Genomic DNA, 72,089 nt, shown 5'->3' with positions numbered 1-72,089 from the left:
GCTTAGGAATGATTGATGGCGGTGTTGGTATTTTAGAATGATGCTCAGGGAAGGTTCTTTTGAGATGACTTTCAAGTTGAGACTTGGATGATCTTGTTGACTGAGTATGTGCTGAAGGAAGGAACTAGTGTTCATTGAGACCTTATTAGATAATTTGCACATGTAATTTTATTTAACCCACTTTGCAAAATATAAAGTGGTTCCTGACTCTTAGAGAGATGAAGTAACTTAACCAAGTCTTACTGCTTATAAGGTCTTACTGCTTACAAGCCAAATTTGGGGCCAGGTGGAAACAGGCTCCAAGCTTGGGTCCTTTCCACCAAGCTGCATTAAATACAAAAGGAGCTCATAGGACAGGGGTGAATGAGCAGCTCTAGCCTTTAGGTAGTTTGAGCACTGGTACAGGAGGGCAAAATAAAGGACAAAATTTGCCATTTATTTTTTTCTGAAGCTCCCCATGATTATAATTGGAATGGCAATTGGTGGGGAAAGATGACATAGTTGGTACATAAATTTCACATGTGACTTCCCATTACCTCCAAGGGCAGTCACCCTACAGTGAGAAGATATGTGACACATTTATCTTTATCACCTTTGACTGTCAATGAATGGAAGCCCAACTCAAACTGTTCTGGCAGCATTGAGACTTCTGGGAGCTATTTTTGTTCTAGGCTGATTCCAGTGTTCTCTTAGGTTTTAAGTGCATGACTCTGGAAAGATGGGGAACCAATTGACCAGCCCAGAGATCATCAATGGGGCTCTCATTGTCTGGTCTCTTTGCTAAATGGCCCATGTCTTCTTATAGACATTTTCTGACACCAAATATAGCAAGGGAGGAGGTATATTCTTTGACCCAATAAGCACTATTGCCAACATAAGAGATGGGCATCCCTGAGATTTACTGTACCCAAGCCCAGGAGAGCCCAGAGGAAACTTTGACAGCTTAATTGTGTTCTTATGCAGTCACCCACAACTAATGCATCTTCCTGGCAAAGCAGGTGTCTTCCATAAGGAGCACAACGGGGCATATTGCTATCAGGAGAGCCTGCCAAAGTTTGCTCTAAATTGTCCCTGAACCAGTGATAATAAACCAAATTGCTACAAACAGACACCAATTTGCAGAAATGCAAGCTGTCCAAGAGATGTCTTTGACTTGAGGAATAGGGGCAAGTGTATAATAAACATCAGATTTGCAGGGGAGGAACATAAGGCTGTCTTGTGGGACAGTAGTAAAGTCAATCCTGAAGGATACTGAGTTACCCCATACTTAGCATTCCCAAGAGTTTTTCTTCAGTGTCCTCAAATTAGAGGTTATATTTTTGGCAATATGCTCCATGGGACTGGGCAGGTTTATCATCTCAGCATACTAGGCCATTTGAGAGACTCAACTGAGTAAGACCGAAGTCTGGGAGTAGGGGCAGCATGGATTTTTGATCCATTCTTGCAACAAGGATTTGCAATGGAACCTGAAATTAAATGCCCCCTTGGAAAGAAAGGATTGGAATGAAGACAACCCATTTTGGTTTCATTCTGCTCAGTTTCATGTTGGCTGAGCACTCAGGCACTGAATATAGAAATGATAAAATCCTACCCCCACTCTTAGATGCTAAGAATACAATAAACTGGATAAGAGAGTCACTGCCATGGTGGCAGACCGTAGACTGGCAATGTATGATCCCATCCCTCCAAGTACCTGAGGCGGGGACTTTAAAAAGGTCAGCGAAAGGAGAGATAAGGAAGTAAATGTCTTCCTTTCTTTTTCTATGCTTTCATTTTTTTTTTTCCGTAGGGGTAGGGTATGGGCAGGCTCTGGGAATTGAACCTGGGTCTCCAGCTTGGCAGGTGAGAATTCTGTCATTGAGCCACCGTGGCAGAAGCCTTATGCTTCTGTTTCTTTTTTTTTTCTTGAACAAAGGCTATTGTTTCATTTGGAATATTTGTGTTTTATCAAATTTAGAAAATAAACAAGGAAGGAGGAGAAAATGTTACCCATAATCCTACCAGCCAAAGATAAACAATAATAACATTTGAACCCATTTTCTTTCACTTTTTACATTGCCTAGTTATTTTTTCATAATCATGATTTTAAACTATTTATTTCACATTGCATGTTATTACTAACTCTTTATAAACAGCTTTAATGGCTATATAATATTCCAACAGATGGAAATAATACAAGTTACTTAACAATTCCCCTATTGTTGAACATTTAGGTTTTTTTTAATGCTCATTTTCATATATGAGTAAGAGTGCCATAAACATCTCTGCAAATAATTATTTTCCTATATTAGAGTACCAGAAATGTAATTATGAGGTCAAAATATGTAAATATACCTAATGCTGTTGATATAAAAAGAGTTATGCAAGTTTGTATGTGTGTATATAACCTAATTGTTTTCTGAAAGGGTTGTATAAATTTACATGCCAAAACCCTTTTTCCTAAATTTTGTATATTGCATTAAATAACCACCACTGCTACCACTACAAGCTTCTCTAATCATATGATATCTGATTTTTATGTTGGCCAATAACTGAAATATTTTTCAAGTACATTCTGAGGTCAAAATACTTCTAAGAGCTGAACAGGTTTGAGAGTCACAGGTTTGCAGAGGTGATTTTGTCTGGCAAGGGCCTGGTGATGGAGTGGGAAACTCCTCCAGGCTTCTAAGGGACCCTGGTTTGTCATCTGCAGAGATCCAGAGCCTGATTGTCAGAAACAGAGCATGGTGCCCTTAAGATCAGGTATAGGGTGAGCAGTCCTAGTGCATACTAATTACCCCCCTCCCCTGGCAGAATCTTGCCTGTAATAACCGTTTAAAGGACATTGGAATTAACCCTTAGTTCCAGTCTCAGATATTTGCATCCATGTAAAGCTTGTGAATAAGCGTCTGAGTCCCGGTGCCTGCCCATGAAAAAAAAAAAGAAGAAGACAAGACAAAATAGCAATTGTGGAGATCTTACTAAGAAAGATACATAAATAAAAATTTATGTGTTAATACCTATATTAATTACATATCCATAAACATTTAAATTTATTCTAATTAATAAGTATGTGTATATATATATGAACACACACACACACAGGAACATATACTCATTTCCCCAGACATAAGTATGTGCTTTCCCTTTTTCTATTAAATTATGCTCATCAGGCCTATCACTAATACTCAGAATTGAGATGAGACTGCATTAAAGAGTGGCTTGGATCCTCACCTGAGTTTAACCACCACAACAGTAATAGTAAAAGCTAACATTTATTGTCTACTACAGACAGAACACTGAGTGTTTTACATGCATCTGCCCATTTAATCATCCCAGCAATTCAGTGGGATTGGATGACTCCCATATTATAGATGAAAAGCTTGCGATCTGGAGAGGTAAATGACTTTTCCAAACACAGTGTCCCTGTTCCCCCATTTACCCAATGAATAAATGGGGAACAGGGGCCATGAGGGCCAGTCTCACGTAGGGGAAGAATGGGATGATTCTGTGGTTTCAACCCTAAGTCCTCCGGCTTTGAGAAATAAAGGGTCAAAACCAAGATGAGCTTTTCTGGTTTACTGGACTCTGATTCCTCAGTGGGATCTGGACCGTTTTACTCCACTGCTGGCCTTTCAGCTCAAAAATCCAGCCAGTTCCCTGCAAGCATTGGTGTGGTTCATGGTTTAGGTTTGGAGAAGAAAGGGAAAAACTTGGTTTCACAACGCACCCAGAAATGAAATATCGTCTTGGAGGAGCTGGGTCCATGGAATATCTCCTAAAAACTTTAAGATGAAAAATAAAGACATAAACCTCCTGCATTTTTAAAGTGAATTTACTGTGGCAAATCATAAGATAAAGTTAATCTTTATTTGCAGCAAGAATGCCTTTCTCTCGACTCATAGCAAATCATGTCCTCTGCAAATAGTACTGGAAGCACCAAAGGGATTGAGTGGCCCCTGTGCACCATTGTGAGTTTTGCATGCAATATGTGAGACTCCAGATGCTGATGCTCTGGGGATCATGCCTGTGTGGGTTAGAGGAAGGGCCTAGGAGGATGGACTCTCTGCCCCCATTCTTACATGGGCATTTTAGGATTTGCTGGTAACCTAGACCTACAATTAGGGTTCATACAAATCCAGAAACTGTGCTTCTGAATGTAGCATGCCCCTTTCTTTTTACTTTGTTTTAAGTCTTTGATCCAACAAATCTTACAGTTTTCTACCAAGAGTCCAGCTCAGCCAATACTTTCAAAAGTATCGTACTTCTCTCATTAGGGAATACAGGTATTTCAGAACCAATATTAACCAACAGTTCATCAGAGGATAAAATAGGGAATAAAATCTGCAGCTACAAACTAACTGAAAAGCAATGACAAGAATACATTATGGCAAACCTCATGGTAGAAAGCTAAGGCTATAATTTGAGGACATTTTATAGCCTCAAATGCTTTCATTTTTAAAGAAGAAAAATGAAAAATAAACTTAATGCCTATCTTAGAAATTAAAAGATAAGATACAATCAAATGGTAGTGAAAAAAAACCAGGTTAAACTCCCTGCCTTTATGGGTTTTCATTCCAATAGCAGTTGCCCAAATTATCCAGGAAGTGAACATTTGAAGCCAGCTTATACTTTTAGTGACTTTGCTCTACAAGGCACTTTTAATCTGCTCCTTTAAAACTGGAAGCAGAAGAGGGGGAGACAGTTCTCAGGACAATTATCCTGAACCTGGCCCCAGACCCCTCATCTGGGCCATGGGGAGATTAGAAGGACTTCACTACAGCAACTGACACAGAACGGGGCTTAGGAGTGCCAGCTAGTGCTATATTTCTCTTCACTTCCTTGTCATCTGGCCCTTGTCTCTCTCAACTCTCCATGCACATTTCCTGAGTCAAAGCCCTGCACCCCGTGCTCAATATGGGGTCTGGTGTTGGTCCTTTGTTTCTAGGAGTCAATCTCTAAGTCCTTGGAACATCATGCCTACTAGCAGCATTTTTGTTTACTTGGGGCCTTGGATAGTGCCACATAGGCTAAAACCATGATATAGGGTGGGGGTTGGCCATGCCAGAAAGATCAGCAGTGTGATTAGGGTTTGGGTTTGGGTAATGAGGCATCAGTTGACCTCTGGAGGGGCTGCAGGCTGGTCAACCATGTTATCTCTGGACACAAATGCTCAGGTGGGTCTCCCTGGCTGGCAATTCTCAGCATATGTTTATTGTCATGCATCAGTGTTAGGATAGCAACATCCTGACCTCAGGGGAGAGAACTACTGGAAGTTCCTTGTTTGGTGCCCTCCTGGACTCTGTCCAATGCACTTCTTCCTCTGCTTGACTTAAACCTATATCCTGTGTGTGTAATAAGCCATGATTGTGAATATAGCAGCTTTCATCAGTTCTTTTTTTTTTTTTTTTTTTTACATGGGCAGGCACCGGGAATCTAACCTGGGTCCTCTGGCATCACAGGCAAGCATTCCTGCCTGCTGAGCCACCATGGCCCACCCTTTCATCAGTTCTTGAGTCCTTCTAGTGAATTACAGAAACTGAGGCTGGTTTTGCACCCTCACCCCCAATCTTGCAATTGGTTACAGAAGTAAGGGCAGTCTTGTATACTATTGTATACTGTTGTATACTGTTCACAGTTGTCTAACGCCAAAACAAACCCTTCCTGGTCTCGTCTGGGAAGATGTTAGATTGTGAGGAACTGTCCAGAATCCTTATAAGATGCACAACACACAAAATTCACAAATAAGCAGAAAATAAGTGAACAAGGGTAAACTAGCAACAAAACACCCTACCTTCCTGTCAGAGTGAAGGCTGATGAGCACCAAAACTCTAGCAGGTTTTGTCTCATGAATGGAGAAAAGGCACTGCAGAGAGATTTTAAAATTATGACCCAGAAGGCTCAGAACTCTGCCTCTGTCAAGTGCAAAGGTGAGCCCAGCGTCTGCCCATCACACTTCCTAAGGCAAGAAAAGCTTCCTCCACAGCCTTGGAATATATACATATATATTTCCTTAATGATATTCATTATTTAAGTTCCCTGCCATTCTAAAGGGATTTGAAGTAGCTTAAATACATACATTCATGTCCTAGTTTCCTCACTTTCTTAAAGAAAAAAAATAAGTGGAGGAACACTGCAGTGCGATGGGCAGGATAGGAGAAAAGAGAAGAAAGCAAGCTAAGCTTTGTGATGGCTTGAAACTATCATGTACTGCATAAAACCATGTTCTGAAAGCTAACCCATTCCTGCGGGTGTGGATCCATTGTAAGTAAAATCTTTTGGTGAGTACGATTGCAAGTTAATATGTGACCTACCTCATTCAAGGTAAATCTTAATTCTCTTACCGGTTTCCTTTAAAAGAGAATGAAATTTAGACAGGGAGAGAGGAAACCATAGAACCAAGAAACTGAAAGCAACGAAACTCAGAAGAGAAGGGAGAGAACAGCAGACACCACCAAGTGCCCTGCCAGGTGACAGAGGAGTACAGGATTCTGAGAATCCTGTCTTCAGGAAGAAAGTATCATCTTGACAATGCCTTGATTTGGACACTTTCTTGGCTTCAGAACTGTAAGCTTGTAAACAAACAAATTCCCATTGCTAAAAGGCAGCCCATTTCTGGTTATTGTATTTCGGCAGCCTTGCTGGCTAAAACAAATTTGCTATCCAAAGTGCATGCCTTAGACATCCACATATGTTCATAAAATTGTTTCAAACTTCCATGTTTTCCCTCCCTCCCCCCCATGGCTTTCTTTTTCTCTTTCGTTCCTACTTAATCTATCTTAGACATTTGAAGGTGCAAAAATCTTCAACTGTAGTGGTCACTGTCAGTTTTTCTTGCATTGTTAACAGGTTTATTTGTACCTCCCCCTCCCCCCACACACTGATGCTATGCAATTTATTTCCAAAGGTTCACGATTATTAAGTCTTCATTAAGGCTGTACTTTCTATCTGTGTAAAGTGACCTTTTCCCTGCTTAATGCATTTTGCCTTGAATTGTACTTTGGTACTGAAATGACCACCCCTGACTGTGTTATTTTCATTTATGGGCACCCACTACAACCTTGAGTCACCTTTTAATTTTAATTTTTCAGTGTCATTTGGTTTTGATTGTGTCTTAGAAAAGCAGCATGTATTTGCATTCCTGTTTTCAGCTCAATTTGAATTATACTTTTCAAGTTGATATTTTGTCTTTTTGCATACCCTCACTTGACATGTCTAAAATAGAATTATGGATTTCCTCTATCATATCTGAAAGTCCCACCACTTCACTCAAACTATTATTCCACTCATCTTCCTCATCTTTGCAGATTATCTTACCATCCATTGAAGTTGTTGCACATTTTTGAGTAAAGCAGAGTCTTTTTTTTTTCCCAACAAGTTTCTTTTATGGATGGAAAAGTCAACTGTGGTTTTCCCAACAGTGGGAGGGACAGTTCTGTGGACAATTACTTTGTTGAGTTTGTGGGTGCAGAGCAGGCTGGCGGCAGAGATCCATCCTCTCCCCACTTGACGGCCAAAGTAACAAAATGGACTTTTCTTTGGAGTAGAACTACCTTCTGCAGTTTTTCTTCCTTTATTCCCTTTGCTCAATGTGTGGGAGAGAGCTCCAGAGTTAGTTCCCCTGTGCTCAGCTTCTCTCTAAAAACTCACCGTACTCTCATTAGGAAACGGTTCCCATTACTTTCTTTAGTGAGTATTCCATTGGATTTGGTCTGAGGTCAAAGACTTTTTCCTTCAAATGTTGTTCTGAACAGGGAGAGTGAGAGAATTATCTTCCCAGATGTATAAGATCTAGGTTTTATATCAATTACCTTGATTGTGGTCTGGTCTATTCTGGAGTGTGTGTGTGTGTGTGTGTGTGTGTGTGTGTATGTGTGTGTGTGTGTGTGTGTTCAGATCTCAAGCTCAGGATGTTCCTGGGTCATCTTAGAATGAATTTTATTTATCTCTGTTGTTTTGGACAGTTTATGCAGTTTTTACCATTCTGATTTCTCTGTCAGTCCAACTTCAACTATTTTCCATGTTTCTGAAATTTCAAAAATAAATTTTGGGCCATTGAGGTGAATGCTTGCTTTCAAGCATTCTTATGGTTTCATGCTCCTGATGAATCTTTAAGGAAGAACGTAGATCATGATGTTTCCATTCATGGATGTCTTGCTATCATTTCTTAAAGATCAGGGGGGTTTGTATGCTCTATGGCAGGGTTGCGGTTCATTATTTTTCCATGTGAGTATCCTGTTATTGCAGAACCATTTGTTGAATTTTTGTTCGTTTGTCTGTCTTTTGGGATGTGCATGGACCAGGAATTGAATCTGGGTCTCCCGCATGGCAGGTGAGAATTCTACCACTGAACTACCTTTGTACCCCCAAAGACCATATTTTTTACTTCTATTGAGACTATAAAGAAGATAATTTAAAAATTGTTCTCTTTTACTTCTGTAGAGTATTAGTCTTAGAGTTTTGCTTTTACTTTCATTCTCTTATGAGTTACAAGGTTTTCCTTCTCCTCAGCTTACGCCTTTCCTATTTACTCATTCTTTACTATGAAGTAATTTATCTAATCCCAATATTTGCCAAGAAAGTATTCAGTTCATCTTTACTAAGCACAGGCCAAAAAAATAACTCTTGACAAGAAAGACCCTCAGGGAATTTCCTGAGTTTGTCCATTTCATTGGTATTTTATTCATCTCAGAATGCAAGGTGCCACCAAGTACCCTCCAAAGTCTTCAATGAATCTTTGAGTAAGTGAATAAAAGAGAGGTGTTGTAGGGGTAGACAGCACACTGTGGCCTCAGTAGGGGGGTTTTGTGTGTGTCTGTTTGTTCTTATGCTCATTATTGCTGAAGGAGGGTGTGCAGAAGCTTGCAAGTTCAGTTGTTGATATGTGAAATTGAATCAGGTAAAACTGCCAGTTCTATAGCTTGTAATGGTCAAATGCTGGACAATTCCATCTATTTCAATGCTCTTTATTGCTGAGCCAGATGCTGGAATGAATTCTCTCCCTCCATCTTGCTCTGTCCTACTTTTCTATTTCAGAGAGTGAATTGTGTACAAGCCTCTTAAAGTCTTCTCATCTTGTTTGACAAAAGGCTTTTGTTCTTCTATATTGTAGTGAGTTTCCAGCTTTTCACCCCCTGTGACTACATGGATATTTCAGTGAGAAACTGAGAAGGAATGTATCAGCAGCCTCTAGCTGATACAAGGAACAGCATATGTGGTGGGTCATGGAAAACCTTTACAAATCAAAGGTATTAAAAATGGCCTTGGGATCACCTTTTGCCTCTGTGCTTGTCTGAACTTCACTGCCTTGATTTTGCTGATCTTTTAAATATATTTGCCTAATTGATCCACTCTAAATGGGGAGCTCAGTAAATGGCAAGTCTTTCTCACACAAGGTTGGCTGTTTTAATGAATAACTACAACCTTAATGGCTTAAAACAATACACATTTTTTCCCTTACAGTTCAGGAGGGCAGAATTTCTAAATCTGCCTCTTTGGGCTAAAGTCAAGGTGTTGGCAGAGCTGTGCTCTTCCTCTGAGCTGCTGGTCACTGCCGACCTTCCTTGGATTGTGGCCACATCATTCTTATGTCTCAGTCCACTGTCAAAATGCTTTCTTTTTTTCTGTCTGTTACATCTGCCTTCCTGTTATAAAAATATGTGATTACATTTAGGGTCCACCTGGACAAACTGGGCTAATCTGATCCCAAGAGCCTTAATAATATTTGCAAAGTCCTTTTTGTCATATAAGGTGACATTCATAGGTTCTAGGAAGTGATATCTTAGGGGGAAATTTATTCAATCTACTACAGAATGGAATTTCAGAATGGTGAAAAATATGAACTTCTTGCTTCTTGAGTCTATAGAAGGACAGAAATATAAATAATGAATCATTTTTTTCCATTGCTGAAAAACGAATATATGACTTGTTATGAATAAATGTAATTTTTATTCCAAAGTAACCATTTTTCATGATGTTTATGGGATGAAGTAGGTAAAAGTAAACTGTACAAGTTCACAGTTTATTATGTAAGAAAGAGAGCTTTTTAGGGAAGGTCACCTGACAGAGATCAGCAAGGTGAGGTTCTTTTTTCCCTGATGTCTAGAGGCATCATGCAGGGAGACGCTGTGGGGCCAGGGCCCTCTGAATGCATTTTGGCTGGGCTCCACAGGAGGAGCTATTGCAGGGACACCCTTTTTCTGCTGTTATCTTTTTTCAATGTGCTTACTGTGAGAATAGCTGCATTGGTAGAAGAATACGATGTTCAGATTCTGGTACCAGAACATCAGAGATCAGATGTCCATAGTTTAAGGAAGTCTTTGAATGTGTGTGGAAGACATGGGGAGCCAGTAGGCTCTCCTACCAGAAGGGTAGGGCCACAGCTCTCAGGCTCAGTGCCTACTATTGGTGTCTTGGATGAGCTCTTGGTAGCAGCTAGCTCAATGTCAAGCATTTTCCTGAATGGGCCCCTGAGGTCATTTTTCAGACAAGTCTACCTATTACTCCAGAGACTGTAATTCCTAATGGATTTGAAGTTGGAATAGGACCACGAGCCAAGGGATGTAGGTGGCCTCTAGAAGCTGGAAAAGGCAAAGAACAATTCTTCCCTAGAGCATCCTTGAAGGAATGCAACCCCACTGTCACCTTGAGTTTAGCTATGTGAGACTTCTGAGCTCCACAGCTGTAAGATAATAAATTTGCATTAATTAAGTCACTAAACTTGTGGCAACTTGTTAATATAGTTTGCTAATATAATATCGTACATCCAGCTTCCACTGAATGTAAACTCTAATATAACCAAGGTATAGTTTTAAAAATTAAGAAATTAATATTGACACAATGCCGTTAACTAAATTTTTTTTTTAATTCAATTTTCCATTAGTGTTCTTTATCTGTTCTAGGAGCCAATCCTGGGTACTTATGGCATTTAGTTGTCAAGTCTCCTTAGTTTCCTCCAATCTGCTACAGTGTCTCAGGCTTTGTTTTTCTTTTATGGCTTTGACACTTCTGAAAGGTCCAATCAGTTGTTTTGTAAAATATCCATCAATTTATGTTTGCCCGAAGTTTTCTCATAATTAGGGTGAGGTTGCAGATTTGGGGGAAGAATATTATAAAAGTGATATGCTCTTCTTTTTTTTTTTTTTGCAATCATTAATTCTTAACATCATCACATAGATTGCATGTGTAGAATGGTATGATCTCTAAATGTTGGGTTAATTTCTTTTTTTCCGTTAATTAAAAAAAAAAAAAAGAGAAGGGATAATTGGAGATGAAGGAATACAGACTGTACAACGGGACTGGATATAAAAACTCAGAAATGGACAACACAATACTACCCAATTGTAATGCAATTATGTTAAAACACTGAATGAAGCTGCATGTGAGGTATAGGTTTTTTGTTTTTGTTTTTTTTGTTTTTTTTTTCTTTCTATTATTGTTTTAATTCTTATTCTGTTGTCTTTTTATTTCTTTTTCTAAATCGATGCAAATGTACTAAGAAATGATGAATATGCAACTATGTGATGTTATTAAGAATTACTGATTGTACATGTAGATTGGAATGATTTCTAATTGTTTTGTTAATTCTTTTTTTAATTAATAAAAAAAAAATAGGGGTTTGATTTTGAAAAAAAAAAAAAAAAGTGATATGCTCTTCTCATTGTTTCTTATCAGAGACTATCATGTGATATTAATGTGTTTTAATATTGGTGATGCTAACCTTGGTCACTTGGTTATCATAGTATCTGCCAAGTTCCTCTCCTGTGAAGTTTCCCTTTCTCCCTTTCTATATTTTTTAGAGTTGTTTTAGTTTCCTTGGCTGCTCTAGCAAACACCATGCAATGGGTAGGTGTAAACAATAGGAATTTATTAATTCATGATTTTGAGGCTAAGATAAAACCTAAACGTAGATGTCATCAAGGCGATGCTTTTTTCTCAGCGCCTGGCCTTCTGAGGCTGGCTGTCGGCGATCCTTGGCCCTGGGCTTCTCTGTCACATGGCAGTGCACACGACGGCCTCTCCTGGCCTCTCCGGCCTCTCCGTTCTCCAAGGACCTGTTGAATTGCAGGTCCTTGCTTCCCGTGGATTTCTTTCTCTCTCTGGCTGAATTTTCTTCTGCTTATGGAGAACTCTAGTAACAGGACTGAACTAGGTCACACCTTAACTGAAGCAGCCTTAGGGAAAGGTCTTACCTTAGGTTCATAACCACAGGAATGGATTATGCTTAAGAACATGCTTTTCTGGGGTACTTGCAACTCCAAACCACCACAGAGTTGCTTTATTTTTGCCTTACAATCTTCATTAGAGAGGACATGCAGGGACTTTAAGAGTCAACAAAATGAATTTTAAATGCCAAATATGCCACTTCCACATTGTATAAAGCTGGAAAAAAAATTTCTTCTTCATAAGTTTCAGACTCTCATCTGTAAAATTGGGAGAGTAACATCACCTCTGGCTGTTCTGAGGATTAAATGGGATAGCTAATCTATTTACTGAGCAAATATTGATTGAGCATCCATAATTTGGTAGGACTCATATTAACTGAAAGAGATACTCTGTGATAGGAACAAGCAATGAACAAGAGATACAGTTTTTACCCGTGCAGAGTTCACGATACGTCAAGAAAGATGAATTACTGAATAAAAAGTCACAGTGAAGTGCTGTGGATGTCACAGTTGGGGAAATACAGAGTGCCGTGAGAATGCAGAATGTAAGAATCTACTGAAGACACCAGAAAAATCACTCGGCACAGCATGTGGCATGTATCCTTGAGGATGGATGTCTGTCTCCTTCCCTTTCCCATGCTCAGGCCTCACCCTAGTCTCAGTCTCTCAACCTAACAAGATAAGTAGAGAGAATAATACAATGAACTCCCACATATCCATCTCCAAAATTCAATCATTTTCAAGATTTTGCCACATTTGCTTTATGTATCCTATATTTTTTTGCTGAAATATTTAGAAATTCCAGACATAGTATCCCTTCACCCTTATATTATTTGGTATACATCTCTAAAAACACAGATCTTTTCTCACATAATGCCTAGCCATTATCACACCTAATAAAAAATAACGATAATTTGTTGAGGTCATCTAACAAGAAGGAAGTGTTTCGGGGAGACCCGACAATCCCTGTGTTAGAAGTAGGTGGTGGCCTATTGACAGTGTTGATAAAGCAGCTCAACACAACTAGTGCAAACTATCTCCAGTTAGAATATGGGCTGTGCTTTCTAATCTATCTTCTACCCATGGAAAGTCTCTCTTCAAAACCCAGCATTGGGCAGGCAATGGTGGCTCAGTGACAGAGTTCTCACCTGCTATGATAGAGACCCGGGTCTGATTCCTAGAGCCTGGCCATGCCAAACAAAACAAAACAAGCCAACATTACCTCTATATCCCCTCCATCTGCCACAGCTTTGGTATGGAGGAGTTGCAAGGCAATTGTGGGCCTACCTGAGACAATTTGGGAAGGTATAATTTAGGTTCACAGGAAGGCAAGGAACAGTTTTAAAAATTTGTGTGGACCAGGAGGCCTCAAGGAACATACAGATGCAGTAGTAAATCTTCCAATAGACTTCTGTTGCTCTTCGGCAGCAAACCAAAAATGTAATTGATGCAAACAGGTAAAATACAATTTAATAACACAAGACGAGAAGGGTTAAGCTCATTGTGTGGTGATTAAACATAACTCTGGTCTCACTACACTGCTTTTCTAAAACACTACATGTGCTGAGGGCAGGCAGATAAAATGGCCCATAAAATATTCAGTGGGCTCAATAGTGTCACTAACTCTTGACCTCTATGTAAGATTGGGAAGGCTTGAAATTTAATCTTCCCTTTTCACCCAAACCATGGGAATAAATGCTGGGCACCCTGTGGAATCCATTCGGCAACAGGCTGGAGATTTATGGGCTGACCAGGCACCCACATCTCCACCAGTGCAAGTTGTCTCTTTCCGTTTTGCGCTTCCATTTATGATTCCATGACAACTCATGACTCCAAGGCTACAAAAGGGTCAGAAAAACCACTGGCCTGGTTGGCAATTGCTGGAAGATCCTGTAGAGGGAGCTGTGCAGGGCAGCTCTTCAGTTGTTTACCTTCACAGAATGGTTAAGGGACTAAAACATATGTCTCCTTCCCTTCTATGGGTGTGGGCTGGGATTGTGACAATCAAATCAGTCTCCTACAGTGTGGCTTCATCCCAAGAGAAACATGTGGCTGGATTCCCAACTTGAAAGTTATGCTGAGGAATCCCAGCTCCTTAGCAATCAGGGAAGAGGGCATGAAGAACGTTACCTAGCTGAAGAATTCTGCTGGGAGAGGACCCCACGATCCATCGTTCCATTTATCTGACAGCTGAACAAGCCTCTTGGACAATGCCCGAGGCACTTACTGTCTGGGACAACCAGAAAAGTTTCGTTTTCATATGTATACATCAATAGCTTCTTCTGTTATTTACGTTAATAAAGCAGCTCAACGCAATTAATGCAAACTACTAAAGGCTCCTGGTTATATTTAGCTAACGGATTCCATTTAAGGAGCAAGTAACTAACGATCTGGAGCACAGGCTGCTACTGCAGCAGCCCCAATAAGCTGGAAATCACCAGGAGAGTAAGAGGGAGCATTTGCCTGGCAGGGGAGTGATTGAAGCTGGAAATGCACCACCAGCTTCCTTCAGTGTCCACAACTGTCTTCCCAGGGCTGCCCTGGAATTGGGGCACCCGGGAGGACATTGCCCCTTCTGTAGTTAATCCATCCATTTTCATTTTTAGCCACCAGGCCAGAGGTGGTCAGAGGAGCCCTGACAGAACCCTGAGATAGAAGGGTCATGAACATGAGTGGAGAGGAAGGAAATAGGCTTGTGGTATCACAGTCAGGTGCCAAGTGTGGGCAACAGAGAAGAGTCAGTGCCAGGGAGGACAGTGAGAGTGGAATTTTAAAGCAGCGGGAGTTAAAGGAATGGCTAAGCACACGGACCCTGTTAAGCCATGAGCAGAACGTGGACAGGGGGCTTGCATTCCAAGAGCGGGTATGATCCAACCACGAAAGGTGTGCCGCTTGCAGGATGCCCAGAGCCAAAAGGCCTTCCGTCTAGGAGAAAGAGCAAAGTTTTTGAGGTCAAGTAGAATGGAATTTGATCCCAACTCTAATGCCTGCTAGTTTGGGGTAATCCTTGAATATTTTCAGCCACAGGTTTTTAGCTGTATAAAGGGGGAACCAACTATGCTTTCCCCAGAGGTTGCTGGGCAAAGTAAATGTAGTAATAATAAAAATAAATTTTTTTGAGGCACCTAACAGTGCTGCTTGTATGGTGCGGCCATACAAGCAGTAGTGACCGTCTGGGTCCTTATCATTTTGTCACCTTGGCCATTCCAGTGGTCTGACCAAACATGATCTAATAATTGAACATTTATCCTTAGTCTTTCTCAGCATAATGTGTGCTTGCTCTTAAAAGAGAGGAGATGTGGCTTCTAATACCACTGCAGGTGTTTTCCTGGGTCACTGACTGGATATTTTGATTTTATGTAAAGCAATACTTTGTGAACATTTGGAGGAATTTCTTGATCTTAGTTTTAGCAGAATATGAAACCACATATTTGAAACTGGTGCCTTTGTGATAGAACACAGTGAGGATAAGCCAGTAATAGTCTTATATAAACACTGAAGGCAGATGTCTTATTACATACAAGATGTGGTCGAAAAGGGAACCAACGGTTGTGGTGGATTATGGATCAGTCTTTGCAATGTGCATGCATTTTCTTATTTAATTTGCACACCACCTGAAAGTAGTTATTTTCACATCTTCTTTTTCATGAGGAAAGAAAACTGAGGCCACTTTGATCAAAGCCACGGTAATGGACATTGGTTATTCATGGATGTGCCAAATCTTTTGTATTTCTGTCACAGTGTGATTGTTGCCTATTTTGTAAATCCTTTCCAAAAACAACAACAAAACAGTAACAAGCAAACCCTTGTGTTTTCCAGCCTCCTTTGCTGCTAGCGTGCAAGCATGTGACTGATTTTCCCAATTAGATGTGAGCTATTTGGGGTACCGGGCAGGAGAGGGGGCACTTGCTGTGCTATGTGAGTGGAGGCAGCAGCGGCGTGGTTGTGGGTTGGGGCAGCAGGAACTTCCTTACTGACACCAGTGTGGTTCTGAGTGACGTTTCTGGGAGCTCAGTCAAGGGCCTGTGGCCCCAGCCTTTCCAAAGAGCATACAATTTTCTAAAAACCCTTAAAAATCTCCTCACCATCTACAACCACCAATGAGAAGCTGGACTAGATCTTGGTCTTTATTTCTCTAAATTTCATGCATTGGGTCCTGCTAATCTACAGCCAAGAGAAGTGATTGCCTGCCGCAGCCAGTGCCTTGCTTCTCCACAGACTGTGGGTGGACTGGGGAGTCTGGCAGCCCTCCTGCCCTTCTGCAGCTTGGTAAAGGTCTGGCCTCTGGGCTGGGAAGCCAGGCAGAGCCCTTGCACCAGCTTTGTTGGATGCTTCCCTGGCAGCTGGGTTCCTACATTTAATAAGAGCCCAAAGAGCCCTTAAGATTCCAGAGCTGACCGGGTGGCAGATGGTACCCCATGGTGATCCCTTGTGTAGTGGGTTGAATGGTGCCTCCCAAAAGATATGTCCAAGCCATAACCTGCAGAAACTGTGGATGCAACCTTATTTGGAAAAAGGGTTTTGGTGATGTACTTAAAGATCTCAAGATGAGATGATCCTGGATTGAGGGTCTGCCCTAAAACCGATGACAGATGTCCTTATAAGAGAAAGCTAGATGGAGATTTGGGAACATGGAGACACATGGAGGAGGAGGCCATGTGAAGACAGGCAGGGAGTGGAATGATGGTGTCCAAGTCACAGCAGTTGCCAGTTGCCAGGAGGGAAGCCTGGGACCTTCTCCCACAGAGCCTCTGAAGGAAACAGCCTCTGAGAGAGAATAAATGTCTGTTGTTTTGAGTCACCTAGTTTGTGGTATTCGTTATGGCAATCCCAGGAAAATAATTCTCCTTTCTTGCTTTTTGAAAACACTGAGCCACAGACTTTAACTACCATGGTTTCTTTCAATGTGTTTGGAGAGAACTGGTCGTCCTCTGACCCACCGGCTGCTGTGGCACCAGCTGCCTCAGCTTCTTTCCACCCATGCCAACTCCAAACCAAGGAGAAATCCTTGCAGGAATCTCCCCAGATGAGGTTTAATTATAAGTTGGGGGATTCCTTCTGGAATCTGAGCTTTTGGCTGCCCATTTATTGGTGTCTTTTTAGCTCTCACTCTATACTAGCTGGTTAGTAGCCTGTTTAGTGACTGGACAGAATCTGTGGCCCCATTTTCCTCCCAAGCCTTTCGGTTTTGTAAGCCCGAGCTTAACATTCCCTCCACTGGTGATGTAAGGCACTTGGAGGAACACTGGATTTCAGAACAAGAAGTCCGTGTACAGAATAGAGGAAACGAGCCCTTACTCTGAGTATTTCTTTATAAACTTTTCTAATTTTTTATTTTTAGCCTATTGAGATTTTTTACTTAGTGTGTCAATTTTTGTATTTTATGGACTTGAAGGAAATTATCCTTTCTGCTGAGATTTTCAACTGCATAGTTTTAAAAGTGTGCAGGGTATTCACTTACAATTTAAAATGGTCTCACATAGACAACCAGCTATATCACCAGTCCCTTTTCTAATTCTGTTGATTTATGCCTTTTCTCTTTTTCTTGATTGGTTTCAGTATGAGTTTGTTTCTTTTATTAGCATTTTTGGAGAACCAAGTTTTAGATTTATTAGTTTTACCATTTTTTATTTATTTTTGTCCACTTTTGTTCATATTATGGTTCTGTGTTATTTCCCTCTATGGTTTTCTAAGATTTTTAAGTGGAATATTTAGCACAATTAATTTTGCTTTCTTTCATAATAAAATCATCAATTGCTCTAATTTTACAAATGAGTTCTGCTGTGCCAGAATCACATCAATTTGTGCTATTTTTGTTATTATATTCTTTGTATTATATTCTAAATTTACCATTGCTGTGATCACGTTTCTTTCCTCTTCTGGGTTACCCACTAGAGTAGGCGAGGTTAAGAGTGTGGCTTTATTATGCAATTGGTTGGGTTAGAATCCCAAATCCTATACTAACCAACTGTGTGATCTTCTTCAAAGATGTGTGGTAAAGACTATATAGAAAATACCGCAAAGAGTTTCGCTAAAATAATCATATGTATGTTCAAAGCAAAGTTCCTCTAGGCACATTCACGCATCTCCAGATATTTGGGGATGGGATATTGCCTAAACTCTATGCGTCTCAGCAGGGATTGTACATTTCATTCTTGGCACTGCCTTTACATTCACTGTGGCTGTTGGTTGCTTCTTTGGGTTTCTCTGTCCATCTGTCCAGATGATTTTCTTTTTGGAAGACATCCTTCCTTTGCTTATACAACTTCTTTCCTCACATGGTATGAATTTTTCACCCCACAAAGCAGCCCACATCTTCTTTATCACTGTTTTCTTTTTCCTAGTATGTCTTTTGTTGTGTGGACCACACTGATTCCTTTCTTCTTAGTAAATATTCCTCTTTTTAGCAATGAAAGTGATTTTTTTGAGACATTACATAATCATCTAGCTATGCTGAAAATGCAATAATTTTCTATTCTCCTTTACAGAATATGAGAAGTTCTTGTTTTATAACTTATTTCTGTAACTCCTCCTCTCCTATAATCTATTAACCTGTGACTGAAATTTTTCATTTGTTTTCTTATCTGACACTTTGTTTCAAAATTAATTTTGTTAAATGTATTAGCAAAACCTTTGCCCTCTGTTTATGCTCACCTTGATTCATTCTCTATTGGATAATTGATTTTCCTGCTTACCAAAATATTCTCCAAAGTGGTATGACTGTTATTCAGCCCTTAGTATTCTGGATAATACCTACTTCTCTGAATCAAATGAATAATTGGTTGACATATTTCTTAGGCTACCTGTGAGAGCGTACCTCTCTGTGAGCTTTACTTACCAATGCTAGCTTGGATCAGGCAGTGTAGACATATTGGGTCACACATTTCCCCTTTATTTTTCTGAAAGTTAAATTAGATCTGTCATAAACTTTTTGTCCTTGTTGATTAAAAAAATGTTGCATTCCCATGTCAGGAAACTTCCCAGGGACATACTTCATGCATCCTGAGGCTATGGCTCCTTGAAATGGTTTTCTTTTCATAGAAAGGATGGGATTTGTGGGCTGTAGCTGCGGTTCCTTCCCAGGTCCTCTCAAATCTGCTATTGTTAATAGTAATATGGAAAGAGAGCCTGAGGTTCTGCTCCCAAGCTCCTCTGCTTATAAATCATGTGGGTGTGAGTTTTATTTTCCTATCAAAGATAAACCTTTCCCTCATGTCCCCAGTAGGACTTTTATGATTGGAGGGCATCTGCACTTCTTGTTTTTCTTTTAACACTTAAAGTACTTCACTCCACTCTCTTCTTAATTGCCTGGTTTCTGAAAAGAAGTACAGTGACATTTCTATTTTCATTCCTGTATAGGTAAGCCTTTTTGCTTTTCTCCCTCTGGCTTTTTACAAGATTTTCTGCAGTCTGAATAGGATATGACTAGGTATGTAGTGGGGTTTGTTTCGTACTTATCCTGTTTGGTATCCTCTGACCTCTGAACGTCCTGGTTCTGGAGTTTGTTATTAGTGATTAATTTTTGAAAAATCTTAGCCATTATTACTTCAAATACATCTTCTATTCCTTTGCCTCTTTCTATTCTGTTTTTTTTTTTTTTTGTCACATGTTTGCACCTGTTCTGCAATTCTTGGGTATTCTGTTCTGTATTTTTCTCTTTGCTTTTCAGCTCGGGAAATTTTTATGGCCTTATCTTCAAGCTCACTGATACTTTCCTCAGCCCTGTCCAGTCTGCTGGTAAACTCATCAAAGGCATTCCTCATTTTAGTTATAGTGTTTTTGACGTGTAGATTTATAGACTTGATTCTTTCTTAGAGTTTCCATCTCTGTGCTGACATTACCCGGCTCTTCTTGCAGACTTCCCACTTTTTCCATTAGTGCTTTCAGCATATGAATCATAATTATTTTAAATTCCCAGCCTTATAATTCTAAAATATCTGCCATATCTGAATTTTCTTCTGATGCTTGCTTCGTCTCTTCAGACTGTGTTTATTTGCCTTTTAATATGCCTTGTAATTTTTTGTTAAAAGACAGGCATCCTGGATTGGGTAAAAGGAATGAGGTAAATAGGCCTTTAGTATTAGATTTTATGTTTATCTGGTCAGGAATTAGGCTGTGTTTACTGTTTTCTATAGCTGGAGGCTTTAATTGCCTCTTCTTTCTTGTTTTTTTCTTCCCTGTTGTCTGTGAGTTTCCAGAGAAATTTTTTTTTTTTTTTTACATGGGTAGGCACTGGGAATCGAACCCGGGTCCTCGGGCTTGGCAGGCAAGCATTCTTACCTGCTGAGCCACCGTAGCCCGCCCAGAACCACCTTCTTAAATAGAGGCTGGTCCTTGCAGTTCTTTCAGCTGTAGCCCCTGCTATTATACGGGAGAATTATTGAGGCGGCAGAAAGGGGAAGAATCCTGTAATCCTATGATTAGGTCTCAGTGTTTGAGTGGGCATGTGACCCTCTGCTGTGACCTACACAAGTGCTCTTCAGCTTCGCCACCCTTCGAACCCATAGGTAGGCTTTCATGAAATGATTTCCCTTAAGAGTTAACCTTTTGAAAAATGAATAGAATGCTCTGGGTGTATTTCCATATGGTTACTTTTTTCCTTCCCCCTATCGGAAGAATAAAGAAATATTTGTTCCATCTTTGCCCAGAATAACTGGTGGGGCTACTGGTTGCAAACTCATGAAAGTTTGGGGGGTTGCCCTAAGGCTGGGCCCCCAGAAGTTTTTAATCTCTCAAGCTAGTCCCTACTCAAGCAATAGAAATTCATCTATTAGCCCTTAATTATTCCCACCAGGCTCCAGCAGCAATTTCTGCTCCTGGCAAACTGTGCTTCTCTGTACATGCCTGTCTCTCCTGTTTTGGGGCTAGTGGCTTTCCTGTGACTTCAAGTCTCTAATAGATCTGAGAAAAGTTGCTAATTTTTAGTTTGTTCAGTTTTTTTTGTTGTTGGACGATGACTTCCAAGTGCCGACTTCCAATGTTTCACATGTTGGACAAGAAACCAGAAGTCTATTCATTTTATTTTTATTTTATATTTTCACCCCAAGAAGGAGTTATAAAGATTTTGAACATATTTTCCCAGTCCCCCTTCCTGAGTGTCATCCCTGGGTTACTTCAACAGGGACTCAACTGTGAAGTGTGGTGAACTCTTCTCTCATTTATTGCTATCATCAAGAAGACTCACCAGGCTGAGGCTGCTAGAACTTTCAAATAATTATCGAGTCCACTTTCAGGCAGAGGGCAGAAGTTCTGAATGTAATATCTGGACATTAGCTGACCCTGATTTTGAATGGGAGCAAAAAGAGAATGAAGCCCCTTAATTGATCTTTCCCAAGATGGGGAGGCAATCCAAATATTGGCACACCTTAAACAACCTCCTAAATCAGTGGTTCTCTAACTTAGGTCAGTATTTGCATGGCCTGTGAAACCCGGTAAACAGAAAAAGGCTAAGGGCTTATCTTATGTCAATGCACCTGTGCTTCTGTGTGCTTCTTTAGCTCACCGGGGTTGAGATATACCTCCAAGATTGAGACTCTTTGCCCTAAATCATAAGAATGTCCCATTCTCTTTTGTTAACTCTCATGAATTTCACTTGTCCCTGAACACCACTATGATCTATCCTTGAAGCCCTTCTGAGGGCAAATAGATTCTATTTTCTTTCTCCAGACATGCTAAAAAGTTTTTTTAATCCTCTGATTCCTCTGCATCAAATAAGTTCGAATATTTTTCCAGACGTGAATGACCTTGTTCCCGTGTCCTCTTTATCTAGATCAGTTCTCTGCTTCCCCTTCCCAGCTTCTTATGCCTCTGGCAGAGGTTCACGGGCAACAGCAAGCCATTTTGCGGTGACTTCACTCCCCTCATGGAAGCTTATTTCCTTTCTCTTTTGTCACTATTATTTCCTTTAAACCCTAGGCCAGTGAAGTCATTATTCTTAAACTTCCACCCAAACCCCCATCCACAGGGTTTATTCCCAAGCCAACAGTTGGGACGATTGTCTTAAAATATGCTTCCTCAAACCCTCCAATGACTGGCCAAGATAAGTCCACATTCTAACCCTGACCTTGTAATTATCTGATCCCCAGAACATTTCTGTCCTTATCCTTCAACACTCACCCTCTTGGTGTAGTGGATGATGTGATGTATTGCCTAGTTTCCCCTCCAAGACTGAAGAAATTGTTTCCCACAGCTCTCAGGTCCCTGTGAAAGGTGTCCACAGCTGGAGAAAGCCGCTTCTCTGAAAGTCATGCCCACCTGTGGATGAATAGTCTGGAGCCCAGCCTCCTTGCCGAAGGCTCATTCAGCTTGAGAGCTCCCTGACTCTTCTGTCGAACCTGTCTCCTAGTATACCTTTTACTTTTGTTCAATCCTGCTTCTGCCCCTTTCCTTTTATAGGTGTTAATACTGAGTGTCTTCCCTAAATAAACTGCCTGCACAACAATCTCATCCTCAGAATCTGCTTCCCTGGGATCCAAATCTGTAACGTGTTCACTGCCCTGAAGCCAATGGTCTCCTAGCTCCTGCTCAAGGAATGCCAGGTGTGATAACCCTTCTGGGTCTCTGTGCCTCTTGTTTCCTCTACCTGAATTGCTCCTCCCTTTGCATATGCTGATGGCTTGTATCCTCACTTCAAGTCTCTGATCAAATGCCACCCCATCAATCAGGCCTCCTAGAATCCCTGTTCAGAATAAATGCCCTTTCCATGATACCTATTTTATTTTTCACCATTCCTTATGACTACTTGGCATACATATTTATTGGTTTGTGAGGGATAGATTATTCATTACTCTTTCTCCAGTGTCTGGCACATAGTAAGAGCTGAATAAATATTAGTAAAAACAGTAAGTGAATAAATAGGGCTTCAAGTACTTTCTCTTTCCATTCCTCCTCCTGCTTGGGTGCAGTTGGCTCCTGGCATACCCAAATAAAGAGAACACGCTCCAGAATGTGTTCTTGACTAACTGATTTAGTTAGGAAGGGAGAATGGGGATAAGACTTTTGGACGAATGCCAGGAGAAAGCCTACTTTCCTGGGAAGGGGCAGGCAATCGTCCAAGTTTTTCTTTCTTTTCTTTCTCCTTCTTTTTAATTTCCCTCTGCTACATTTGAACTGTCATATTTCAAAGTACTTGGACACTGACCGCCATGTCTGCAGAATTTTGCCCTTGACCTCATCACTATCTGTTATGTTTTGGGGATTATAAGAGGAGGGCACTGAGCTTTCATTCATGGTGACAAGTAATCCCTTCCTTGGCCATTTGTACTAGATTGCCTCTATTCTGAGAGGCAATTTAATTGGTCACTGAATTCATACTTACATATTTCAAGTTTTTTAAAAATAAAATTAACAGGCTTTATCGAAAAGGCAATAAATATAGAATACTGCATACAACAAATAGAGAATACACATTGTTCTCCATAAGTGGAATATTTATTAAAAAAATTGATTATTTACTGAGCAATTAAGCAAGTTTCAGTAATTTTTTTCCATGTTTATTCTATACACCTTTTTAAACAATTTTTTATTTATTTTAATTGACAAATAAAAAAGCAACATTCGAACAAAAAAGAAATCTTTTTATTTTTATTTTTATTTTTTATTAGAGAAGTGCCCACACATTTCAGTTCAAGACTCCATGATCAGTAGCCACCATAAAGAATCTGTGAGCTGCATCATTCTGATATGCACCATTATAGCTGCCTATGATGATAAGCACACACTTTGTCTGTGAGGGTTAGCACCAATGCCCATTGAAATCAGAGAGCGTGTTTTGATGACAGCATCTTTTTCCTGCATTTCTCGCCGTCCCTCTAGGTATTTGTGCAACTACTATTGGCTTCAGTGCTGTTGAGCATGTGTTGCCAATGGAGATTGCATAATCTCTAATTGTCCCTGAGTCTTTGGGTCACCCCTTCTAGATGAAAAGTTCTTAACATACAAATGTTCCGTACGTGGTGTACAATCAGTGGCTCACAATATCATCACATAGTGGTATATTCATCACCATAATCATTTTTTAGAACATTTGCATCACTCCAGAAAAAGAAATAAAAAGAAAAAAAAAAAAACAGCTCATACATGCCATACCCCCTTACCCCTCCCTCTCACTAGTATTTCCATCTACCTAATATAGTTTAACTTTTGTTCCCTCTATTTTTTCTCTATACCCCTTACCATTCCCTTTCATTGATCGTTAGTATTTCAATCTACTCAATTTGTTTTAACATTTGTTCCCTTTATTATTTATTTATTTTTAAGCCATATTTTTTTAAAACCATCTGTCCATACCATAGATAAAGGGGCATCATACACAAGGTTTTCACAATCACACAGTCACATTGCAAAAGCTATAGCATTATACATTCGTCTTCAAGAAGCATGGCTACTGAAACACAGCTTTGTAGTTTTAGGTACTTCCCTCTAACCACTCCAACATGCCATAAACTAAAAAGGGAATATCTATATAATGCATAAGAAAAAGCTATAGCATTATACGTTCGTCTTCAAGAAGCATGGCTACTGAAACACAGCTCTGTAGTTTTAGGTACTTCCCTCTAGCCACTCCAATATGCCATAAACTAAAAACGGAATATCTATATAATGCATAAGAATAACCTCCAGGATAACCTCTTGAGTCTATTTGAAATCTCTCAGCCACTGACGTCTTATTTTGTCTCATTTCACTCTTTCCCCTTTTGGTCGAGGTTTTCTCAATCCCTTGATGCTGAGTCCCAGCTCATCATATTTCATGTTTGTATTAAAATCCTCCTTCATTGAAAAATGATGGATGCAAAGACTTGATGATATAATATTTCACTGACAAGAAATGAAAATGAGTAAATTCTAAACCTACCCTTGCCCTATGCTTGACAAATATTTTTATGTTTTATTTTTCCATTTGGGAATGTGAAATATAAACATTCCTTCCTCACTGCAAGTGGGCTACAGTTTAAGGAAAACCATTCCCTCATCCATGTAATTTCCAGAAGATTTTGATTGTGAAAGGCTGCTTGCAGACCCCATCAGAGGTGTAGAAGCAAATGAGCAGTGACTGATTCAATTAACTGTTAAAACTCTATTAGCACAGATCCATGCCATCTTGTTTGAGCACACAGCATTATGTATAAATAACCATTGGCATGGCTGTCATTTCCTCTTGGAGAAATATAAGGATCCTGTCTGTGCCTCAGCCCAGAAGGTGGCGACATATACATTTAAGGGACAATTGATTTTTAAATGCCAGTGAGCCCTATGCAGAGAGCAATTTGTGAGAAATTCCTGTATTGGGATGGCTTGAAGAACAAAACCCACCCTATTTGGGCCCAATGGACCTTTGCATTTGGTCGGTGCACTCCCAGTCTGCATATTTTCCTCTTTTGTGGAGTGCAGTGGAGAGAATGCACGTGAGGAAGTTGAGGCAAACTTAGTTCAAAACCCTGGCTTTGCCATTTGCAGTTGGTCATTTCTGGGCAAGGTGCCTAACCTTGGTTGTGCTCAATATAATTTACATTAATAAGAGCAACCTTATCAGGCTCTGTAGATTAAGTGACCGTATGCACGTTAAGTGTGTTCCACATTGCAGGGTCTGCACACCTGGTCTCGGTTGAATTAGCAAAGGTGCCTTTCAAAGGGGCAGGGGCAGCCCTTAGATTGGCTGATAAGTGAGGGGTGGGCTGAATCTCAGCCCCCAGCAACCCCCCCCTCCCGGGGGGCTAAATGCACATGTGCAGTGTGATTCTTGCGAGTATCCCCAGCAGCCCTGCTTCTACCTGACCTGCCCTAGTTGAGGACTTGTAAACTTGGATTTTGTTGATGCAACGAGGTTCATTTTAATTGATCGAATGTGGCAAATATGCCTCGCAGAAGAAGAAGAGGTTTCAGTGCTGTGTTACTCCATTGGAAGGAAGATGAAAGAGAGCTGACCAGGTTGGTTTAAGACTCTAGTCTTAAAATGGATAATGAGTATGCTACAGAGCCATACTCGAAGAAAAAAATGCGTGCAAGTGGGGGAAAAAAAGAATACTTGGAGACCTGAAATGGAAGCTTATCCCCCAATCCACCCACCTACCCAATAAGAAAATGTTACCGTCTTAGAAAATTGAATCTGTTAACCTTTGGGACACTAAAATTCCTGGGTAACTTAAATGTGGGTTCATGTGAATGATGATTTCTGAGCAGCACAGCCCAGCAGTGGGGACACGTTGCCATGGAAATCTGGAAGCTGGAGTACCACCATGCCTTAGAAAGGCTGCCAATTAGATCCATGCACTTAGAGAGTTTAATGAAAACAGACACTTGTCATTTTTCCAGCAGCCATCTAACATTATATACATTTAAAATACAGCCATGGAAAGAAAAGCCTGCGGATAAGTTTAGCTGTTTATTTTAAGAGAATTCCCTTGTGTGGCTTTGACAGGGCAAATTTTTCTCTCTCTCTCCTTCTATATTAAAGAAAAAAAAAGGGAGGCCTTTCAGTCTTGAACAGAAACACAATCAGGCAAGTCACTGACAGTGGTTCACTGGATGCTGTGGGAGGGGGCCCTCAGTCCCATCACCCTCATTTATATCACAGTGGGGGCAGATAACCGTGTGCCCCTTTCTCACTTGTGCTTGCCATGAATTTGGGTCCCTGAGAGCTCTTTGGTGTTGGGAAGCCACACCAACAGCCTGAGAGATATTTTTCTTTTAATGGAGCATCTCAAAAAAGAAAGCTTCATAGGCCATCACTCACTACAATTGTCTGATGCTGAGGAATACAGAATCATAGTTTTTGCTTAGCCTGACTTGCCACCTGAGGCCAATTGCCAGGCTCTAACTATCCCTGAGAACATAAATCGATAAAGAGTCAGTACAGAAACCACAGTCAGAGAAGAACCGGTTCCAACTTTGGCTATTAGTATTTGTTTCTAATTTAATATTCAACTGTGTAGGTATGTATGTATGCATGTATGTATGTCTTTATTATTTTTACCCGAACATGTCATTTTTGAGTTCCAGTTTGCCGAAGAAACACTCCTACTTCTTACCAAGATAGGATTAATGAGAAGATAAGAACACTTTTCCACATTGGTCTGGGATTTAAGGCTCTACTGGTCATGAACTATGACTGGCACACAGGAAGAGTGAGAGCCCTTGTATAAACCCGCCTGTTTTTGCCTAACCTGTTAGATGGTCAAATGACCATTGACAAGCCAATTCCCCAGAGAGAGAACTAAAGACTGTTACCTCTTTGATTTCTGAGTCCAGGGCATCCTATTCTTTTAAATGTTAAATCATAAGTAGGTTAACAGAAACCAGAGGGCTGTGAGTTATCCAGTTAAGTTTGGTTCAAAAGGGTGCAGCAAACTTGACTACATTTAGTTTTCAGCAATATATGAAAATTTGAGTTTTATGCTCCGGATCTGATTGCATCTCTAATTACCACATCTCTGCTTGTAGTAAGGAGCCTAGCAATATTGATAGGAAAAGGCACAGATATTGCTGTGCTCACTGATTAAATTGGTTTGGGTGCAGTAATTAAACATATTCCCAAAGTGTGTACATTATGTGGCTCTGGATAAAGGTTATGCTAAGAAACCCCTTACTGGGATACTTATGTAATCGAAATTAGCAAAATAGAAACAAGAGATGGCAAGCCCAAGTCAGATACCTGTCCTTACCCAGTGTGCTGGTTTGAAAGGAAGTATGCCCCCTAAGAAAAGCCATGTTTTAATATAAATCCCATTTCATAAATGTAGAATAATCTCTATTCAATACTGTATGTTTGAAACTGTAATGGGATCATCTCCCTGGATGATGTGATTTAGTCAAGAATGGTTGTTAAACTGGATTAAGAGATGACATGTCTCCACCCATTTGAGTGGGTCTTGATTAGTTTGTGAAGTCCTATAAAAGAAATATTTTGGAGAATTAGAGATTCAGAGAGAGCAGAGAATGCTGCAGCATCATGAAGCAGAGTCCACCAGCCAGTGACCTTTGGAGATAAAGAAGGAAAACGTCTCCCGGGGAGCTTCATGAAACCGGAAGCCAGGAGAGAAAGCTAGCAGATGATGCCGTATGCACCATGTGCTCTTCCAGCCAAGAGAAAAACTGTGACTTTGTTTACCATGTGCCTTTCCAGATGAAAGAGAAACCCTGAACTTCATCAGCCTTCTTGAACCAAGGTATCTTTCCCTGAATGCCTTTGATTGGACGTTTCTATAGACTTGTTTTCATTGGGACATTTTCTCAGCCTTAGAACTGTAAACTAGCAACTCATTAAATTCCCCTTTTAAAAAGCCATTCCATTTTTGGTATATCACATTCCGGCAGCTAGCAAACTAGAACACCCAGCATCATCCTCTAATATCAAGCACTACAAATTTTGTGGTTGGCTGAATGATGACCCACTTCAAATATATTGAAGTAGGAAGGGTAGTACAATGGTTTAAATGTAAGACTTAACGTGGGTTCTGTCACTCATGGCTGTGTAAGCTTGGGGAAAACACTTAACCTGTCTGACTATTGGTTTCTCCACCTATAGTATAAGGGAATTGAACCAGTTGAGCACAAGTTTCTTTTGTGATTCTGCAGCTCAAAGCCTACCAAGTAGGCTTCAGGAGCTGTGTAAATATCCCTCCTGAATGGGCAAGGAAGGTCCGATTCTCCTGATAGCAGCAAGGATTATGCAATAGCTCCACAGCTAACCACAAGGACATGTGGGCACTAGAACATTTGCTCTGCTTTGGCACAGCATTGGCAAGAGTCCAAACACTTCTCTCAAACCATAGGAAGAATGGCCCAGGCAACGAGTGCCCCCACGTACATATTATGTGAAAAGAACAGGTATATTATCCCTGTGAAAAGAATAGGTATATTACCCCAGAAGGGTTTTTCAATTGGTATTTATGGGATTGTAAAACTGTGGCAACATTTTACTAGCTTAGATTCTCTTGAATTTTGTGATTTACTGCTTGATATCGTAGGAAAAAATTAGAACACTGGATAGAACAAACTCTTGGTCACCTTCCCCGTAAGTTTTTTTAATGACAACTGTTTAATAGAGAAATGGCTCTTCTCTAAGCCATGCCTCATCTGACTTGATGCTGTCTGCCAGCAGAAGGGGAAATTACAACAATTACAAACTTGATCTTGGCTTTGCCCCCTAAATTGACCCTTTGAAGAAACCTGCATTGTGTCTGAATCTGTTATCTCTGCAAGGAGACAAGCCATCTTCAGAATTGCTTTTGGTGCCCATCATGTCATCATGAAATTGCAGTTAGTAATCTTGGCAACATTTTTTCAGATTTGGTGCAGATAACCCTGAACTCATTCTGCTCCTTGGTTTCCAAAGTTATTTAGAGAATTGGATGGCTTAAAGCACTTATTTTCTTTAACTCAATTCTCATCATAATCCATCAACAGCACAACATTTTTATTCTCCATTTCATTTTTATGTGATCCTATTAGTCAGAAGTAACTCAAGTGATATTTTTCTTTATGATGACTCTGTCTCCTCTTTTGTCTTTGCTAGAACTCAGGGATAATAGACTCCTACTAAATCAAAATTCAGCCATCCCCTGGACAACAATTTTCATAACACTGATTTTTTCTTTGAGTTTTGCTAGCAGTGGAACAAAGATACTGTCTTCTGCTTTATGCAGATAACCTTTGTAACAATGTCTCTCCATCAGAGACTGAAATGCCTCTCTTAGATTAATGAGACCAACACCATAAAATGCCTGAACCCCTGGTGCCTTTGTGCTGTCTCCAAGAAAGTGAAGTGAGTCCTGGGATTGAGAGTGGGTCAAGCTTCCCAGCCTCAAGGACAACAGCCTTGCATGTCTCACATCTGACAGAAGTGGAGTTGTGGATTTGTGGATGTGTCATTCCAGGAGGTATGACTGACTGCCTCCGATGAGATCTCCAAGTGAAAATAGCATTCCCTGTGGTCAAGAAGCTGGTGGACGAAATGAGCTCACACAGAAGCAAGACTGCTGGGCTGCTTGGGGGGATTTGTGCATCTCTGGAATTCTGTGCCTGGTTTTTATTATAATTGGAAATCTCATTTTATTATAATAACAATCTTTGGTTTTTATTATAATCAGAAATCTCATTGATCACAGACACAATAGGAGAGCACTTTATTTTCTTCATCCGAGGTCATTTAAGAAATGCAGATTATTGTACAAGTTTCCCCCTGTGCCATAGCAGTAGAAGGAAAAAAGAAAATGAAAGCACCAGTTGTTCAGTTCAAATGAACAAAACACTCATTGACAGTTGACTCCACTGGGAGTAATGAAATGAATAAGAGATAAGGCAACCCTTGCCTTTGAAGTGTCATAATTTGAGTGGATTGATGAGGGGCACTGCGGGGCTTAGTGACTCAGCCAATGGGGAAAGGGAGGGAAGCAAGGCTGGGCTTGGGAAATGGGCCAGCTCTGGGATTTTCATCTCCAAACAGGTGGCCAGTACTACCATACGCTGAAAAAATATGGAGTCCCAAGCCTTGTACTCTATTTGCCCCCCTTTAGTGTCCAAAGGAATGTAGTTCTAGGTTAGGCTAATCACTGAAGTTCTATGGATGGAAATACCTTGAGTCATATGATTTGTCATGAGGCATGGCCCCTGACATTGGTTAAGGGCAGAGAATCAAGACCTTGTTCCCTGAAGCAACAGTCAGTTTGTGTTAAGTATATGGACAGAGTCTAGGAAAGCAAGTAGGGAGTGGGACATGGTTTCATTTCCTGCATTGTGATGATCATGCCATCTTCTTTCATGTACTCTCTTCACTTGACTTTCAGCACAACAGATGACTTGTTTATTTTTTTCTTGTAGAACTCATTATTCATTTTCATCTCCTACTAGTTCCCCCTCTTACTCAAGCTTCTTAATGCTGGGAAGCCCCTGGGCTCAGTGCTTGGACATTGTGAGATTCATTCCCTTACTCAGTCATCTGGCATTAAATAGCAACTTTAAAGTGTATGTTTCTAGCTGAGATCTCTGTCCTGTAGATTCACATATTCAACAGCTTCCTCAGTGTCTCCACTTGGGCATCCCAAATTCTTCAGGTCCGGATCTGAACTTCTTGCTTCCATCTGCTCCTTCTGCAACTTTCCACCTCTCAGTTGATGTCTGATGGATTCTTCCAGTTGCTCAAGGAAAGAAACCTGCTATCATCTTGGCTCCTCTTTTGCCCATCTGCAATATCTGATATGTTAGGAAAGACTAGTGGCTCAGCATTCAGAGCACATCTACATTCCACCATTTCTCTTCACCTCCCCTGCTGCAATTATATGGTCAGGGTCTAGGAGAACAAGTTGGGAGTGGGACACATTCGAGCCATCAATATCTCTAGCTTGGATCACTCCAATAAGTTTCTAACTGATCTTTGCCCCTACTCCTCCCCTCATAACCAATTTTCAACATAGTAGCCTAGTTGATTCATATCATAACCTTCAGATCATGTTACGCTTTGAACATTCTGTGATGACTCCCTTTCACTCCCAGTGAAAGTGAGTGCCATTTGGAGGACCCTGTGGTCCAGTCTTCAGTGGCCTCTGCATTGTCATCTCCCACTACTCCTCTCGCTGTGGCTTTGTTTCAGCTCCCTGGCTCCTTCATCACACCAGAAAGCTTCCCAGGAGGGCCTCTGTACTGGCTATTTCACCTGCTTTCCTCCAGTTACCTCATCTCCTTCTAGTCCTCACTCAATTGTCACTTTTTAAATGACTTCTTCTTGGACCTCCCTATTTTGATTTGCAGCCTGCCCCCACCCTTCCCGCCCTCTTTCAGCATTCTCCTATCATAGGAATGATCACCTTCTACCTCATGATGTATTTCACTTGTTTACTATGTTATTGTTTATTGCTTGTCTTCACCTCCTCCGTAGAATGTAAATTTCATGTGATCTGTTTTGCTCACTGTTGCACTGAACAGGGCCTAGTGGACGGTAGGCATTTGATGTATTTTTTAATGCATGAAACCAGCCAGTCCATGCTCTCTCAGACACTGTGCCAAAGAATACAGCATTGTCAACAGCTGGAAGTTTCAATGTTTGGAAGGAGAGCTCAGTGGATCCTTAACCCACTCTTTGGTTTCACTCCGCTCTGGAATGTATTTCGTCATGTTGTAATGCAGAATTCAGATGTAACTAAAAACAATAACATGTTTTGTTTTGTTTTGTTTCCCACTGAGGAAAGAAGATACCCAATTATTTTGGACAGAGTCAGACTCTGGATGATCAAACTGCTTGCACCACACTTTGTTCTTCTGAGAAATCCCTGGATCCATCATTCTCAATGCTAAACCTAAGCTATTTCAGCCCTGCTGTGCTAGGTTCAGGCTGCTGGAGATAACGGCCTCATTGCAGAGATATCCTGGCTGAGCAAGTCACCTGAAGTCACAGCAGTCATCTTTGTTGGCATTATCAGTGTCATGAAAAAAAATGTGCTTATCACATCCTCCATTTCAAATTCTTGCATGAGCATTTTTCTCCTTGGAAAAGCAGATTCATGTATCCTGTTCATTTCTTTGGCGAATACTAAAAGACATGCTCTGGGGTTGGAATGATCAGATTTTATTCCTAGTATTTTCTTCGATGAAGAATCAGGATCAGGAAGCGTGATATTCACCCCACAAGTCTTCTCTGTGAACAAAGCAAAATGAGGATCTCCGCTCGGGTGCAAATTCTTGCATGACCCAGCTTGTCTAGAGGGTGCGCCATCAGGGATTTCAAATACTCAGCAGTGCTTTCTAGTATATTTGGGTTTTTGACACAGTCAGAAGTGCCTTTAATTATTTTTTAGCTCTTTGGTCAAAGGTTGATGATTGATTCTGGTAGTCATCCCCTAAACCAGAAACTGCTCTAACTCTTTATGTTTTTTTTGGAGTAAAGAAAGAAAGAAAAATACATTGGTGATGGCTCTGCAATATAAACAAAAGGAGGGGGTAGGGAGAAAAGGAACCGCCCTTCCTGAAGTCACACTCTGCTTTTCGATGACAGTGTTTTTGTGATTTAAGCAATACTCTCAAGGCTGGAGGATAAAGATTTCATTGTAGATGTAACAATCTTAATTAGTAAAATTGACAAGAAAATACTTATCTTTTTTTATATTGAATGACAGAATAACATCACTGAGGGAATTTGTCACTTATGATTGAACAGAAGAACATTTTAGCCTTACATATTTTTCTCAACCTGATTAGTTCTCAGACATGTTTTTGTTTAGATTCCTACATCATGAATATTCTGTGTTCTCTGCTTTTCTTATCAGCAAGGAAAACCAATTTATAACATAGGGGCTGAACAAAATACTTTCGGCTCAAGTGATTTGCTTTACAGTTTCACTGTTAAAGAAACACACAGTTTTTTAGTTCATATTTTTCTTGATGAAGGAAAGGGCATGTGTCGTTTTATTTCTAAATTTTAAGGAAAGGAACGCTTGTACTTTTAAGTTCTGAAATAATAAATCCAAAACACCTTTTCTATATACTCTGTGTCTCAAAATAATCATTTCTAAATCAACTTTCTCTTTTAAAAGAGAATAAAACATTTTTTAAGCATCTCTTCATTGCCAGTATTGCACATATATAGCAGGAACAAATTAGTCCAAATCATTTCATTCATAATAAAGAGATATTTCCAATACCATGCACATTTATTAATCAATATTGTGTGGTTCTATTTGCCATAGAAAATTGACCAAGAGCCTGTTCTGATTCTGTCTGAACATTAGGTATTAACTCTGTGTTAATTAGGAGACTTATCAATACATAGTTTAGCTTATGCCCTTTTTATCTTAAATTAAATACAAATTTGAAAAATAACTCTTGCCTTTAGATCTCTCCCGTACCTCGATAACTAAATTAATTTTGAGATGCTCAATATTATTTGTCCTTGTCTACCTTTCCTGAGAAGACATTGTACCTTCTTTGAAAATGAGCCTGAAGCCCTGATTCCTTCATGCCATTACTGGATGGAATTCCTTCTCAGTGGCAGGGTGGGACTCTGGGCAGTGGAGGCAGGAGAGTGCTGGGGACAGCCGGCCCTGAGGGCTCTTCCTAACTATTGTGGAGGGTATACCCTTGCAAGCACAAACCTTCCTTAAATTGGTTTAAGAACCAGAAGAGTATCACATTTGTAAATATTTCTTTCCAAAAAGAAGGCAATGTTTCTCAGCATATGCTTGTCCAGAATGATAATATAAGCCCCAAGCACTGCAGACAAAACTAAACAAAACAAAACAAAAACAGTTGCAAAATAATGGGTTTATTTGTGCCTCTGACTTGCCAATCCTGAGTTGCATGTGCTGTTTCTGGAATGTTTAGGTACCAAGAACAATGGAAGATTCTACAATGATGTGCTGTGCCTGATTTGTCTGGAGTTGCTGCCGTGCCTCTGTTAAGGTCTGTATCTTTGGCCAAAAAATTAGCAATGTATACAGGTATAAATTGTGCATGTGTGTGGTCTTTATCCACAAATTCATAACCTATCTTCAGTAATGGAACTGAAAATGAGGAGCCAATGGCCTGTTTGGCCCAATAAATCCAAATTTCAGGTATTTGCTATTGTACTTTCTAGGTACGTTTTACTTTTAAGAGCTGGTGCTAAATCCCTGTAAGTCTGAATTCACTTGTCCAACATAGAAAGCTATATTCCCATTTAAGTTACCGCTTACATTTATGTTTACTGCATCATTGTGGGTGTATTATATTTGCAAACTTTTTAACAGCTTTATTGAGGTAGACTTGATTTTCAATAAAGTGCATAATTGTGCATTTGTGAAGTGTACAATTTGATGTTTGCATATAATTACATATACATGAAACCATCAAGAATCCATTTTATAATCAAGATAATGAACATATTCAACACTTCCAAAAGTTACCTTGTACCTCTTTGTAATTCCACCGTCCAGCCCACCACTCCTCATATTATCCAGGCAACTGCCGATCTGCTTTCTCTTACTATAGATTACTTTGCATATTTTGGAATTTAGTATTAACGAAATTATGTATTATGTGTTTTTTTTGTTTTTTTTTTTTTTGGTATGGGCAGGCTCCAGGAATCAAACTCGAGTTTCCCGCATGGCAGAAGAAAATTCTACCCTGGAGCTATCCTTGCACCACCCTATATTATTTTTTTGTGTGTGCAGTTTTTTCGCCCAGGTAATTATTTTGAGATCCATCAATCCATGTGATTGTGTGTATTAGCAGTTTTTTTATTCATTTTTTTGTGTGTGTGTGTTACGTACTATTTCATCATATGGACATCCAGTGATTTCTCTATTCTGTTGATGGGCATTTAGGTTGTTTCCATTTTTGGGATGTTATAAACAAATGTATTAAAATTCATGCACAAGACTTTGCATGGATATATGCTTGCATTTCTCTTGGGCAGATATCAAGGAGTGGATCAAATGGATCAGCTGGTAAATACACAGTTAACATTTTATGCAACAGCCAAACCATTTTCCAAAGTGTTTTACCATTTTACATCCCCGCCAGCAGTGAATGAGTTTTTCGGTCACTCTAGATCCTCAATGGAATTTGCTATGAACAGTGTTTTAATTTTAGAGCTTCTAATAGGTGGGTAGGGTTATCTCATTGCGTTTTATTTTCCATTTCCCTGATGATTAATGATGTTGAACAACTCTCTATGTGCTTATTTGCCATCCATGGATCTTTTTGATGAAATGTCCACTCAAATGTTAAGCTTTTCAGTTTTTCAATTTTTTCCATCATTTTCTTTTTATTGCATTTTAGAGTTCTTTATATGTCCTGGTTACAAGTTCTTCATCAGATCTGGGGTTTGCAAATATTTTCTTCTAGTCTGTTTATCTTCTCTTGACCTTGACACTGTCTTTTGAAGAATAAGAATTCTTAGTTTTGTTGAAGCCGTACTAATTTTTGTTTTTATTTTCTGATTGTGCTGTTTGCTTGTTTATTTGCATCGAATCTAAGAAATTTTGACTAAATTCAAAGTCAAACAATTTTCTCCCATGCATTTTCTAGAAATGTTGTAAATTTAGGTTTTATATTTAGGTTTGTGATGAAATTTGAGTTACTTTTGTTACCAGGCAAGGGTATGGATTTGAGTGTACTTTCTCAATCCCTTTCTCTCTCTCCTTATCTATCTCTATATATCTCTATATATGTATATACACACACACACACATCTGGGCTTCCAATTGTATTTTTTACTTTTTTCAAAAAAATTATCTTTTTTTTATAAAAAATGAATTTGTTACAGAACTGTGGATCTCTTTCTGAACTCACTATTCCATTGAATTGATCTATTTGTCTAACTTCACTTTTCTTATTCCTAGTTGTTTTTGCTAATCTATGTCCTTTGGCTTTCTCTATAAATATTAGAATCAAAATGCCAATTTATATTTTGCAAAACTTACTAGGATTTTGATTGGGATACATCGAATCTATAGAATTGTATTGAATCTACAGCACTAATTGAAATCTTAAGAAATTAAGTATTTCATTCCAAGAACATGATATATTTCTCTATTATTTAGGCCTATTTTGCTTTCTCTCAGAAATATTTTTCACTTTCTAGTGTACAGATTTTGTGGTTATTTTGCTGAATTTGTCCTTAAGAATTTCATATTTTTTTATAAGATTGCAAATGTTACTATATTTTAATTTCAATTTCTAATTGTGTATTGCTAACATATAGAAATAGCATTGATTTTTAAAAGTAATTTTTTATCCTGCAGTGTTGCTCAACTTACTTGTTAGTTCTCATAGTTTTGGCATTGGCTCCGTAGAATTTTCAACATAGATCATAATGTCATTGGCAAATAAAGATTATTTTACTTCTTATTTTCCAATTTGGATGTCTTTATTTCTTTTTCTTACCTTATTGAACTGGCTAGAACTCCCCACACTATGTTGAATTGCTCCTGGTTTTAGAGAAAGATTTTAGTCTTTCATCATTAAATGTGATGTTATTTGTAGGTTTTTAAGACCTTCTGTTGTCTGACTGAAAACGTATTTTTCTATCCTACTTTATTAGAGTTTATATCAGGGATAATCACTGGTTCTTGTTAAATGTTTTATCTGCATCTGTTGAGGTGGTGAGTTTTGCAATTTGTTTCTTTCAAGGAATTTCTGCTTAGCATTTATGTCATTGAATTTATTACCATTAATTTGTCATGATATTCCTTTATTATATCATAAAATATGTAAAATCTAAGTGGTAATTTGTGATTTTCCCCCTTTTTCCAGTTATTTTGACTTCATCATGGTAGACTTTGGTTTCATTGATTATCTCTTGTTTTTCTTGTGTTATATATTTCATTGGCTTATACTTTGATTTTGATTAATTCCTTTTTTGTGCTTCCTTTACTTTTTTTTTTTTTTTTTTAACATGGTCAGGTCCTGGAACTCAGACCCCGGTCTCCGGCATGGCAGGCGCGAACTCTGCCTGCTGAGCTGCCGTGACCGGCCCACCTTTGCCTTTTTTTATTCTTCCTTTTCTAGGTGGAACCTGTAGTCATTGAATTGAGAACTTTCTTCTGTTTAAAACAAGAATTCAATGACATAAATTTCCCCCTCAATACTGCCTTAGCTGCCCCTCACAACTTTTGCTATATTGTGTTTTCATCATTTTTCAGTTCAAAATACTTTGACCCATGAATTATTTGGATGCACAATTCAGAGAGAGAATTACAACCAAGGGGGAAAATAAACAACCCAACCAGTCAGTGTGACTAGTCACACAGAGGCTGAATAGGAAATAATGCAATGTAGTGGGTCCTAGCAGTGGGAGACATTAAGAAAATAATTCCCCCCCCCCCCCAAATTTCTTTCCATAAGCAAGAAAATCTGGGAAGAGGTTGGAGTCTCATGAATTGAAATTCTGGTTTCTAGAGAATTCAAAGGAGGGGACTGGAAAATGGGAAAACCAGAAGAGTAGCCGTGGGAAAGCTCCATTTCAGTGGGAGAAGGAGGTGGCTTGAAAGAGAGATGTCCCTGAGTGATTGGCATGAAAGTGAGAGCAGGAAGCACGTGGAGTAAAGAAACAACATTACGCACACAAAATAGGATCGATGAATCAGAAAACACTCTAACCTTCCCCATTCATGTCTCTATCCCCATATGAAATTGTATTTTTTTGTGCCAAGAGAGAAGGATGCTCTTGAACTAAGATACCTAATAGAATATCCAAACTTTTCAACTTCCCTACATAGAAAGGGGTCAGTCAATTGTTGATATAGGAGCTAGAAGACATCTTAAAATGAAAGAAAATGACAGGCAGCATTCATACAAAATAAATAGAAAATAGAAAGTTAGAATCACTATTATTAAGGTGATGAAACACTTTCCTAAAATGAAAACGAAACAGGAGAAAACTGCAACCTATCACTCCAACAGAATTAAATTCCATTAAATATTACATATACATTTATTTATATGATGTAAATATTATGAGATTTATTATAAGAATTGGCTCATGTGACTGTGGGGAGAGACAAGTTTGAATTCTGTAGAACAGACCACAAGCTGTGCACTCCAATGAAAGTTTCTTCCCTCGGAGAAGCTGGCTGGCTGAAATAGGGATAGAAAGAAATTCTTCTTTCTGTCTGCTGAAATCATCAGGTCTTCCCCTGATTGAATGAGACTTCTCTCATTGCTCAAGGCAAGCTCCTTTGTTGATTGTAGACACAATCAGCCATAGACGTAATCAATTGACCGATGATTTAAATCCATGAAATGTCCTCATACTAACAATCAGGCCAATGCTTGCTTCACCGTAAAAGTGGCCACCAAAACCTAGTCAAGTTGACACATGAACTTACCCATCACAATAATAAAAGAAAAGAACTAAATAAAAAATATCTGAATCTACATGTTAAATTGTTACAAAATATGTCTGGAAAAATTGACACAAAATGGTCAACTCTGAGACATATCTTGGTAAAAAGTTTAGACTTTAAAGATGAAGGAAAAAAATACTTTGGGCCTCTAAGCAAAAAAAAAAAAAAAAATCATATAGATGACAAAGGAAAGAGAATCAGGTTAGCATCAGACTTCTTGCCAGCAACCTACAAAGGAAGAACAAACAGAAGAAGCATTTTTGTGAAATACAAGGAGAAAAAAGTGATAGCCAAGGATGTTATGTCCAGACAAACTGGTCTCCAAGTGGCAGAGCTATAAAAAACCAATAGTTTTAAACATTCAAAAACCTAAGGAATGGACAGGGCATGGTGTCTCAGTGGCAGAGTTCTCATTTGCCATGCTGGAGACCCAGGTTCGTTTCTCGGTGCCTGCCCATCCAAAAAAAATCCAAGGAGTTATGTACTTGAATCCCTCCCAGAAGGATTGAGAGATGAGCTTTACCTCTACCAAGAGTGCCTGGGAAGCTTTAGCTAAAGGCTAGAAATGATTGAGGCCAGTGACCCATTGTGGACTCTCCCCCACTGCCCTGAGGAAGGACCAAGTTCGGGTCAGCCTGGCCTTTCAGAAATGCACACCCAATGGAACACCTGGTATCCACCAAGTAGAGGTGTTTTCTTTGTGAGTGTTGGTTGTGCGTGCGAGCTGCAAAATCTTAAAACAAAAGAAAATAAACAACCCAAACTAAAAATATGTAGCTGATTTCAATAGGAAAGTATGTTCTTTGTGAATCCCTTCCCCAGCTGTGACAGAAAATTTAGTGTGGGAAATGAAAGGCAGAAACAAGACAGGAGGCTGAAGTCTGCTCCAGAACACGTGCCAAGGAGAATGTATGAATTTGAGCTATACAGAGAGAAGCAGATTGACTTGCATGGAGGAAACAACAGAGAAGGTGAGACGTTTGAATTGTTTCCAGTGTTCTTTCTTTGGGCATTTGAATCTCTCTCTGGGGGTTGACATGGACATTGTTCTCTGCCCTTCCCTACTGTGTTAAGTTTGTGGGGAGATGTGTTCTTTGAGCCCACATAGCATTCTGGTGCCAGTAATAGGATAAGGGGATCCTTGAATGGTTTTCAGAGTTTCCTTCCTCCGGTGAAGTCATTGTGATCTAGAATCTGTGTACTCAAAAGTGTGTCTTAGTATCAGCAGTATTGGCATTATTTGAGAGCTAAACAAAACTTGCCTCAAACTTGAATATAATATAAATTATCAGGGAGTCTTTTTAGAAAGCAGATTTAGGTCTGAGATTCTGCATTTCTAACAAACTCTCAAGAGATTTCAGTGCTGCTGACCCTTGGACCACACTAGTTTACTTGTGCTCAATTCCATTCCTGAGATAGTTGTGGCAAAAACCCATCCCCTGGCAAGCTAGGATTCCATGGGTCCTGACAAATGTCTAAAATAGCAACGAGGTGTAACGAGTAGACAGAATCTTCTGTTAAGCTGAGGGCTCAGGGCTAGGTATTGTGCACTGTGATTATTCCAAGACTGGCTTTCCCTATTCTGGTGTTCTTAGGAAATCACATAGAATATGGAATCACTATTGCCATAGCAGTTTAAAATGTTTAGTGATTTCTTGCTCACTGCATAGATTCAAGAGAGGGTTGGCTCTTAATGCATAGGCCAATTTAGTTTGCAAAACATCAGAGGAATATAATAAAGCGAACTCCAACAAACAAAAAACAGTACCATTTAATCTTGCTCCCTGTCATAATCACATAGAGCCTTTTAAAAATGCAATTTCCTACACTACACCCTAGAGGTATTGAATCAGAATGGGGGCGGGCAACAGGTATCTGCATTTTAAAAAACTTCGTAGGTGGTTCTGATCTACAGCCAATTTGAGAACATTGGTCTGTGTAAATGGCTTTGTAGATTGTATAACCTGGTGGTACAGGGTCCAGGAGACAAAAAATGGGCAAAGAAAATAAGGAGAAGAAAATCCAAACAATCCAATTAACAAGCTCGGTTTATTGAAGAAATTTATAACTCTGCACTCAATAACTGGAAAGCTCACATTTCCCCCCAAACACATGTAATAATTACCAAATTATCAAACATATTAAGATATTAATTGAGTCTCAACAAATTTAAAGGAGTGGTTACTACCTAGATCATATTTTCTATCAACAGTGCAAGTGTATTAGGTATCTCAATGAAAAATATGTCACTAGAGAAAGCTTTATATGTTCGGAATCTTAAAATACTCTTAAATAATTCATAGGTCAAAGACAAAATCATGATGAATGCTTAGAAAATGCTGAGAATGGAAAAAATAATAAAACTATTAAATGCTGACATGAGATACAGAGAAGTGGTTGTTCAGTTTGTTAATTTCCTGGCTGCTGAAACAAAACATACATATAATGGGTTGACTTATCAACAGGAATTTATCAACTCATGGTTTTGAGGCTAGGAGAAGTCCAAAAATGAGGCAACATCGAAGAGATTCTTTCTTCCCAAATACTGTGATGTTGTAGGGCTGGCTGCCAGTGGTCCTTGGTCCTTGCTTTTCTGTCACATGACAATATTATTTATTATTTATAATGTCATAAAACTGTGAACAAGTATCAATTGAGTGGTAGAATTCTCACCTGCCATGCAGGAGACCTGGGTTCAATTTCCAGCCCTTGCACTTCCCAAACAAACAAATGAAGAAACCAACAAAAACAAATATACAAGCAAACAATTCAACAAGTGGTGCTGCAATAATGGGATACTCACATGCAAAAGAAAAAGAAAAAAGAAATGTGACCCTGCCATACAGCATACAAAAAAAATCAATTGAGAAGAAAATGGTAAAATAGTCTTCTACTCATATAATAGAATACTATCCAACAGTGACAATCTATATGATCCAGATGAATCTACAAAAAGTGCTGAATGAAAAAAACAAAAACAAAGCCAGGCTCAGGAGAAATCATTTTGAATGATATAACTATTTTAAATTAAAAAAAAAGCAGAACAAACAAAATAGTAGGATAATGCATGCACATTAAGACTATATAGAAACATACAGGGGGGGATTAAAAAAACTTCAGGAATGTGGTTACCTCGGGATAGGAGAGAAGTATTTAATTGCAGATTTGCACGCAGGAAGATTCAAGAATATTGAGAAAGTCCTATTTCTTAAATTGGATGGTGAGTTCAGAGGTGCTTAATTACTATGTTTGAAGTAGTATATATGATAAATTATTTAAATATATCAAATATGTGATAAAATATTAAAGATGCATGGCTTAATCAAACATATGTTTCTAGGTGTTTAAAAAAAGAAAAAAGACGGCTCCAATGTTACAGTAAAATCTTTGTGTCATCCTAATTCTTTAGACTGTAAGAATGAGTAATGTTCTTGTCTTCACCTACAAAATGAATCCATTAAATGTCCATAGCTAAGGTCTCCTTCATCCACATCTGGTTAAATCCAACAGGCTATTTTCATTCTTCATCTTATCTGTCCTTTGAGCTTAATTTCTTCTCTCTAACCACTTCAGTTTCCCAAAGCATTCTTTTACTTTGGCTTTTAAGCCACATTCACCTGGTTTCTTCTGTTTCTGTACATTTCAAGGTACTTGACTAGCTTTCCGTATGAGTCACAGTCCAGTCAGGAAACCACACTTGGTCTTCCAGTAGAGAGAATTTAATGTAGAGAATTGGCTACACAGGTGGTAGAGAGCTGGAAAGGCCAATAGGGAACACAAAAGTACTGCCTGCGGGAAGCAGACTTTCCTAGGGCTGCGAAACACATGGAAGGTATTGGTGCTACCTGAGTGCAGCATCTCAGCAGAGGATCCCCATCTTCTCAGGCAGGGACATCATTTGACGGAACTTGAGATGTTCAGATGAGAAAACTGGCAGCACTAAGCTCAGCCTCTGGGAGTGAGTACCACTGCTGGCTCCTGATGGAACTGGATCAATTGAGTCTCAATGGAACCAGGTCCTTTGAATTCTCTACCTCAGAGAACTCAATGGGTCTAGTTCTGTGGGTACCGACACTTCTGGAAACCAGAACCATCTGCCTGGCAGAAGGGCCATGGAACTGACAGGAGCATGAAACTGGAAGCCACTAGTCCTTCTCTTTCCTTCAGCCTTCCAGTTTCCTTCTATGTGCTCCTGTTGGCAGAACCTACAAGGAAGCCAGCTGAGCAAGAAGCAATTTTATTCTCAGGTTTCAGCCCCAGCATCATAAAGCAGGATATGGAAGGGTGGGTTTGAACCTGTGAGGAGATAATATAATGACTATTTTCCTACCTGTCTTTAGACTTGACGCATTGGAGAATTTCAGAGCTTAGTCCTGGGTTGATTTTTTTCCCTGTCTATACTCTCTCTAGTGAATCTCAGCCAGTCTTGTGCTTTACATGTCACATAAAATTAGACAACTCTGAAATTTGTTTCTCCAGCTTGCACTTAAGCTGCAGACTTGTATATCTATCTGTGTACGTAACAATTCTAATTGGATGTCCAAAAAGCAATTACAGGCTCAGATTTGCAAAATGGAATTCTTGCAGTTCCAAATTTGTTTTCCTTCAGTCATCCCCTTCTTAGTAAATATTGCCACCATTCACACAGTTGTTGAAACAAAACACCCAGAGATCATCATTCTTGCTTTTCCCCCTCTATATCAACACCCACATCCAACCCATCAAAATTCTTGTCTTTTAAACTCCAAAATACATCTTGGATCCCTTACCTTCACCCAACACACATGGCCACAACTGTGATAGAAATATCCAGGGTCTTTCGCATGGACCACATTGATTGTCATTCAAGACTTCCCCTCCTATGTCTTTTATTTCTGTTAACCCATCTTTCACACAGTAGCCTAAATGATCATTTAAAAATATGTTATATCATGTCACCCCCATCCCAATTAAAATTCTTCCATGATTTCCATTAACAGCATAAAACCCTAAGACCTCTAAGACCTTCCTTGCCTTTCCACCCTTATCTCACAGTTTTCCTTCCAGTTTGCTCTTCTCTGGCCACACTGGATCAGAGTGCTTTCTTAGTGGTACCAAGCATGCTTGGTTCCTATCATTTTTTTTTTGAAGGGGAGAGATGCATGGTCCAGGAATCGAACCCGGGTCTCCTGCATGGAAGGCAAGCATTCTACCACTGAACCACTGTGCACACCCATCATCTTCTTTATCTTAACCATCACTGCTTCACAGAGGTCTGCCCCAATCAACTGTGTAAAGTAGTCACCTTGTCTTCCAGTTATGTTCTATAATTTTTAACTCTTTGCTGCCTTTATATTGATACATGTATTTGAAATTTGTGTTTGTCTGTGTGTGTGTATGTGTGTGTGTATGTGTGTTGCTGGTTTAATAGCTCTAAGACCCATGTGGATGGCGACCCTCTCTGCCTTTCAACCACTGTGTCTCCAGGATCTATAACATGACCTATCCATTGTAGGGTCTTCAATAAATGTTTGTTGATCTGATGAGATCAATGAGAGTGGTCCAGCTTTCAATCAGCCCCACGCTTATTGCTCAGAGTGAATTTTGTAAAAAGTAGATTAAGATGTGAAGGGGAGTTCAGCAAAACGTTCAATTTCTTAAGGGTGAAGGTGGCATAAAATCTCTTTTACATATAGAAAGTAGCTTAGAAAGGTTTGTTGTGAAAGTACTGCATCCAAGGACACCACCAGCAGTCTCCAACAAGTCCAAGCATTCAGACTTTCAGATTTTTGCAGGCCACCCTCTCCAACCAGAATTGCTATGTGGGAACAAGCTCAGTGGAGCCAGATCATTTCCTTGCTTTGGACAGAGAGTTTATGGTTTCTTGATATCCATTGGCTTGAAAGAGGGCATGCAGACCTTATCCCTGAAGTCACTTTTGACATTGATTTTCTATTTGTGCTCTTTCCTATGATGATTTGGCTCATAGTTTAGGGGACAGACAGATTTGGAGTCAGAGAGATTCAGAAACAAATCCAGATTTCCCCATTCACTTTGGCAATCTCTGAGTTTCAGTTTCCTCATTTGTAAAATGCCAACAATAATATTTATATGTGATTAAAGGAAATAAAATGTGTATAGTCTATGATAGAGTAGCTGGAAGAAAACATGAATAAAATTTCTAGGAATTATTAATATTGTTCTTATTATCACTTACATAGGTAAAACTAATATTATGGTACTTAGAATCTTTGAATACTTTATCAAGATTAGCCTACTTCCTTTCCTTTCCTCTGTATTCACTGGGGATGAAAAGTTCTCACATTAGTTCTAATTATCTTCTTTACCTCCTCTATGTACTCTCTTTGCCAGGAGCATATGGGCCACACTACCAGGACCCTTGGCCTTCCTGTTGTGGCAGGCAGGGGCGTGGAGCACTGGTGGAGTGACAAGGGGCACATGTTCCCCTTTTCCTTCCTATAGACCTGCCAACCAGGCTGGGTCCCTCCTCTGGAGTCTCAGTTCTGACAATGGTGTCTTCTCTGTCTCAGGAGTTGTTGTAACTGCTCCTTCCCCTTTCTCCTTCAGGATTTCCCATACTCTGCTCCTATTCTTGATCACAGTCCCTTTGACTTATTCTAATTGGGCATGCCATCTATTTTCTGCTAGAACCTGGGCTGATAAGTTTCTCTAAATGGCCAACAGTGTGGTCTCATATGTAATTCCACACCATCCATTTGGCTTGGAAACACCTGCCTCCCCTACATGCACAGGTGAGTCATGTGCTTGTCTTGTCCTTCCACCATGTAGGGATCACTGAGTCCCTACTGCCCATTCTAGTTGGACCCAATGGGCCCATCAGCCAACTGGACTATGACCCAGGCAACTCTCTGCCATTAACAAGCCTGCGTAGGTCTGCAGCTCTCTGCTCTCCAATTTGCCATCTGACAAATGTCCTGATCGGAGCAGGCACTTTGAGCTTCCTTGGTATGGGGACAAGATTAACAATCTGGGGCCCTGATTCTTGAGGAATGAGAAGTCAGCGAGTCCTCAGCTGAAACACCCCCTCTGGTCCCTGTCCTTTCTCTACTCCTGTGACAGGATAGGGGTGGATGGAGGTGGGAGGAGGCTCTGAGCACTTCCTGGTGGTCTTCATGGTTGCCAGGACTTCAGGACCATCTGGGCGGCAAAGCAGCAGAGAATGGCAAAGAGGCCAATATGGTGGGACTCTGGCTCTGTTTTCTTGAGTAGATGTATTTCTTAAAAGGCCAGAAATTTGTTGTTATGGTCCACAGGGATGATAATGATTAATAAATCCTGAACCCACCTGGCCCTAGCTCTAATGCTTTGGCTGAAAACCTTATTCATGCTTCCTTATAGACCTAAAATTGCTGATTTTTCATATGTCTGAAAACATGCTTAAGAGGCCATTAAAAGGTTTTCTCTATTATAACTAAGACATATTTCTAGCCTCTAAAACAAACAGTAAAAGAATAAACTCTCCATTCCCTGGCTTGATACTTCTGGCTTTCCCTTAACTCTCAAATCTAAACTTTACCCACTTCTCTCCCCATCCCATTTACTACAGCCACATCCAACTTCTTCTTGTTCCCCAAATCACCAACCAAGGCTTGGGCAGAGAAGGAGCCCTGTGAGCTATTATTATTTTTAAGTCCTGTCTTTGATAGAACTACTACACCAGTAAATCAGAGGTACATAGTGGACAAATGGGGCCATTGGACATGGTCCTTATGGATAATTCAGAGAAATGCAGCCAGGCTCAAAGCACAGTTAGTTGAATCATGGTGGCTAACTCAGTGATATGCAAAGAGTGTACATTAAAATATATACATCATTGGGGAGAAAAGCCTCTAAGAGACTGGCATGGAATGCATCCTCAGTTGATAGTAATAACTGTCTAAAACTTATAAGAAAAAATATAGTCAGAATATTAATTACAGGCACTCACATTCACAGATATATATATATGTATACATATATATATACATGCATATACACGCACACACACATATATATATATATATATACATATGTTTATACAAAGACAACATTTGAAAACATGGCAGAATCTGATGGAAATTTCCACCAGCCGAAAAACAAAGAAAAATGTTTTAAAAACATCCATTCAGCATTAGACTACACAAGTTTAGTCTCAGGATGTGACTGCTGGATAAAAGGTAAGGAGGCTTTTCTTTTTCCTCCACCGTCTGCTTCCTCACTCATATCCTGGGTTTGACCAAATCTGAACACATTGGTGCAAGGATGTTGATTGCATTTGGTGAAAACATAATGCCTTCTCCCTACATCTTCCTATGTCAGAGGCCATACATCCCAATGGCTCCAAGGTCCAGACGGGCAGTAGGTTGAGTGAAGTATGGGGTGGGGGCTGGGAGCTGTAATTAGCTGAAGGAGTTGAAGAATTCATGATCTCTGGCCAGGTCTGGCAACTGTTATTCTGTTCCAGCGTCTGTCTTCCGGCTTGAATATGAGCCCACTGTTATCAGATAGTCTCCTCTTTTGATTTATGTCCACTCTCTTGATTATTAAATGTTGGCAATACATTTAATTTCTCTTTAAAACACTGAGAAAGTCAAACAATACTCATCCTTAATAAGATGAGACCTCTGTTCAATACCAATTCAATGATAGCAAATTATAGAAAACAATTATGTAAAAAATGGTGTTGGGGACACTCATAGTAACACATGCCATCCTGGAAGGTGAAGAGCCCTGTATTTTGTCAATTAGATTAGCAGAAAAATAGACAAAATTTATGTAATAAAACCAACCTATAATAGATGAGTGCCTCTTAGAAAAATGAGAATTGAATTGGGGTTGTGCCCAGCCATCTGGTCTCTAAGTCGTAGTTCAGGGAGGCAAATTTACTGTGAGCAGAAAGCAGGTCAAAGCCCACTCAAATACTCTGTTTGTATACAGCATGTAGATATGGAGGTCGTAAAATGGAGAGTCATCAATCAGATCATTAATTTTGCTACCACAAATAGAGTGATAGAAGCGATAATCAAAGGCATAGCAGAAGAAAAGTTTCTTGACAGTAAACTATTTTTTAAAAATTACATTCAAGGGAATCATCAAGATATTGCAAAAGTCAATGAACAAACACCCATAAATAGATGCTTTCTGGAAAAAATATTAATAGGCCATGTTAAAGGAAAAAATGTCTTTGAATATCTGAAAATAACAATTGCAGGAACAAAGCTCATCTCACCATGTTTTCTTCTGCATCAGCTGAAGCCCGAATACAATAGAACAGTGTCTACAGAGGACTGAAGGGAGAAAGGTTTTTACTGAAGAGTTCCAAATCAAAAAATTCTCTGTCAACAGAGAACACAGTGGAAAGACATTTTCAGATATTAAAGTTTTCAGAAATACTCCACATATACAATAGAATATAATATATAGTATTGTGAAAAATTATTGAAGACACACATCAAGCAACTTACAGATGATGAAAAATTAAGAACTGAAAATGGAAGAAGTCATAGACCTGATGGAAGCACTTCTCTTGGACCAAATCAGTTGGTCACCAACGAGAATCAGTCCCCAGCCTTGGGGGAACTATGAATTGAGGCAAACAAGGTCAGAAGTCCTCTGTAGAACGCTTTTGGAATTTTCCAGTGAACAGTGATACCCTGCTTTATACAGCACTTATTTGGAGAAACTCAGGTTCGTGCTTAAATAACTGCAAACTAGGCTGGAGGGTGAGATGGGGGAAAGATGACTAGAATTGAGTATCAGTTTTCTTATCTGGGTCACAAGGATATTACTTACCCTAAATTGTTGTCAAGGAAAAATGTATAGAAAACAATGACTGTAGTTGAGTAACAAATTAAACAAACTTGTATAAGTATAAAAATTCAACAATAAGCAATATTTCAAGACCAGAATGTGAGAAAACTGGCTTGTCAACTCTTCATGGAAAATGACCTGAGACTTATCAAAACTCATTACAGGTTAAAATTTGAAGGGGCTGTTTAGGAACTCATTTGATCCCAAGCAACAAAACAGAAATAAAAATAAAGACACAAAGGAGATGGTCCAAATGTATTTGGGGCTGGTAAAATCACACCCGAACCTAGTATTTTGGGGCTGGCAGTACCAGGGTTAGGGTTTGACTAGCAGTAAGATGGTAATGTTGGGCCATACACCTTCCCTGTACCAGGGTTCTCGGGCCAGTTGGGTTTGGGAATCCATCATGTGGCTAAATTTCCTGGTGATGGGTATTTGAAGAACAGAGAGCTGCAGGGATTGGTCAATAGATATGCCATTGCATGGGTTTGGTTTCCAACTGAAAACTAGATGATGAAGAATGTAAAGTGTGGGGATTGAATCATGTCCCCCACAAAAGGCATTTTCAGGTCCCAACTCTTGGTCCTACAGGTACAAACTCATTTATAAACAGGACTTTTGTACCTGTCATGAGTTAAGGTGTGCCTAGACTGAAAGAGGGAGGGCCTTAATCCAATGTTGCTGAAGTCCTTATAAATAAAGGAAATTGGACATAGAGAAAAAATCAGGGGATGGAGCCAGAGGCAAAAATTCAACAGAACCTGAAAGAGAAATGAGAGGACATGGTCATGTGATAGGAAAGCCAAGGAACCCAACAATTGCTAGCCAGCCAGAAAGCTACCAATCCCAAGAGGAAGCAAGCCTTCTAGCCACTGAAACTGTGAACTGATGTTTAAATTCTTGTTGTTTAAGCCAACCCATTCATTGCCTTTGTCATGACAGCTTGGAAACTAAGACATGAAGGGGAAAAAGTTTATTTTTTAATGTTCGTATCATCCTACATTTCTGAGGACACATTTTTTCTACAGAGTAAAGGGGCCATTCCCCCAGGGGATTGAGCATGCTCTGTTCTCATGGATAGTGGGTCAGTCCTGGCCCAGGCACAAGGAAATGCTGGCAGATACCTCATGTGGAAAATCTACCCTTGTCTCCTGTGCTGACAAAATTTCTTTGGCATTTTTGACCTGGTGAGTAAAAGAGCATAATTTGATTTTGACATGCAGACCTTGGACTATAACACACTGGAGCAAAAAAATTTCTCATTCAGTGGTGTGTTGATGAAACACCTATTGGAAACCGGCGGCTGTTCCAGCAGAAGTCTGACCTGTCTCTACTGGGCAGTCAGCATGTTCAGATTCTTCTGATAATCATAATACTTGGCCAAAGACGATGAGTCAAGAAATTCTGATGCAAGTAAAGATTCCTCTCATCCAGTCTTGTAAGCTTAATGTAGATGATTCTTTGCAATCCACTCTTAAAATTTTCCATGCTTCTGACTCCCATGCATGATCAAAATTGGGGATATTCATGAGTAAAGTATTCCAGTTTGGTTTGTGTTGGGTGCCACACTTGAATGAGTTGGCATATCATGTGTATGCTAAGTAAGTTTCAGCAGGTCTTATTTGGGAAGACGTACTCAAGCAGGAAGCAGTGAGATTGTATTTACTGTACTCCTGTGACATTTCAGGTACTTTACAGGAGCAATTCATATGTGAATATATTCTCAACCCAGCCCATTGAGACAAAGAAGCAGGGAGTCTGGGAATCTTGAGTGCAGGTAGATGGCTAAGACTCTGGGTCACTACAGAGGAAATACATCAGTTTTATAACCTAGGCCCTGCAGCTCCCGTCCAAACCCTGGTCCAGGAGATGCTGCTTTCGTTATCCGTTCCCTTCCCACCACTTACTTCAACCTCTCATCTCCCTATCCCGACTTCAGGGAACTACCTGTCAGGAGGACTCTGGGATAAGGCCAGGCCAGAGGGATGTAACCATTTTGATTCTATTACTTCTCTCCCAGTCTGTGGCTTAGAGCTGTTTTCCATTCATCAAGGTAATGATAGCCCTTCTGAATTAAACATGATTTTCCTTCTCAGAAAAGAAAAAGCTCAAAGGAAACATCAGAGTTAATTAGGGAAAGTGATATTATAGCTGTTGACAGAAAAAAGACCATCAAATGCAATGTTAAGGGGGATCCCAAATCATCAAAGCATAACCATTCAGCAGCAAATTGTTTCCTCTTTCAGCTTTGTAGGGCAGGGGGAGTTCTGGGATCTGACTGGGCAGCAGTTCTGCTGGATTGTCCAGCAGGATGCTGGGCTGCAAACCCAGCTCCATCAGAGGGGTCTTAAGAGAAGACCAGGTGCCCTGAGATAATGGAACTTGAAGCTAAGGATGCCCCCTCTGTGATTTTTGAAGTCCATGAGGTTTAACCAAAGGATGTTTCATTACATGAGGTTTTTGTCCAGATGTTTTCAAATAGATTGGTCATTCTGTCAGGTGGGCAGAAGTTGTTAGTTTCTTGGGCTTCCCATTCAAATTCATCAGTGTGCAACTTTCTGTGTTAGGTACTGACAGCCTTTTTCCACTTCACATGCTTTGACAAGGTCCGTTTTTGATACTCAAAGTGACAGAAAGTATCAGAATCCAAAGGTTTCTTATTTGTTTTTGATAATAAATGATGGGGATTTTGATACCCCATGGGAACAACAACAAAAACAATTTTCTATTCCTACTTCACAGTTCATAGTATTCACTCCCAGTTTGCTTCAAGCCTCCCTTAGCATTCTTTGGTTGGCCTTTCATTTCTGTTGCCAGCTCCTTGCTCTCCTTTAATCAGCTGCAGAAATTCTGTGAAGAGCAATCTGTATTTCTTCCTTTCCAAGTAGTTCTTGACGTTGCACTTTGGGATCTACTTCTATTGCTCCTCTGACAGTGCTCGCACTAAACGACCCATGATGTCTACTCACTAAATTTATTGGGATCTTCTAAGACTGTCTGTTTTTAGGCTCCCCAGCCCAGCCCAGACTGTGACCACAGCCTCCCCAGTCTCTGAGTTTCAGGGACCAGTACATCCCTCTCTTTCCTGCTATTTAAATCCTCTTAAATATCCTTCAAACTCTCATTTTCTGGCTCCTTTTTCTTCAATTGCTTTTATTTTTATTTTTAAGATTCTTTGTTTCAATAATGAGCAAAATAAGGTCCACATATTACCATTGCTTGATGTGCCTCTTAAATTCCATTTAATCCAGGAATTAGCAAACTTTTTCTGTCAAGGACCAAGCAGAAAATATGTTAGGCTCTGTGGGTCATTTTAGCATTAGAAGCTCAACTCTGGCATTTTAGCATTTTAGCATATTAGAAGCCATAGACAATATATAAATGAATGGACATAAGTATATTCCAATAAAACTTTATTTGCAAAAGCAGGTAGTGGGCAGATCTATAGGCTATAGTTTGTTGACCCTTATTTTAATTATTATTATTATTATTATTTTTTGCATGGGCAGGTACTGGGAATCAAACCCAGGTCCCCGGCATGGCAGGTGAGCACTCTGCCCACTGAGCCACTGTGGCCCACCTGACCCTTATTTTAATCTACAGGTGTTTCCTTTCTCTTTTTCCCCCATACAATTTATTTGTTGAAAAAACTACGCCATTGTTTTGTAGAGCTTTCCCGGTCTGGATTTGGCTGATTGCATATTTCTCTACTCTCTGTGTTTCCTATAAATTGTTAGATTTAGAGGCTTGCTCAAACTCAGGTTTATTATTTTTTTTTGGCAAGACTAATTTGAAGGTGACATTGTATATTTCTGTCAATAGGCACATAATATGAAGTTGTCCCTCTTGCAATAATGTTAGCAGCTATTAATGATCATTGCCTAAATATATGATTCCATTAGAGCTTTGAAAAATGGTACCTTTTTATTTCTATCATTTCTTCTTCATTTATTAGCTAAAACAGTTCTGTAAAAGGATCTTTCTCTCATCAATTATTATCTTACCCAGAGAATGCATTTTATTTAGAAAAAGCAGGAAAACTGTTTGGTTATATCCCTTTACTGGTTTTCAAAATAATGAGATGGTTATCTAGCATCCTCCAAAATTGATTGAGGGATTTTGTTTCTTTTAGTACAATTTTGATCTCATGAATTTAAGAATATTTGTAGTATTTCAATCCATTGTGTTAATCTAGTATCTTCCAAAATTGATTGAGGGATTTTGTTTCCTTTAGTACAATTTTTATCTCATGGATTTAAGAATATTTGTAGTATTTCAATCCATCGTGTTAATATCCTTTCCATGCTGAAATTGTGCTATATTTGGGCAGTGCAAACTACTTTAATACAGTTCCTCAGTACTTTTAATAAGACCTCAATGAACTCTAGACATCCCTTACTTTCAGCCTTTCACCACTGAGTATGATGAAAGCCATGGTTTTTTCGTGTATGCCCTTTATCATGTGGAAGAAGTTTCCTTCTAGTCCAAGTTTTCTAAGTGTTTTCATCAAGAAGAGATGCTGGATTTTCTCAAATGTCTTTTCTGCATCAATTGAGATGATTATGTATATTTTCCCCCTTCATTCTATTAATATGGTGTATTACATTAACCAATTCTCTAATGTTGAACCTCTCTTGCATATCTGGGATAAACCCACTTGATTATGATATTTAACTCTTTTGACATGCTGTTGGATTCAGCTTGCTAGTATTTTGTTGAGGATTTTTGTATTTATTTATTCATAAGGAATACTGGTTTATAATTTTCTTTCTTGTGGTATCTTTATCTGGCTTTGGTATTAGGATGATCTTATTCTAATAGAACAACTTAGGAAGTCTTCCCTCCTGTTCAACTTTTTTGGATGATTTTGAACAGGATTGCTATTAATTCTTGGAATGTTTGATAAAATCCATCCTTGAAGCCCTTTGGCTCTGGGCATTCTTTGTTGAGAGGTTTTTGATTACTTATTCAATCTCTTAAATTGTTATTTGTCTGTTGAGAACATCTATTTCCTCTTGAGTCAATGGTTTGGGTGTTTCTAGGAATTTTCCATTTTATCTAAGTTATTTATTTATTTTTTATCATAGAGTGGTTCACAGTATCCTCTTATAATCCTTTTTATTTCTGTGGGGATGGTAGCTATATCTCTCTCTTCATTTCTGACTATAATTATTTGTTTCTTCCCTCTTTTTTTTTTTATCTTTGTCAGTCTAGCCAAAGGCTTGTTGGTTTTATTGACCTTTTCAAACAAACAGTTTTGTTTTTGCGGATCCTGTCTATTGTTTTTTTATTATCTATTTCATTTATCTGTGCCCTAATCTTTGTTTCCTTCCTTCTGCTTACTTTGGGTTTAGTTTGATCTTTTTCTAGATTTTTCCAGTTGTGAGTTTAGGTCTCTGATTTTAGATCGTCCTTCATTTTTTTTTTTTTTTTTTTTGGCACATTCCACATTTAATTTGGAATTTCTGCTAAATATCTAAGTTCATGGCTTTTAAAACCTGCCTTCTAGCCAAAACCACTAGTCAATTTTGCCAGATTATCTGCCATTTTAAAACAAGGATTGCCTTCCATCCAGTTTATAATAATACGTGCCTCAACTCTGCTTCGAGCTTCGTCAGAGGTATCTCTAGAGTCCGCATTTCTACCAACAGTCCATTCATAGCATTCTGGACCTTCTCTATCAAGCTCCACAAAATTCCTCCAGATTCTTCCCCTTATCCATTTAAAAAGCCATTCCAACATGTTTGGTATTTGTAAACTGCAGCAGCACCCCACTCTGGTACCAAAAATCTGTTTTAGTTTGCTAGCTGCCAGAAGGCAATAAACCAGAAATGGAATGGCTTTTAAAAAGTGGAATTTAATAAGTTTCAAGTTAACAGTTTTTAGGCTATGGAAATGTCCCAATTAAAGCAAATCTATAGAAATGTCCAATCTAAGGTATCCAGGGAAAGATACCTTGATTCAAGAATGCTGATGAAGTTCAGGGTTCCTCTCTCAGCTGGAAGAACACATGGTGAGCCTGGGTCATCTCCTAGCTTCCTCTCTAGCTCCCTGGGAGGCATTTTCCTTCTCCATCCCCAAAAGTTGCTGGTTGATGGACTCTCTGCTTCATGGTTCTGTGGCATTCTTTGTTGTATCTCTCTCTTGGCTCTGTCATTTTTCTCTGCTCTCTCTGAATCTCCCCCTTCAATTTTTTTTTATATGGACAAGCACCCAGAGATGAACCCAGGTCTCCGGCATGGCAGGAAAGAACTCTGCCACTGAGCCACTGTTGCCCTCTCCCCTTCATTTTTCATGAATGCATTTAGAGCTATAACTTTTCCTGTTCAGTTTATCCCACAAGGTTTTGGTATGTTGTGTTTTCATTTTCAGTCAACTCAAGATATTTCTTAATTTCCCTTGTGATTTCTTTTCTGACTCATTGGTTGTTTAAGAGTGCGTTTTTAAAATCACACATATTTTTTAATTATCCAGTTTTCTGTTTTTGATTCTAGCTTCATTCCTTTGTGATTGGAGAAAATACGTTCTAGGATTTTAATATTTTTAAATTCATTAAGACTTGTTTTATGACCTAACTTATGGTCCATCCTGGAGAATGATCCATGTACACTAGAGAAGAATGTGTATTCTTTTAGAGTTGAGTGAAGTGCTCTTTATATGTCTGTTAGGTCTAGTTGGTTTAGAGTATCATTCTTGCCTTCAAGATCACTGATTCTTTCTTCTGCCAGCCCCAGTCTACTGTTGAAACCTTGTAGTGTATTTTTCATTTAAGTTATTGTGGTTTTCAATTCCTTTTAAAAATTTCTATCTCTTTATTGACATCCTTAAATTGTTCATTCATTGTGTTCCTGATATCCTTTAATTCTTTCTCCCTGTTTTCTTTATCTCAAATAGCATACTGAGGATGCTTTTTTAAAAAATCCATCTATTGATGGATTGATATTTGGGCTGTTTCCACCTTTTTGCTATTGGGAATAATGCTATTATGAGCATTGGTGTGCAAGTATTTGTTTAAATTTCTGTTTTCAGTCCTTTTGGATATGTAGTTATGAGTGGGATTAGCTAGATCATTAGTTCTATGTTCAACTTTCTGAGGAACTGTCAAACTGATTTCCACAGTGACTGCACAATTTTACCTTCACACTAACAATGCCCAAATGTTCCAATTTCTCCACATCCTCATTAGCTCATTAACTCATTCCATTTTCTTTGATGATAGCCATCCTAGTAGGTTGTGAAGTGATATCTTGTGGTTTTGATTTGCATTTTCCTAATGACTAATTATATTGAACACCTTTTCAAGTCCTTACTGACTATTAATATATCTTCTTTGGAGAAATGTGTGTTAACACCTTTTGCCCAATTTTCAGTTGGGTTATTTGTCTCTTTTTGTTGATTGTGAAAACACTTTACACATTCAGAGTGCAAGATTCTTATCTGATATGTGATTTCTAAGTATTTTCCCCATTCTGAAAGTTGCCTTTTCACTTTTTGATAATGTCCGCTGATGCACAAAACATTTTAACCTTGATGAAGTCAAATTTATCTATTTGTCCTTTTCTTTCACAAGTTTTTGATGTCATATATAAGAATCAATTGCCAAATGCAAAATCATGAAAATTTTCCTTTGTTTTCTTCTAAGAGTTTTATGATTTTGGTTCTTATATTTAAATCATTGATCCATTTTTAAGTTAATTTTGGTAGATGGAGGAAAGTAAGGGTACAAATTCTATTCTTTGTCAAGTGAATTTCCAGTTGTTACAGCCCACTGTATTTGTGACTATTATTTACCCTGTGAATGGACTTGTCATTCTTCTGAAAAAATCAATTCACTATAGATCTATAGGTTTATTTCTGTACGTTCAATTTATTCCATTGATCTTTATTTCTGCTTTATGCCAATACCATACTGCTTTGATTTCTGTAGCTCTATAATAGGTTTTGAAAAGGGCAGTGTGTGTCCTTAACATTTTTCTTTTATATGTTTCTTTTGGCTATTCAGGGCTCCTTGCTATTCTTTTTGAATTTGAGGATTTGCTTTCCATTTCTGCAAAGATGCTGTTGGGATTTTGATAAGGATGCATTCAATCTGTAGATAGCTTAGGTACTATTGACATCTTTATAATATTAAGTCTTCTAACCCATGAGCATGAGCTGTGTTTCCATTTAGGAAGGTCTTCTTTAATTTCTTTCAGGCGTGTATTATAGTTTCTAGTATATAGGACTTTCACCTATTTGGTAAAATTTGTTCCTTGGTATTTTATTCTTTTAGTTATAAAATGGAATTGTAAATGGATTTTTTCTTGATTTTCTTTTCAGATTGTTCATTGCTAGTGTGCAACTGATTTTGGGGTGTTGCTCTTAGACCCTGCAACTTTGTTGAATTTGTTTATATAGCTCTTTAGTTTTATTGTGGATTGCTTGTGACTTTCTATGTATAGGATCATGCCATCTGTAAATAGAGGTAATTTTACTTCTTTCTTTCCAATTCAGATGCCTTTTATTTCTTTTTGTTGACTAATTGCTCTGGATAGACCAATTTTTAATTTCAATGCATTTTGTTCAGACAAAATGCTTTGTATGATTTAAATTTTAAAAAATTTATGAAGACTTCATTTGTAGCCCAATATACAGTTTGTCCTGGAGAATGATGCCTGCACACTTGAGATAAAGTTGTATAATGATGTTGTTGGGTGAAGAGTTCTGTATATTTCTTTTAGGATTGATTGATTTATAATGCCGGTCAAGTTCTCTATTTCCTTTATTTACCTTCTGTCTAGACATACTCTCCACAATTGAGGGTAGTTTATTGACATCTCTGACTATTACTGTAGAACTGTCTCCGTCTCCCTTCAATTCTGTCAATGTTTGCTTCTATGTTTTGGGGCACTGTTGTTTGGCTCATGTAAGTTTTAATTGTTGTATTTTCTTGCTGGGCTGAACCTTTTATGAATATATAGTATACTTCTTTATCCCATGATTTTTCTTTTTACTCAATATCTCCTTTGTGTGACAATAACATAGACGCTCCTGCTTTTGTTTGTTAACTGCAGGTAGTATCTTTTATATCCTTTTACCTTCAACTTCTTTGTGTGTTTGTATTTAAAGTGGGTTTTTATAGATATCATATAGGATGAAGCATTTTGTTATTCAGTCTTCCAACCTCTGCCTTTTAATAGGAGAGTTTAATCCATTTACATTGAAGGTAATTACTGACAAGAAATAATTTACTTCTGCTTCTTAGCCATTTATTTTCTGCATGCCTTATATATGTGTGTTCCTCAATTCCTCCCTTACTGCCTTTTTTGTATGTAGTTGATATTTTTATTGGTATAATATTTTGATCCATTTTCCTTTCCTATCCCTTAGTGATTACCTTGGGAATTATGAGAACATCTTAAACTTCTAGAACCTAGTTTAAATAACATCATCTTATACTGAATAATACACAAAGACTCTATTCCTATACATCTGTCTCTTTTCTTTAAATTGTTATTACATCAGATTACATCTTCGCACATTGTGTGCCATGCTCATTAACATAGCTTTTAGACATTTGCCTTTCAAGTGTTATGGAAAAAGTTTTTTAAATAAACAGTTATACAGCAAAAGTAAAATAATACTGACTTTTATATTTACCTATACCGTTATCTTTATCTGTATTCTTTATTTCTTCTTATGGTTTCAGTATACTCTTAAGAGTCCTTTTATTTCAGCTTGAAAGACTGTTTAACATTTCTTGCAGGGAAGGTATTTATGGTAATGAACGCTCACAGATTTTATTTGAAAATATCTTAATTTCTCCTTCATCTTGAAGTATAATTTTACCAGATTACAGAATACTTGGTGAAAGTTTTTTTTGCTTTCAGAACTAAATATGTCACCCCACTCTACTGGACACCCTGATTTCTGATGAGAAATAGGCTTATCAATCCCTTTTACATGGAAAGCAACTTATCTCTTGCTGCTTCCAATTCTCTTTATCTTTGGCTTTTGTCAGTTTGGCTATAATGTATTTCAGTGTGGCTCTCTTTGAATTTATGCTACTTGGAATTCATTGACCCTCTTGGATATACAGATTCATGTTTTCCTCACATTTGAATAAGTTTTCAGCCATTAGTTCTTCAAATATTTTTTCTGCTCCTTGCTTTCTCTTCTTTCTCTGGAACTTTTATTATTTGTATCTTGTTCCCACAGGTTTCCAAGCTTTACTCATTTTTTTTTTTTGCCTTATTTTTATGCTCTGTTTTTTGGCATGGGCAGGCACCGGGAATTGAACCTAGGTCTCCAGCATGGTGGCGAGGATTCTATCTATTCGTTGTTATTCATTCTTTTCTTTCTTCTCCTCACACTATCTTATTTTCAAATTCATGAATCTTTTCTTTTGTCTGCTCAAATCGGCTGTTGAAACTCTCTAGTGAGCTTTTCATTTAATTATTATACTTTTCATCTCCAGAATTTGTTTGGTTCCTTTTATAATTAGTATCTGTGCATTGATATTTTATATATTTTTCCAAACATTTTGGTCCTAAATTCCTTTAGGTCTTAGTCCATTGGTTTCCTTTACCTCATAGAACATTTTTAAGGCAGTTGATTTACTGTCTTTAATTTATAAGCCCAATGCATGAACTTCCTTGGGGATGGTTCCTATCCAATTATCTTTTTTTTTTTTTTTTTGCTATACATAGCCCATATTTTCCTGCTTCTTTATTTTCTGTTTCTTTGAATGTTTTGATTTGTTGTCATTGTTGTTTTTGTGAACTGGACATTCTGAGTATTATGCTGTATTAGCCATGGAAATCTAATTCTCCCACTCAGCAGAGGTTGCTGATTTTAGGTTGTTGAAGGCTGGAGCCATCCATTTGTGACTTCTCTAGATTGTTATTCTTTCCCAAATGGGGAAAGGAAAAAAAAGGCAGAAAGGTGATGTCTCTTTAAATATCTTCCATGGCCTTTTGCTTTAGCCCATAGGGGTTGAAACAATGGTCACACTCTGTGCCCCCACAACTGATCTTGGAGGCTGCTATTAGCAATTAAAACTCTTAACCTTGATTTTTGGAGAATCAGGTCGATTTTACCCTCCCCTCCTGTCCTGGCACAAACAAGCTCCACCAAGAGCATAGACTAAACAGTCCTCACAGCTGCTTGCTACATGGTTGGGGTATGGAAATGGTCTTCTCTACAAGAAAAGTGAAATTTGCTAATAATATACCCCAATTTTCCCTCTCTACATTCATCTCTTCCATGAGTGCTGCAAGTGTTCCCCTAGGTTCCTAAGTTCCAAAATAGTTGATTTACTATCTCTTGCAATTCAATAGTTACTTAATAGAAGGGACCAATTCCTGGAGCTGCCTATCTACCATTGTTCCACAATTATCTGCATTTGGAGTTAGATTCATAGTTAGGAAAGTTTTCCCCATTTCCATGCGTTTTCTTTTCTAGTATCTATAAAACTTCATTTTCTTATACTTAAATACATGATGCATGTAGACTATACCCTGAAGCATAATATGATGAGTAGATGCAAATTTAATTATGTGGTTATGTAGTTATCCCAATAGGAATTTTTAAACTTTCCATCTTTTCCCTACTTATGTGAGATACTGACTTTATTGTACACAAAATTTCTATGCACATCTGGCTCTATTATTAGGTTTTCTATTATTTTCCATTGCTACATCTGGTTATGCATCAGTATATTGTTTAAATTATAGAAATTTAATAATTAATTTGACTATATGAAGGGCTAGCTATAACATCCCCACAAGCCCCCACTCTTTTTTTTTTGTCAGAAATTATCTGACTATTCTTGCTTGCGATTTCTTCCAAATTTACTCTATAATTAACATATATAACTCCAGAAGACAAACTGATCATATTTTTATTGCTAATCCAGGGAAGATTTTGGCAATATCAACACTTTCTTCCTAGAATAATTGCATACCATTTCATCCGATCATTGCTTACTGTATTTGCTATCTGTTTATTTATGCAGCCTTTGCATTTTGTTCTGCTTTGGACATACTACTTTTTCAATTCACCTTTTGTATTTGAGGAATTGTTGAATCATCTTTATTTCTGCTAAGGAGGTGACACCAAATCTTTATCACTAACTATGCCCTTCCTTCAAGTCCCAAACCCTTAGATCCACATATCTTGCCTTTCTGCGTACATTTTTCTTCAAAACTAATATGAATTTTATTGTGTCTTCTTAAGCCATATGCACCTGGAGAAGGATTATAGTCCTGGGGCTTCCAGGTCCATTTTTTTTCAGGACAGTATTGCTGGAAATGTAGGCCACTCTTCAGAAGACATACTGAAGCATCTTCTGCCTAATTGTCTTCTGACACGCAGCTGGCATAAAGCCATCAGTCATAGGAAATGTTTAGGGTGTTGGATGACTCCTAGGGCATACCAGTTGGTGGAACTCCACTTTCAGCTGCCAATCATGCTTAAGAAAACTAAATCCAGAAAGGCTGAGCTTGCACAAACTGGCTCAAAATGACAGCCGTCAGTCACTCTTTCCCAAATTTTATGTAAACCTTTTAAACTGACAGTAGCACAGAAAAAGAAATACAGCAAATAGAGAGACTCATTTGCTGTGAATCAGAACACCTAAAGCTCTCTGCCTCTCCCTCATTTCCTGCAGCAAAATCAGAACTTTAAATGGAACACTAATAATGGAACAATCTCCAGGTTTATTGATTTTCATCAATAGATTCCTTAATTTACTTGGGCATGTTTTTTATTCTCCAATATAAAGCCAAATCTAATTTCAAGTACTTGATGTTAAGTTATTTGAAGTGTTGAAATGAACACAGAAGTTAGTTGGAAACTAATTCAATCAGTTGTAATTACAAGGGGAAAACAGTACAAATACCCATCAGACAGTATTTATTTATTTAATGCCACAAAGTATAACAGTTAGCTTTTAAAAATATATAAAGTAAAATTGGTTTAACTTAAAGAAATAAATACCAGGACCAGGCATAATCTAAATCAGGAAACAATGTCAAGTTCCCTGGGGTGGAGTATAGTGGGGAGAGTTAAAATCCAGAAATAGAGACCAGAGAATCTTAGATATTTACTATTGATTAATCAAAGATTTTTTTTAAAGATTCCCAGCACCGATGTTAAAAGGGGAAACATATTAATCAACTTCATTTTCCATATGGGAAATATTGAGTGGTAGACTTGCAGTGTCTTCAACAAAATCTTTCCTAAATTATCCCAGCAGGTCTTTACTGCTTCATCTCACGGTAGCCCTTAACACAAGGCAGGGGCAAAGTGCTGCTTCTAAAGCGTAAAGTGTGATTCAGTGGTCCAGCTAAACTCATAGACTCAATAACCATTGTGTAATGCCTTTGTTAGAAGCCAAGGCTTAAGAAGATATTTGCTTGTCTGAGAATGAAAGTGATTAAAATACTCCGAGTTATAAATTCAGAAGGTAATACAGTTGTAGTTAAAGTGATTTATTTTTAGAAGAGCCAATGGAACCCCATACTCCATTGTTTCTAGAAAATAGACATACTGAAAATTTATTTTTTAGGCATGTTAGTAATGCACACCAGTGCACTGATCTTTTTTAGAGATAAAATTGTTGGTGTTGTATGGGTGAGGCCCAAAGCCCACTGCATGGATACCCAAAGAAATTGTGAATAGTGCTAGTTCTCGCACACCAATAAAGCATCTCTGTGATGGCTTCCCCATCAATGTACCTCACCAGATTGTGATAGGATGCCTGCATAGTTGCTAGCTATTAGTGAAAAATGCTGGAAAGACTACTCTTCTTGGAAGTGTGTATTGGGAAAAATATTTATTTTTGGTCACAGTTGCTGTGAAAAGCATCCTGATCTCAAATTTATTGACCTCATTAGTAATTAGGGAAGGTTTTATGAACAAAGCAATGGCACATAAACATTCAGCTAATGCTATATACTACTTCCAAATCATAGTACTTGCTGTGATTTACGAGATGAAATGGGGATGGAAAAATATGGGCTCCTGTGTGTTGGAAATGAAATAAGCAATTGCAATCCTTTCAGTCTCACACTGAGCCTCCTGCTAATGAATAGAAAGAGGTTCAAAAGCACTTTCATTAATGCATTTCATGAACCTTTACTTGCTGGAACCCAGGCTGCAGGGCGCATTCAGATGGGATGGGAAGTACTTTCTCCTTTGCCTTTTGGAGCCCTACAATATCCCACAAGCAAAAGAAGAGCTGAGGGTCAACTTCAGATCTATGTTATGTATGACACCAAAGCTTTGGGTGCCCTTGCTCTCCTGTGTTTTTTCTGCTTTTTGTACTGCACTGTTTGCTTTTTTTCAGAAAAATTAAAAACAAAAATGGGATTGAACATACTTTAGACAGGATAAATTCAAATATTATTTATATATTTTTGCTTTTCTATTATTTCATAGCATTCTTTATTATTGATTGAAACATAATTGGTTATATGTATTTCAGTTCCTACTCTGAACAGGGGGGTATGAGTTTCCTAGCTGCTAAAACAAATACCACACAATAGTTTGACTTAAAAGATGGGAATTTATTGGCTCACAGTTTTGAGGCTTGGAGAATTTCAAAACTGAGACATCAGCAAGGTGATACTTTCTCCCAGGTGACTGTGGCATCTTGGGACTGACTGCTGGTGATCTCTGGTCCTTGGTTTTTCTGTCACATGGCAATGCATATGGTGTTATCTTCCCCTTTCTCTTCCGGGTTCCTTTGACTTCCAGCTTCTGGCTGCTCCCTATGGCTTTTTCTTCTGTGTCCAACTTCCTTTGCATATAAAGATTTCAGCCCTATTGGATTAAGGACCACGCTCATTTGGGCACACCTGGACTGACAACATCTTCAAAGGTTCTACTTATATTTGGGGACTAGGCTTTGGGACCCGAATTTGCCTTTTGTGGGGTCATAATTCAATCTCCTTCAAGGAGAATGAGTGATTTTGGAGTCAGACGGACTTGGGTTCAAATCTCACATTTGTCATCTGTTTATTTGAACAAAATGCCTAATTTCTCGGAACCACACTGTCTTCTCTGTAAAATGGATTTAGTACTCCTTACCACCTGTGCTGATTTGAAGCTATTATGTAAGAAGTATAGTGATACTATAGAAAAGCCATGCCCTTGAATCCTCATTCCAGATTGCTGTGTGGAATCTTTTTGGTTGTTTCCATGGAGATGTGACACACCCAATTGTGGGTGTTAACTTTTGATTAGCTTTGTTCCATGGAGATGTGACTCCATCCATTCAAGATGTGGTTGCTAACTGGAGCCCTTTAAGAGGGAACCATTTTGGAAAAAGCTTTAGAACCACCAGAACTGACAGAGCCCAAACAGCCAGAGACCTTTAGAGATGCATCAAGAAAATGCCCCTGGGAAGCCATTGAAGAAACTTGGAGAGAAAGCTAGCGGATGTTGCCATGTGCCTTTCTAGCTGTGAGAGAAACCCCAAATGTCATCAGCATTCTTGAACCAAGATATCTTTCCCTGGATGCCTTAGATTGAATATTTTTATAGCCTTGCCTTAATTTGGACATTTTCATGGCCTTAGAACTGTAAAGTTGCAACTTAATAAATTTCCCTTTCTAAAAGCCATTCCATTTCTGATATATCACATTCTGACAGCTTACTAACTAATATACCAACCAAAGTTATTGTAGTGTTTAAAGGAAATAAATCATGCAAATCACATTGTCCAGTGCTTGGCACACAGGAGACTCTCAAAGTTTGTGTTCTTACCCTTCTCATGGTTGGGCGTCAGGTCTAGGCACTTGGAGGCAGAGCCACTCTTGGCCAGTTGGAAAGCAGATGAGATCTTTGGAAAGACACAGATTTCTCTCTGTTCAAACTATACAGTGCTTGTTGTTTGTTCCAAGGACTGAAGCAGAGAAAGGTCAACCCCCTAAAACCCTTGAAACTGTGAAACAGAGAGATTCCCAGAGCTGTGGGACCAGCTAGGGGATCATCAAGGAAGTGAGCTTCATTTCCACCAGAGACAAGCATTTCCTGGCTGGAATTAGGAAAATCTGAGAATGGGGAGGACTGGCAACTCTAGCCAGTCCTTAGGAGGAGATGGGGCCTCAGGGGGATTAGATTGCTCAGCCTGTGTCTTTAGAATGTTGTCAGGGATACTATGAGTGGTCAGTCTTGACACTGCTCACACTAATCAGACTCATCAAAGACCAATGTGTTTATAAGAGGCCAAGTTGCTTTGCTTTGTTAAGATATTCCTTCCACCTAGAGCACTTCTCCCAAGTATCAGAAAAACCTATGAGCAATTAAGGATCATCATTATAACCCCAAGAACCACCATTTGCTGAGTGTCTACTGACTGCAAGATGTAGACCTTAGTCTTAGGTTTGGTTTCCCTAAAAGTGGAGCCTAAGACCAGGGCTTACATGAAGTTAGTTTATATTAGGATGCTATCCCAGGGAACAGCCCTGGGGGTGGGGGGTGAGCTATGTAAGAAGGAAGGGAAAGACAACCCATGGATGTGTTATTGGGTTGGTTACTGCTGTGGGTAACTGGGAATCAATAAGACCCTCTGAGGAACTGGATAGAGTGAATGTGCTTTAGAATTTTCTTCCCAAGACACAGAAGTATTAATTTCATGGTTTCTATCTGTTATTGGCTATAGAGGACCCCAGGGGGGAACTAACTGACTCTTTCCAGATTCTAGGTTTGTATATGCACCTGGATAGCTGAGTGAGCTCCACAGGCATCCCGCAGTAAGAAATATAGAAGCTCCAGGACAGAACACAAGAAATTACTCAGTGCAGCTGAGTGGAGGTATTCTAAAGCTATCCCTCTCAGCAATTAGTTGGGCTGAAAGGATGGAAGCCAGGGTACAAAAGATGTCCAGCACTATCTTTAATCCTTGTACCAGTTCCACAAGGTGGATAATTCTATTGGCACTTCACTGGGTGGAGTAACTGAAGCTTACAGAAGAGAAGTGCTGCGTCCATGGACCTATACCTCTAAACGACATAGTGAGAATTTAAAGGTAGGTTGTGTTGACTCTAAATAATGTGCTCCATCTCTGCTTAATGCCATTGGGCTAAAATCCCATCTACATTCTCTCTGCAGCCTTCTGAAACCTCTTCTCCGCCCCAGGAAGATGAGCTCTAAGGATTACATGAAAGTGCCATCTCTCCCTCTAGCTTCTTGTTTGAATCAGACAATGGGGAGCACCAGCAAAAGATTAGCAGGAGGGAGAACATGATCAGGGTAGTTATTTATTTGGCTCCCTCCCTACATGCTTGCTGGGTGGCTCTGTCTACAGATGTAGGATCAAAACTCTTTCCAAATGTCCCATCCACATGACCCTTTCCTTCTTTGTACTTGCATGTACTCTCTTTCCTTGCCCCTTCAAACTTAGGGGAACCATAGCTGATGTTTTCAGTCACTTGTGGCAAAAACTTAGGGAGGATATAGCTGATGTTTTCAGTCACTTGTGGTTTCCCTACACCCTGCTCATATCTTTGTAAATAATCTTGTTATAAAACCTCTTTGAACTGTCATAAATTTGGGTTTTCTGTGTCCTACTGGGACCTGGATTGATGCACTATCCTCCCAGATGTGGCTGTGTAAGTGATGCATTAAAGCCTAGGGTGATCTCTGGTTGGTCTGACTCAGCATTACTAACCCACAGCAGATTGTAATCTCCCTAAGGGCCAAAGATGGCTTGAGGGTTAGATGCAATCTCTCTGTCCGCTGTGCCATGCCAAGGAATGTTAACTCATTGTTGCTCATGAGTTTCTCTTTTCTAAATTCCATGCAGAGGAATTTCTTTCTATGCATACAATGTCTCCTAGATATATTAATAATTTAACAACAATAGCTTAGCTTTCAGCTCAGCATTGCTTTGATGTCTAGACCCAGTTCCTTCTTTAGTTGGGCTGATGTGTATTCTTCAGGGTGCTCTCGGCATGTAGTGAATCTCATCAGCTCTGGGTGGATTTTGCTCATTTTTCTCTTGGGAATCAGAGTATTTCCAAGTACTTGGGAGACAAAGCATTTATAAATGTAGTTTATCAGATAGTAAGCATATTGGGCTGATGTTCCAACCAATTCCTCAAAGCCAGACAGTCTTCACTTCAGCAGCTGGGACTCACCTGGTTGGAGGAGGGACAGAGGTGTGCTTTGCCTCTTCACTGCCAACTCAACTCCTCTTTCATGGCTCTCAACCCCTCTAGGCATCCTGAGAATTCACTGCATTCACTTTGAATAATAAAAAAAGACTGGCTATGGGTTTGAACAAACATGTTTTTATTCAAGGTTTAAAACATTTCTTTTATGGCTCCCCTGCCGTGTCTCTGATTGTTTCCTTTGCCTCAGAGCATGAATGATTGTTTATTAAACATAATAATAATAATAAAGTGGAGCCAGGGTCTCTTAGCTGGCATTAGTTCAGATTCCAATTTAATTTTTCCCCAGCCTCACTTCATTACAACTCTATTTGGTTGTGTATTTCATAACCAGCATGTGTCGCAGTGAATGAAGTCAAGCTTCAGAATAACATGTCAGTAAGATGATTGTTCATGGAACACACAGTACCTCTATTCTATAATTAAACAAACAAACCAAAAAAACAGCTCAAAAAATAGTGATAAGAAACTTGCTTCAAGGCACAGAAACCAAGAGCTCAGAAGTAGAAAAGTCTGCCTTCCTGAACTGAGGAACCTGTCCCTCTGAACATCAGGAGGACAAATGGTGATATTTCCTGACCTAGAGGGTTGAGCAGAGATCATTCAGAGCATGAAAGGCCTAGGAAGAGCATGAGTCCTCGGACCTTAAACTTCCAGAAAGACTTCGGCTGCATGACCTCAGTTCCTTCAACCTTAAAGCGGGAATGATAATACTTACACCCTGAAACAGTTGGTCAGATTACAAAAGACGATACCCTGCAAGTGGTTAGTGGAGGGCCTAGTACACAGTCAGGGCTGAATGCATGACAGCTCTCTTTATTATTATGCAGGTACATTCCAAGTAAGCTGAACATTGATCAAGAGGTACTGATTATCTCAAAGGATCTTGGGCCAGGACTGAGGGAAGAGATAAAGGTGAGGCTCTTCTGAATATGAATCTGGGGGAACACACAAGCCAAGACGGCCTGGCCCAGAAGTGGAAGAAGATTCCATGGAAATGAGTCTTTGGTTATAACAAGAAAAGCAGATATTTTATATTTTGGGGGTTGGAGGTAACTCCCCAAGTACATGCTCAGGTTATGTCAAAAAGGTGGTTTTCCCCTAGAATGAGCAGAGACTTAGCAGCAAGGGATTGAGAAAACCTTCTCAACCAAAAGGGGAAAGAGTGAAATGAGACAAAGTGTCAATGGCTGACAGAATCCAAACAGAGGCGAGAGGTTATCCTGGAGGTTATTCCATCTGCATTAAGTAGATATCACCTTGTTATTCAAGATGTAATGGAGAGGCTGGAGGGAACTGCCTGAAAATGTGGAGCTGTGTTCCAGTAGCCATGTTTCTTGAGGATGATTGAATAATCATATAGCTTTTACAATGTGACTGTGTGATTGTGAAAACCTTGTGTCTGATACTCCTTTTATCTACCTTGTCAACAGATGAGTAGAACATATGGAATAAAAATAAATAATAGGGGGAACAAATGCTAAAATGAATTTAGTTTGAAATGCTAGTGATCAATGAAAGCACAGGGGTAAGGGGTATGGAAGGTATAATTTTTTTTTCTTTTCTGTTTTTGTTTTATTTCTTTTTCTATTGTCTTTTTATTTCTTTTTCTGAATTGATGCAAATGTTCTAAGAAATGATGAATGTGCAACTAAGTGATGATATTGTGAATTACTGATTATATATGTTGATGCTTTATTTGGTTTGTTAAATTTTTTTTAATTAATAAATAAATTAAAAAAAAATAAAAAGGTGGCTTTCAGTCTGCTATGCTTAAGATGAGGAGAAGATTGAGGGAGAAAAGGGAACGTGGTCTCCGAGAATGGGTTGCTGGTATGGGTAGGTACAGCAGACTTGTGGGTACAATTTGAAGCAAAGTGAGAAATGTACAATGGGGTTTTTGAAGCTGTTATTTGTGAAGCTGTTATTTGTAGGGTCTATAATGTAAACCTCCTGTTCTTTCTTCTCTGTGACAGCCTCAGGCACATCCATAGAATTTACACATTCTTTTGTGTGAATGTATTCTTTAGAGTAACTCAAAAGGTCCAAGGTCTACCAGTAGGTTGTTATGGGTGAAAACAGATAGTTTTATGAGACATAGGAGGCAGAGAAAGAGAAAGCAGCTGGTCTTCAGGTATTAATAAGAAACTCACTTTAGATGCTCTTAGAGTCTGCCTAGCTTTAGCCAAGTAGAAGAGCTCCTACTTTGGGATCTGTTGGACTCCTGATGACCTTGCCATAGTTTGGAAATTGTCAAGTCTAGTCTTCAGTAAAGCAAGACCCCCTCCTCACCCTCCATCAACTTCCTGCAAATGAACTGCAATGAGGTCCTCTATAGAGTTTACATTCTGAAGAATTTTAATTGAGGCTCATGCTCTGGTTAGACTACAGCTGAGAAATTTATTCAAGGAAGAGCTGAAGTGAAGAAGAGGATTATACAATTATTAATATCATATTATGGATATTTGTAGGTCCTATTTATCCACACTGAAGTCAGCTAACTCTGCCCAGCCAAACTCAGAGCCCAGGACACCCACCTGGGGCAGAGCCTGTGACTAGGACAGGATGCAGAGAGCCTGTAGGAGCAGGGAAGATATTCAAAATGTCAGATTTGCTCCTGTTTTCTGACTGCATGTGTGTCTTTTGATAAACCACGACGTTCATAAATAACACCAAGTTTTCCTTGTGTTTTGAGATAGGATCTGTATGAATTCCAGGTAGTTGTGTGACATAAAACCATGGCCCTTGCTCCATGACATTTATCTGAGGGTGGCTGATATTCCTGCCAGGTCTCAGGATTTCCCTCTATTTCAGAACCAAGCCCAAAAGCATGGAGTCAGGGCAGCCTTGTTATAGGAACTTCTCTACTTCTTATCTGACTATCACATGGCTCCATTGCTCAACTGGGCTCTCAACAGCCCAGGCAAAGAGGCTTGGACCTGGGCATTTAACAGCATATGAGAACGTTTTGATCCCTCACTCCTTGGAGCCCCTTCTCCCCTTCGTATCTGGAATATGGCCCTTTCTGGTTTCCTGCTTCCTCAGACACTTTGCTGGAGCATCCTCATCTTCTAGATCCCTAAACATTGGATGGTTCAGGTTGTAGCTCCATCCTCTTCTTTTACCCAAATATATGTGCACCCTAGATGGCCTTAGCTAGTCCTAGGACTTTAAATATTGCCTATAGGCTGATGACTTACATGTTTGCTCCTGTGTAGAATTTCAGACATGTATTGAACTGCCTACTTCATATTTCTATATAGATGCCTCAAAATCATTTCAAACTACACATTTCTCAACTTTTCCACTTGAATTTTCACCCCTCCAAAATTATGCTCCCCAAGTAACCCCTAACTTAGTAAATGTTGCCTCAATTCATCCTCCTGTTCAGACTCACACATTGAAGGAATCCCCAAGTTTTCTCTTTTCTCCCACTTTCCAGAGTCTGACCACTGCTTAGTTGCTATCATTCTGCCCCAAGCCACCATGGCCTGTCACCTGGTCACTGGCCAGACTCATAACTGGTCCTCTCGCCTTCACTTTTGCCTTGTTAGAGTGACTCTTCTAGAACAGTACAGAGGGATCTTTCTAGCATGTGATCTGAACATGACACTCCTATCCCATAACTCTTGGAATAACATTCAAAATCTACACTGAGTCTTCCAGGCCCCTCAATTTATCTGGTGCTTTCTTTGACCTCATCTTTTCTCAGGCAATGATGGCTTCCTCATTGTTCCTTGAATGTGCCAAAGATTCTTCTGCTGTGTGCTTGCTCTGCTCTCTGATGGGAATGGTCTAAACAGATATCCTCATAGCTCAGCCCCTCACTTTGCTCAAGCTTCTGCTCAAATATCTCCTCATCAGAAAGTGTCACTAACTGCTTTGAAGCAGCGAGCCCCATTTCTCTCTATCCTCTTAGCTTTCTGTTTTCATTGCAATCATTCCTATCCATGTGATTTTATACATTGATTGATTTGTTTACACTCTCTTCACAAGAAATAAGATTTGTCTGCTTTGTTCACATCTATATCCTCAATACCTAGAATAGTGTCAGACATGTAGTAGGTACTCCATAAATATCTGTTAAATGAATGAGTGAATTAGAGAATGAGAAAGGCACATGGGCTCTCAGTGTGAAGAACAACCATTTATACACAATGAAAAAAATAACTAAAAAAATAACTAATCTGTTGGGTAAACAGCCTCTGTTGACACTTGGCAATTTCCTTGCATTTGAAATGGACAGAGTATGGCAGTGCTGGAGTGTTGTGGATAAGCTGACATGGGTAACATCCCTTGTTCCGTTCACTTAGCTTATTCTAGGTCTTTGGAATAGAAATGCTCCAGAAACACTTGTCTTTGACTCTAGGTAGCTATTTGGTCTTGGGAAAGTTACTTAACCCTTTTGGGTCTTGGTTGTGCAAAGTTAGGATCTAAATAGGGCCTCATCTGCACAGTTATTGTCCAGATCAAATGCAGTGTACATAACCCACCTAATACTGTACCTACCATGTTGAAAACACCCAAGAGGTGCTTCTTTTATGATGATGATGATGACGATGATGAAGCTGGGTGATGATATTGTCACCAGGACAGTAGTACAGCCTGGAGAAAAAGGCAGGAGCCTAGGAGAAGGAGCCTGGTGGTTCAATGCTTTCCACTAACTGGGCTGAATGTAAGCACTCAATCACTTATACTCGATGAGTGATAAGTCAATGACCTTTTCTTCCCAGAAGATTTCCCTAAGGAGGCTCAGGGTCTCTGGGGCCAGCATGGTGAGGGTGTGCTTTGTACTTCTCCCAGCTCTTGGCTGCAGATGCACTGCAGGTGCTAGCAAACAGTTTTGAATGGAGGGAAGTGTGTCAGACTTGCTTTCAGCTCTTTCTTCTTCTGCAAAGGTCTGTTGAGTTTACCCTCCAGGTCAGTCATAAACTTAAAGGCTCTCAGGTTCCCACTTCTCAGCAGTCTTAGTGATTCTATAATTGCTTTTTCTTCTAGTCCCTTCCTCTTACTCACTGTCATCATCACTCTCATTCTCAGTGTATGGTCAGTCATATTGTCTCTCTGCCTTTCTTTTTCTTCTTTTTTCCTTTCCTCCCACTCCTTTCTTTTCTTTTCTTCTCCCCTCTTCTTTCCTCCTGTTGTCTTCCCATTGTCACATCAGG

At 39.2% G+C, this 72,089-nt stretch overlaps 1 long non-coding RNA gene across 2 annotated transcripts; it reads left to right on the top strand.

The window, feature by feature from the left end:
- Positions 1 to 34,479: 34,479 nt before the first annotated feature.
- On the top strand, positions 34,480 to 67,840 carry LOC143653020 (uncharacterized). Of its 2 annotated transcripts, none has more exons than XR_013161024.1 (3): positions 34,480 to 34,529; positions 39,779 to 39,927; positions 67,755 to 67,840. It is a non-coding gene; the product is annotated as an uncharacterized LOC143653020 (long non-coding RNA). The 2 variants fall into 2 exon arrangements; XR_013161025.1 differs by lacking the exon at positions 67,755 to 67,840 and adding an exon at positions 49,795 to 49,882.
- Positions 67,841 to 72,089: the final 4,249 nt, after the last annotated feature.

This window comes from Tamandua tetradactyla, chromosome 13 (genome assembly GCF_023851605.1).
Source record: "Tamandua tetradactyla isolate mTamTet1 chromosome 13, mTamTet1.pri, whole genome shotgun sequence".
Lineage (NCBI taxonomy): Eukaryota > Metazoa > Chordata > Mammalia > Pilosa > Myrmecophagidae > Tamandua > Tamandua tetradactyla.
This window is presented reverse-complemented; position numbering and strand designations above follow the sequence as displayed.